At 38.3% G+C, this 72,089-nt stretch overlaps 2 protein-coding genes across 2 annotated transcripts; one reads left to right on the top strand and one right to left on the bottom strand.

Annotated features, from left to right (window-relative positions):
* Nucleotides 1–11,982: 11,982 nt before the first annotated feature.
* On the top strand, nt 11,983–13,728 carry LOC147620754 (heavy metal-associated isoprenylated plant protein 7-like). The gene is made up of 5 exons (XM_086825026.1): nt 11,983–12,121; nt 12,227–12,323; nt 12,426–12,601; nt 12,721–12,817; nt 13,110–13,728. The coding sequence occupies exons 1-5, from the start codon at nt 12,113–12,115 to the stop codon at nt 13,631–13,633; spliced, it is 903 nt and encodes a 300-aa protein (XP_086681152.1). The 5' UTR covers nt 11,983–12,112; the 3' UTR covers nt 13,634–13,728.
* A 17,504-nt stretch (nt 13,729–31,232) lies between these two features.
* Nucleotides 31,233–56,384, bottom strand: LOC147620753 (protein trichome birefringence-like 9). Its single transcript, XM_086825024.1, has 4 exons — nt 55,269–56,384; nt 54,025–54,414; nt 53,048–53,206; nt 31,233–31,704 (listed from the first exon to the last, which is right to left on the bottom strand). The coding sequence occupies exons 1-4, from the start codon at nt 56,003–56,005 to the stop codon at nt 31,248–31,250; spliced, it is 1,743 nt and encodes a 580-aa protein (XP_086681150.1). The 5' UTR covers nt 56,006–56,384; the 3' UTR covers nt 31,233–31,247.
* Nucleotides 56,385–72,089: the final 15,705 nt, after the last annotated feature.

Below are 72,089 nucleotides of genomic sequence, written 5' to 3'. Positions count from 1 at the left end.
GCTTTTTTATTTTTGTATTTTAAAAATATTTTTGGTGTTTAATTAATGAATTTTAATTAGTTAATTAATTATATAAATAATTATTTTTAAAATAAATAAATTTAAAAATAAAATTAAGGGGATACACACACACACACACACACACACACACACACACATACATACATATACATATACATATACATATACATATATACATATATACATATATGTATATATGTATATGTATATGTATATGTATATATATATACATACATACATACATACATACATACATACATACATACATACATATATATATGTATGTATGTATGTATGTATGTATATACATATACATACATACATACATACATACATATATATATATATGTATGTATGTATGTATATGTATATACAATATGTATATACATATACATATACATATACATACATACATACATACATACATATACATACATACATACATACATATATATGTATGTATGTATGTATGTATATGTATATGTATATACATACATATACATATACATATACATATACATACATACATACATATATATATATGTATGTATGTATGTATGTATATGTATATGTATATGTATATACATATACATATACATACATACATACATACATATATATATATGTATGTATGTATGTATGTATATGTATATGTATATACATATACATACATACATACATACATACATATATATATATGTATGTATGTATGTATATGTATATGTATATACAATATACATATACATACATACATATATATATATATATATATTGTATGTATATGTATATGTATATTGTATATACATATACATATACATACATACATACATATATATATATGTATGTATGTATGTATGTATATGTATATTGTATATACATATACATACATACATACATACATACATATACATACATGTATGTATATGTATGTATACATACATACATACATACATACATACATACATACATACATGTATGTATGTATGTATGTATGTATGTATATGTATGTATGTATGTATGTATGTATATGTATATACAATATACATATACATACATACATACATACATATATATATATGTATGTATGTATGTATGTATATGTATATGTATATACATATACATACATACATACATACATATATATATACATACATACATACATACATATATATATATATGTATGTATGTATGTATGTATATACATACATACATACATACATACATATATATATGTATGTATGTGTGTGTGTGCATACATACATACATACATATGTATATATATATATATATATATATATATATGTATGTATGTATGTATGTATGTATGTATATGTATATGTATATGTATATGTATGCATGTATATAGGGGGTTGGTGGGCTACGGGGCCATAGGGGGAACGGAGGGGGGTTGCGTGATGATTTTTTATTTTTGTACTTAAATTGTATTTCTTAATATTTTTGGGGTATAACTAACGAATTAATTAATTATTTAATTAATAATATAATATAATTAAGTAAATAATTTAAAAAATAAAATTAGGGGGGATATATATATATGTATGTACGTATGCACACACACACACACACACACACACACACACACACATGTATATATAGTGAATCAAAAAAGAAGAGAGAGTGGGGGAAAAATAAAAGAGGGAGGGGGATGTTAGAGAGGGAGGGGGCGACTTTGTGTGCGCATGAGTGCATATGTACATGTGGGTGTGGGCACTTACAAGTGTGCGGTGCATGCTGTAAATGATTGTGGTGCATGCACGTGGTGAAGGTGGGTGGTGTGTATACGTGTTTGCAAGTGTAAATGTGTGAGTGTGCATATATGCGTATATGTACACATGGTGTAAATGTGTAAGAGTGTGGCATATACGTGTATGTACAGATGGGAATGGATATGAATGAGGGTGTGGTGCAAAGTGGGTATACATGTGCATGTGTGCATGGAAAATGTGGGTTCGTGCACACTGACACACAAATTACAAATGTGTGAAAGTGTGCGCACATGAGTAGGCAAGGAGCAAATGGTTACCTAAAGATTCTATTCATGTGTGAGCGTTTTTTTGCCAATTACTATCCTAAGGTCAAAATGGACGAGGTCATGCAATGCACATGGTGGCCGTCCAAGTGAATTCAATAAATCAAACCTAGCTTAAAAGCTCACACACACACACACACACACACACACACACACACACACACACACACACACACACACACACACACACACACACACACACACACACACATGCCAACATTTGGACTCATAGCATCCAATTTATACTATTAACGTGTTCTAACTTCCAATTCCTAAATGTCAATATGACACATATCCTTTCCCACATTGCTACATGTCAATATGACACATATCCTTGCCCACTTTTTTAATAAATCAAACCTAGCTTGAAAGTTTTGAGACACTCATATACACATACACTCATACACACATACATATCCCCTCCCTCCCTTCCTCCCTCTCCCCCACACACACATACATATCCCCTCCCTCCCTTCCTCCCTCTCCCCCCCCCCCCCCCCCCCACACACACACACATGCCAACATTTGGACTCCTAGTGTCATACCAACTTATCATGTTAACATGTTCTAACTTCCAATTCCAACATGTCAATATCACAGATACCATTTTCCACAATTTGTCACCCACTTTTTAATATCATTCTTTAGCTAGCCATTTTTGGTTTCCCTCTACACACACTGAATGCCAAATCAAGCATGACCCTTCCAAACTTGTTGGTAGCCACACCATGTTTTAATTTTGATGGTTGTCATGTTCAATTTAGGCATTTTGACTATCCAATATGCCAAAAATTTTACGTGGTCCTCAAAAAATACACTAAATCTTAAAAAAAAAAAGCATTCAAACTTTGTGGGCATCTCTTTTGTTTCAACCAATGCTCAAAAGGGATAGGACTTAACACTAAAAATGTCATTATTAAAACTAATTTTTTTTATTTTTTGTCTCTTGAAAATAAAGGTAATGCCAAAATTATTAGAGAAAAATACACTACGAATTGGTTTTTTGAGCATTGGCAAGTGACACCCCCCCTCTATGAGTTTTTTCCTTGAATAATGTGCCTACATATTTTCCCTCTATTTCCAATGCATGTAAACCTCCAAGGTTAACTCATATTATCAAGGACAAAGTTTAAACCCATGCTCATGTATTCTCTACTTACCTCAAGAAGATTATATTTTTTTGCTTCACGTGCCTTAGCAAAAGTAGATTCACTAGGGTGGGGAAAAAGGAGGTATCATGGGAAAGCAATGTACCTACCATTGCAAATCCCTAGAAGCATCTCGATTATATCCATGGCTAGGTTTCCTTCATTCCAAAAGATGTTACGATTATTGTTGAATTCATAATTGTATGTACCATGCTTAGACGAACCTTCTTTGTTTTTATATCTGCATGATTTTCATCAGCTTCGCGTCTTTCTTAAGATACACTTGGGCCCTCTTTCAAATAGCATAGGAACGTGCTTTTCTTAAAAGGAACAATGATGTACTTACTACACCCTTGTAAGTGGAACTCTTAAAAAATATTTAACCTTGTGTTGGAGGGTAATATCTATTATAGATATTAATTACAGCATGATTAAAAGTCAATAATCATCCTTCTCAATATCCACTCAAGAAGGCAAATGTATTATAAATAAAATCCTTTAGGTGAATCCTATGCAAGTATTCTTTTCATGCTTTTGATGCTCTTATGGACATATGCATTTTGAACAATACACAAATTTATATGATACAACGTAAAAAGTAGTGCTCACATATAGATATTATAACCCATCTTAATGCTTTGAGATTTGAAAGACGTCCGATGTTACCATGATGATGTACCATGAGTTTGAAGAAGTTAAACTGATGTAAACCCTAGACCCCACATGGATGCCTTTATTATTATAGTTTATTGAAACTAGTAGAACATGAAGAGGGCTATTAGATTTATCATGCACACCTATTTATACATTTTTTAAAAAGAAATAGGACATTGCCACTTGCAGCTGGCTCTATTTCTTTATTTATTAGTACATTGGTGGGGTTGTTTTTTGGGATGAAGTCACAATTAGCATTTACACATTTGGTGCATTTGGACACGTTTGATTTGGAAAGAGTAACGTTAAGAGATATAGGGATTTAATTTTCATAGGGTTGAGATTTAGATTTGCATGTGAAACAACGTCAACTTAGAAAGACATATATTTGTAAAATGAAGGGTAAGGTGTAGATACACTAAATTACTACCGAAGTGTATGTTGCTCATGTCACCACAATAAATGACAACAACTCTATCCATGGGCTCACCCATATATTTAAGTAGCTTCTATAACCAAGCTACATCATACATGTTTTCATAACAACGCCCATGTCACCCTCTGTTGGTTGCTTGCTAATAGTACCACTTCCAAAAGAAAACATAAAGCTGTTTAGTAGATCTCCTTTGTGTGAGACACTACCAGCCCAATGTGCATCTGTATATCCAGGTACATGTACTTGTACCCCAGCCTCATAGAAAAGTCCATAGAGTGACTGTGGACTTTATCCACATTGAGTGTATTTGTAATTGTAAGGATAAAGAGTAGGGTGCATATTATTAGTAGGGTATATAGGCTATAGTATATTCTTTAGGATTTATTAATAGGTAGATTTTTATATAAAATAAACTAAACATATATATAAGTACCTTAAGGTAGAAATTATGGTTTCACCTCCTACCTAGCGCACTACGCCTAATGTGACGACTTTTTTTTCTTAATATTAGTAGCAATCCCTCTTTGTGCTAAAAAAACTAAACACAACATTATATAACACATATAGTATATACCATTTCATGTAAATGATATTATATATAGTAAAAATAGGGTTCTTAATAAGCCTACTTTAAACATTTTAATAATATTATAAAAATATATTTTACCTTATTTATTTGATGTAATTTGAGATTAAAAGATAGATAGATAGAGAGAGAGAGAGAGAGAGAGAGAGAGAGAGAGAGAGAGAGAGAGAGAGAGAGAGAGAGAGAGAGAGTTATAAAAATATATTAAAAATTTTAGGGAAAAATATTTATTATTTTCAAGTTATAGCCTCCATTTAAAAAAATTGAAGAATGATCTTCTTAAATGTGCTTTGTATTTTTTTTAAATGTTGAATTCCACCAAACAATAGTTAGATAACTTATTGATTTTTGGAGATAATTTTATTTTAGAATAGATAGTGACCTCTAAACTTTTATGGTGAGATTTTCAAATCTAGGGGATGAGTTGATCAAGATATGCAGTTTGGGACCTTGAACTAATATGACTTGGGCTAAAGCCTGTTGGCTCCAAAACTTCCTTCTTTAAGGAGGGCCAAGTCTTTGTAAAAAATTGTCAAAACCTTAGGACTCCAAGAGAAGTTGCATGGCATAGCCTAGCTTCTCTCCATATTTTTCAAAATGGATGTTGAGAGAGTGTATACTTCCATGTGTAGATTTATGATAATAAAGCATGGGTTGGGGATCTTGATGTGCCATGTGACTGGGAACTTTATTATTTAGAATAGAATGTGACCTCTAAACTTCCATTCTTTTTGGTGAGATTTTTGGATCTAGGGGATGAGCTAATCAAGACATGCACTTTGGGACCTAAACTAATATCACTTGGGCTAAAGTCTATTGGCTCCAAAACTTCCTTCTCAAAGGTGGTCCAAATCTTTCTAAAAATTTATGTCAAAACCTTAGGAATCTAGGAGAAGTTGCATGTCATTGTCTAGCTTCTCACCATATTTTTCAAAATGAATGTCGAGAGAGTACATACTTCTATGTGTAGATTTATGATAGGGAAGCTTGGGTTGGGGATATTCGGATGTGGCATGTGAGTGGGAAATAAAAATATGCTCTTTTCATGAAGGAAGAACCATAGGTTAAAAGTATATCGAGGATTAAAAATGCACGAGAGGAAGGTAATGCTTTACCATTATGGTGTAGGAAATGCCATTGGGTAGGAAAATCCTGAAATGTTTTAGTAAAACAAGATAAATATTCTAGGTTAGGGGGTTAGATGTAAAAATAAAAGGGGTTTGTTTATGGTATGTTAATGTGCACTTGAATCTAAAATATAGGTGGTAGAGGCTACGTATAAAGCCACCCAAGTAGGGGTGTGGAATAAATATTAAAAAGAATTTTCTTATATAATAAAATAAATAATCATGTAAAGTATTTATCTAATCAACTATTTTTACTAATACAAGATAGATAACTTACATTAGATAAATATAATATTATGTTTCTTATAGTAGAATGCAATTTTAAAACAACAATTATAAAGCGCACACACACACACACACACACACACACACACACACACACACACACACACACACACACACACACACACACACACACATTCTATAGAATTTCTAACTATAGATATATGTATTAATACAAGGTGGGTTATTATGTATATATATTGTATTAAAAAAAGAATGAATTTCTAATTAGAGAAAATGTATTAATACAAGGTGGGCCATTATGTATATAGATTCTATAAAAATAGATAGATATTTTAAATTAGATAAATATTTTCAACTAAAAAAACACATTCATCTATTCTATTTATTATAAAAACTAACAACTCAAATGCATGTAGACACAACACTTCCTTAGCAAGGTGCCACATTGAAGGGTACCTTAGTTCCACTTTCTTGGAAAGATGTCACATTGAAGGGTACCTTACTCCCACTTACCCTTCATTCATAGGCCCTCCTACCCTTCCCTTTCTTGATAGGCCTCGTCTACCCTTCCATTTATCTCTTGTGCAGGTGAACTTGAGAGAGAGAGAGAGAGAGAGAGAGAGAGAGAGAGAGAGAGAGAGAGAGAGAGAGAGAGAGAGAGAGAGAGAGAGAGAGAGAGAGAGAGAACTACACATTGGTAACATTATGCCCACCACCACATATGACTCTCTCTATGTGTGTATGTGTGTGTGTAGGGCTATGCACATGTAGGGATCAAGGAGTATAAACCTCTCTATTTATCTATCTATTTTCTTGTATGCTCCTAAACATGAGGCTACACAATGTTAAGAGGAGGCATGTTTAGAAGGTTGAGTAGAGAGAAAATTAAGCCCCCTATGCTACAGTTTGGTGGCTAAACATATAAGGAGATTCCTTAGCTAGCTTTATGCTAGTAGGGTGGGTCTCTCTCTCTCTCTCTCTCTCTCTCTCTCTCTCTCTTTTCAATGTGTCTCTATGCTTGTAAGGACAAGGAGAAAGCACAAAGTTAGAGGGGTGTTTTGAAGTAATCTAGTAAGATGAAGAATAGATGTGTGGACATGCACACATGCATTTTGGAACATGTCCTTACCCATGTAAGGAAAGGAGCACTCAAGGAGTCAAAATTGATTAGGAGCAAAAAAAGAGAAAGCCTCTCATTAATTTTAGGGTTTTCTTTTTGTTATTTTATGAGGAAAGGAGCACAAAAAGAGAGTTTCTCTTTAAAAATTTTAATTTTTTTGATGTGTTTATGAGAGAGAGATATGAGAGAGAGAGAGAGAGAGAGAGAGAGAGAGAGAGAGAGAGAGAGCCCTTCTCGTTTTAAATGATGTGATTGGATGTGTGGAGATACACATGAGGGAGTCATGAAATGTGTTAATGTGGTTGCCCCAAGGGCATGTTCTCTAATCTAACACACTACCTCTTCTAGGGGCTCCACAAGATGCCTATGTGTGATATATCTTTAACACTAGTTTGCTGCTCTCAGCAGGACATAAATATGTCTTTTTAGGGGTTTGTTAAAAGTTTCATATCTTGTGAATGGGAGTGGTATTTTAGCATTTATCTTCTAAGGCATGTCTTCATGAATGTGGAAAACCTTATAAAATTATTAAAATTATAAAAATAACCTTACATATAATTGATAAATCACCATACATAGAGGTATATCCAGCATTATAATCCAAATAGGTTACAAATTTACAAAGTAGGTTCCTACATGCAAGAAGAAAATGATCTTGACTTATTATAAATTCTCCTAAACCTTACATAGTATTTAATATATGAGAGATAGAGTTTTCATGAAAAAATTATTGCATTAATAATTAATTCAATTAAATTACTTCTTAGAATTTCTATTTAGTTGTTTTGTCTTTGATACACAAAATACGACAATAGTGTGAGCTTAGATGGTGATTTACTTTAGTTTTACTAATGAATCAATGTTTCTAATAAAGTAATTGGTCAAGAATACATATCTAAACATTTCAATTTAGTTAGAAAACAAGGTGATGGCCTCAACTTTCAAAACTGCATTAATAACAAAACAATGAATATGAACCCTTGCTTATATTTGGATCATCTAGTGAGAAATTTATGAAAATAGTGTTCATTATTATATAAAATAACTAGATATTCACTTAAAACCTTATGAGATGCTTGAAAATGCGTGAAGTAGTCTCTTATTCTATAATAATGAATATGGTTCAAAATTTACAAACTTTCGTCTAAAACAAAGTGCCTAAAAGCGTAGGTGTATATATGATTGGCTCTCACAAAATGCATCAGCAAAGCATAACATTGTATTAAACATGTGTGCAAGATTTTGGTCCTAGTGTATGATTGTTTGATTAGCTTTAAAAATTCTTAAAGTTAATTTTTAAAAAAAAGCTAGATACCCTACAATTTTTATTAAGACTTGAATTCTGGAGTTCGAATTATTTTTTGAGCCTAAGATGGATTTTATCACACCATATATATGTTTGTGAAGCAATGTACATCCAAAAACTTTGGAAAGCGAGAAATTGGCTGATTAAAGCCTTTGATTCAAATATAGTCCAAATAGCTCTGCATTATGACTGTAATTTGGCGTATGAATTTTTAGGAAATTAAAAAGCCTAGAGGTAATCAATGTGATCCCAAAAAATCCCAATTTTCTTTTTTCACTATGTACCTAATGATATGAAAAAAGGAAACCTTTGATTTTCACTATCCATGTATTCTAAATAATACCATAAAGTTGGTTAGTAATGAGGACATAAATATGTCTATGGACGCTTTTCTGTCCTATTACCAAACTAGTGTTAAGGCCCCTTTAAAGGTAATTATACATCTTAAATACTCTTATACATGCTTAATGAAAGGGGAAGCCTTACTTTTGCATTGGTTTCTGAATACAATAACAAAGATAACTATGATGGATAACACAAATGCAAAAATATTTTTTGATCTTCCAAGATCATTAATTTGTATAGAGGTCATTTGAGTTACAGAACAATTGTTTTTAAACATCAAAATTTGTGCTTTGTGCTCTCAGCCCATCCATTTTCTTGTCACATGTGCATGTAATTTAATTATGTGGCATAAGTAGGTTTTTTTTTGAATGTGGATGATCTCTGTGGCATAACCAGGTGTTTTATAATAACGATTTCATATGGAGCTAATCCTAGGTTTCTTATAATGTCAAAGGGAGACATTTATTAGTGACTACTGGTATTGAGAAGCACACCATGTTGACGTTGGCATGAACTATGAGATATTGAAGGGAAGAGCTTCTAGCCACGGTTTCCCCTGCATGTTGAACCCTCTTGCATGAATCAAGAGATTCTTATAACTTCTAAACAATCATTAAATTAGCTTCTTAAAAACCAATCCTTAAATGCTAAGCATACACAGCTTGTCGCGTTGTCTTATTTTTACAAACTTTGCTTCTACACCAATAATTATTTTTTACAAATTCAAGAATGGTACCAGGATATAAACAATCACAACATGTCAATATTCAAAGGGTTTCATTAGCCTAAAAAGAAAACTAAATCGGTATAATGTGTTTTTATTAGAGCTCAAAGTTCTTAAAATTATTTTAAACTTTACTAGTAAAATAAAGCCTACCTTTATTCTTTTCATGTGCACTTTTTATAACAAGTTATAAAATTTAAGATACTCAAAAATACTGTTTCAAAAGTGTAAAAAATTCATCTTGCCTTTTGAGCAATGATATTACTAGGTATGCATAAAATACCAAATTTTCTTGAAAAACTTCTACAAATTTGTATCAACATTATTTAGCACAATATCAAAAGCTAAGAGCGTGAATTTGAATACCTTTTCATAAGGTACAATGCATATATTTGAATACCTTTTCATAAGGTACAATGCATATATTCTTGACATTGTGTGTGAGCATGCATATATTTGAAGTCATGGTAGCGTGCCACCACGTCCAAGCCAAGCCATCAAGATGACTAGGCAATAAACCGCTAGGAGGTGAGACTACCACCCTTGGACAATGTTGCAAACCTTCCATCTTCTGCCAATGTGCTACCCCTAAAAATACTCACCTGGGGACATGACTATGACAAGGTGCCACTTTAGCCTATATAGGGATCTTTGACTGCCCGTGTCTTTACATATATGATAATCCAACATACCTTTCAACCATTTCACATGCTTGAATTGCCTCTAACACCCTCCTCCATGTCTTTGCATTTAGGATAATCCAACATACCTTTCAACCATTCTCATGCTGCCTCTAGTAACCAACTTCTCCATTAGAGCCACCTAAAGACAGTGGTGAGGGCTGCACACCAGGACCATAACCACGAGCTTTGATACCATGCAAGAAGTCACATCAGCATTGCCACGTCCAAACAAAAACCAGGCCATCGTCAGGATGAGGAAACCCCACCGGGATCCCATCTTCTGGTGTGTTGCACCCCCCAAAAATACTGACTATTAGGGGAGATGACTATGATGAGGTACCACTCTAGTTTATATATGGCTCTTTGACTTCCCATGTTTTTGTATAACCAGCCATTCAATGCTCGAATCGCCTCCAATGCCATAATCAAGTTGATTGCTTTATTAATATAGCACATGAGGCTTACTTATCTAAACCTCATTATGTTTACATATAAAGAGAAAGCTCTTTTTTATTATTATTTTTAGACTTTTAACAAAAATATTACTTTACAAATCATACTTTTATGTCAATAGATATTTGTGTGGCACTATCTCTAAGTAAAGAGTTGTTGTTGTCCATGAACAAGTTTAACCAGTTTTCATGTACTTTCACTACTATTCACATCTCTATTTGTTCATCTTATAAAAGTACCCTTTAAGAATGTAAGAAGGGACAACTAAACACAGTTAAAGGATGCATGTAGAAAAAAAATCATATTAACATTGCAAGGTGTTAGCTTTCTTCCATGGTTGCAAGCTTGATATAGATCACATTATGAAAATTGAAAATTAGGGGATGAACTTAGACAAAAAGAAGATACATATGCCCTCTAATCAAGCTGAACATTTTTATGATAAATTAAGATTTTGTGTAAGAAGGGTGTAAGAACATGTGTTGAGTTGAATTAGAATGAACTTAAAGTCATCCAAACAACTTTGCTACTTTAATTAAGTTGAATTCTCTTTTTGATATAGTGAAAGATCCATCATCATGTTTTAGGCTACCTACATGCCTAGATTATCAAGGTTACGTTAATAAATCACATTTGACAAGGACTTTGAACATAGATGTCTATGAGGTATCAAAGACATTGAAGTAGTAGGACCAAAATCTTTAATAAAGAAATAAGACAAAATGAAAAGCCTTATATAAAGGGATCCCCACTGCACATAATTGAAAGAACGGACGTGCACAAAATATCAAGAAATAAAGGCCTTTCAAAAAAGGAGGGTAAGGAAGTGAGATCATCTCATAGAGTAAAAAGTGAAATAGAAATAAGATTTATGATTCTCAAAGATTGGTTAGTATATGTAGATGAAATGTTTAATTATGACCTTTGATGTGTTTTTTTGATTATTTGTTGCAATAGAGAATACCTAGTTATTATCTCATTCATGCATTATAAAAAGTTGGAAAATAATATCTTAACAAACATGAATGAGATTATTATCTCATTCATGCATTATAAAAAGTAGGAAGATAATACCTGAACAAACATGTAGGTGTATAAAATTTTAAAGGTTAATATAAGCCTCTTTTAGTCCTAAGGCCTTTATACACCTTTTATTCATTTGGAGTTGAGCACTCTCTACTCCTACTACTCCATCTCCTTGCAGATAGGTGCAATGCCTGAGGTAAAGCACAATTATTATTAGAGAGAATTACTTCTTAATGGCTTTTATTAATTTCTCACTTGATTGCTTAATTGAGATGTTTAAATTTTATTTTATTTTTAATAGGAGGAGAAAAAAGACGATGACAAGATTATTCTCCAAGTTGACATGCATTGTGAGGCTTGCAAGGCAAAAGTCAGGAAGGCCTTGAAGGAATTCAAAGGTAGGTATAATTATTTTCACGAATTTTCTTAAAATCTATTTTAGAATATAACATGGCTTAACTTGCTTGTATAATTATCTTTATAAAAAAAAAAACATGCAGGCGTGGAAGGTCTTGACATAAACATGAAAGAGCAGAAGGTAACTATAAAGGGAAAGCTTGATGCGAGAAAAGTGTATGAAACTGTGAAGAAAAAGAGTGGAAAACGGACTGTTCTGCTATACCCAGATCTCAAGCAGGAAGATGAGAAGAAGAAGGAAGAGCCAAAGAAAGAGGAGGTCAGTTAATCTGAGTTTTTTTTTCCTTTGCGGGGCGCTAATCCTTGCTTAATCATCAGGCGATTCTGTGTGATTAGTCTCTTGCATGGCCTTTTGATGAGATTAATGGTTTCTCTCAGCCTCCTCCGGATCCTGAATCAGTCATTGTGTTGAAAGTTAACATGCACTGTGGGGCTTGCGCTAGGCAAATCAAGAGGAGTTTGTTGAAGATGGATGGTAAGCTTGGTGTTGATAATTAATACATAATCTATATATCATATTTTGTTTAGTGTTGTAATTAATCCTCTTTTAGCATAAAAACTGCCTTGACTGTGTTGTTAAGTATTCAGTTTTGATCTTGTAGAAACCCTAGTTAAGGAATTTATTAGAATCATTAAGATAAAATTGTAGATCATGTTAATTCGGTTGCCATGTATGCAGGCAAGTCTGCTCCTAATCAGGCATTATATGAAATCATCAATTAATATATGTAGCTTATGCTGAGTTGATTGGGTTGGCATGCATGCAGGAGTTACTGATGTTAATGAAAATGTGGCAAACTGCATTGTGACTGTGAAGGGGAGAAACATTGAAGCTAACAAGGTGTGTGAAAGGGTGAAGAAGCGATCAGGCAAGCACTGTGAGATAGTGCCACCTCTTCCGCTGCCGCTGCCGCCTCCTCCCCCCAAAGAGGAAGAAAAGAAGGAAGAGAAGCCGGCTGAAGAGAAGAAAGAAGAGGAAAAGAAAGACGAGTGTACGTCGGCTGATGGAGAGAAGAAAGATGAGGCAAAGCCCGCCGCCGTAGAGGCGGCGCCGGCGGCGGAGGCCGAGAAGAAAGAAGAAGAGAAGAAAGAAGGGGGTGAAGAGAAGAAGGAAGATAAAGGCGAGGAGAAGACAGAAGAGAAAAAAGAGGAGGAAAAGAAAGAAGAAGCTGATGAAACCAAGGTAGAGATCAAGAAGTATGAATACATCCCTTATAGAAGTGTTCCTGAGTATGTCTACCCTCCTCAGATCTTTAGTGATGAGAATCCAAATGCTTGTTCCATCATGTAGAGCTTAAGAAAAATAATATCCACCACCCTCTTGATCATTTGAAGTGTTTTTGGCACAGTTTTAAAGAGGAAATGTGTTTCCAAAGGTTAGGAAAATATGCTTCATTTTGCATGCACAGATAGCTGAGCCATCAATGCACATTAATATCATTAAATGACTGTCCTACATGCTCTTTAATGCCAACTTGCTTAGCTATCAATGCACATTAATATCATTAAATGGCTGTCCTACATTCTTGTATGCCAACTTGTTGGAAGCTGTATTGCCAATTGATCCTCCCATTCAAGGTTGCTTTCTGACGATGGGCGTCATGCACGTTTTTGGGCACTTTGACTGCAAAATACAGCCACTTATTTTGAGTGACCATAAAAAAATAAGATAAATTACGTCATCCTTGCTCCCATTGCATATAGCATCAAAGTTTGTGGAGTAGTTAAGAAGGCCATCTAGACATTTCATAAGGGCTATCCAAGTGTGGGCAAAGCTGCAACACAATGGGCATGACAAACCATTTGATTGTATAATAGGGTTTCCATTGTCTTTCTAATTAGACTTTCATAAAATGTAAACCCCTCTTTAAAAAAAAAAAAAAATTCATTAAAAAAAAAGAGTGTTGGATGTGCCAAGAAGCTTTGGGAAGATGGTAGAAGAAGCTATGGGAAGATTATAGTTTCCCTTAAGAGATTTGATAGTATGCTAGCTGATTGTGTATGGCTTATCTTGTTTGTGGGTGTGGTTTTTTGTTTGTAATCAGCTCTCTCTCTCTCTCTCTCTCTCTCTCTCTCTCTATGGGCACACACATATGTGCATTTATGTTTGCCTTCAGCTGTTTAGTGCAATCCCATAGAGAGAGAGAGAGAGAGAGAGAGAGAGAGAGAGAGAGCCGCTTAACGTCGACTTTATTGATCTAGGGAGACCAATTGACGGAGAGACTTGAACCCAGTTGGGTCCATGTAATCCCACTTGTGTGCATGTGAGAGAGAGAGAGAGAGAGAGAGAGAGAGGGGGCGGGGCGGGGCGGGGCGGGGTTTGTAATTAAGTTAATATAGGCCTCATTTGAGCTATTAATCTGTGAAACACCTAATCCAAATTAGCAATTACCTAATCCAAATTAGCAATTAGATGAAATAAGCTCTAGCCCTCCTTAACCAATCAAATAGTAGATTCAAGTAGAGGGAGCTATCCAATGTGCATAATGCAGCTGGCAAGTTGACAAGCGAGGTGTACGTGGCACATGGGTTGCATGTACGTTAGAATAAGGCGGACAGGATGTTATACCCCAGAAAAAGAGAAAATTGGAAAGAGAAGGTACACACACACACACACACACACACACACACACACACACACACACTGTACAGTAGTATATAGTACATGATCAGAAAAGCGAAATGACGGTGGCGTGCATTTACATTTTACCACCCCTTTTTAACCACGAATTTACGGCGTACGGGCATTGAGTCGGTTTGCCACGCGTCGGTGCAGGAGGGGGCGCCTGTGCTGATATTATGTGTCCCGATTCCCAACCGAGCGTCCAGAGTCCAGGTGGCATCATCATACCGTATGTGACGCAGCCTTTTCGATGAATGGCATGGTGGCACCCATTAGTAGCATCCCCCACCACCAACATTCCAATTTCCAACCACTGGCCCAGGGTGTAACAAGGTTGATTTTGTCCGGCACCCTTGCCCTTCAAAATCGAGAAATATAGCAAAAGTTTTTTTTCTGGCATTTTTGTGTAATTTTTGTCGGTTAAGTTTTTTATATTTTAGTGTAATTTTTGACGGGCTTTTTTTGGGGGGTATTTTAGTGTAACTTTTGACCGGCAAGTTTTTTTTTTGGGGGGGTATTTTAGTGTAATTTTTCACGGGCATTTTAAAATTCTACGAGTATTTTATAGCCAAAATGCTAAAAAAACAAGCGTGATGCTCGTCAAAAAGCAACTATGACAGGCAATGAAGTTCTTTGACTTTTAATGCTTTGCAAGAGCTCACTTAATAGGAAAATACATATTCAAGGGCAACATTGAAGAAAACTCCTAAGCTAAGAAAGACACATTTAGATTGTTGATATAAAGGAAGCTCATCCAATCAATACGAATGTAATGAAGCTAGCTTAAATTTTTAATTTGAATGAACAAGGTGTGTAGCTAATGTTGATACATCTTAATGAAAGAAAATTGTAATGCAATTAGTGAAATATGCAATCATTGAAGGTTAACAATGGTTTAAGAATAACCTAAATAAAGACGGTACTAAAAAATCTTCAAGTTAATATTAACGTACCACAAAAAATATATATACTTATATGTGGAATTTAACGATGTGGAAATGCATGATATATATTTAGATGTGCTAGATCAAATTATATTAAAAAAAATCAAAACGAGAGATATTTTGTATTATTCAAAAGACCAACATGTCAGATACAACAAGCTTTTTAGAGAAGCTCAACTCAGTTCTTGGATGGTATTCTTAAGATTAGTTATCTCTAGAATAGATTGAGCTAGCTTTGCATCTTCCTCTATCAATTGGTTTCCTACCTCCGTCCATTCTTATTCCTGGCTCACCCGGTTGGCTTTGATATTTCTAACTTTCTCTTCATACTCTTCATGAGCTTCATTCATAGCAAGAATTTCATTGACTTCAATCAGTGTGATTGTTGCGCTTGGCAGACAGTCTTGTCCGCTTTGAGTGTCATCTCCATCACAGATGTAAAGCTCTTATTGTATTCCAGATCCTGAGTAAAATCCCCAAGAAGGATTTGTTTCCATGTTAGCTGAGAGACCCTGACCGGGGTAAGGCAGTGGTGGATTAGTTCCAAAAGACTTCTATTAAATTTGCAAGTAATGAATAGATGAGGAATGGTCTTTTCCTCTTCCTGTTTGCATCGGGGCCATATACCATCTCCTATCCCCAGGTTTTTGGCTCTAGAGCAAGTCCAAATTCCTTTATATGCATAATGAGCCATAGCAAGATTGATTTTTTTGGAGGAATAAGATTTGACCAGATTTTAGAAAATCGAAATTCCTAGTGTTTTCTATCCCAGAGGATGTTCCATTTTAAGTTTAGTCTCACATGTATTAGCATTCCATTGATAGGCAGGGGAGGGATGGGAAGCAAACAACGAGTTGGAGTGTCCCTAATTGAATGCATCCAGGGTGAAGGGGCTTCTGCACTGTATGAGCATTGCCTTGTTGGTTATTCTAGATTGGATGAATAGTAGATCCTCTTTGTTGATTCTATATAGTAGCTTCAGCTTATCTGCTCCATACCACGTTTGAGTTGAGAAATCCCAGATATCATCCCAGCATTGAATTCCCTTTTTTGACAATTTATGGGCTCTATTCAAGCTGTATGTAGCCACACAATCCTCTAGGCAGATGGAAAACCATATGGAGTCTTTACAAAAGATACCAGCAGCTTTCTTGGTGTTCTCTGACAGGCGTAGGAGCCCTTTTACTCTATTCCATGAGGACCAGAAGTTCCTCACCAGTTTCGATCATGAGGGTTTAATTTTGATTCCACTGAAGAACAGAGGCACAAATGGAATGTCCATTGTTGTCTCTCCAACATTCGGTGTGAGAACTCAAGTTTTTGTGAATTAATATTGACCAATCTGAATTTGGTTGTAACAAGCTTCTGAATTTGGTTGTAACAAGCTTCTGATAATCCATTTAGCTGCCATTCGAGTGGCTAGATCTTCAATATTTGGGATCCCCAGTCCTCCTTTCTGTTTAGGTTGAGTACAATAGTTCCATGCCACCTTAGGGATTTAATAGATATCTGCATCCCCTGACCAAAGGAAGTTCCTGCATACTGACTGCAGCTCTTTGATGTTGCTCTTGGATGGCGTCCAACACGATAGGAAGTATATGGTCGTAGGAACAAGCATGTGTTTTAGGACCAAACATCTTCCTGCTAAATTCTATTGGTAACCCTTCCTGGTAACCCTTCCATTTGTCAAACTTTGCTTTTACTTTTTCCATTACCCAGTGCCATCTCTATTTCAATGAGACCCCAAATCCCATTGGAATGCCCAGCAGCCGAAATATTTGCACCTTTTATGATTTGACATCCCTGTTGATGAGTAAGCCAATCCGGAGGATAATTGATCAAAGTTTTGATGCTTGTTTCCTGGTATTAATGCGAAAGCCAGAGGTCGTGCAAAAGATCTGAAGGCAGTCCTAAAAGGTTCTAATACATTTCTCATTATGAACCAATCCATTAGTGTCATCTGCAAAAAGCTGAAGGCACATTTGTCCCTTGTTGTGAGGCAGTTCAATGTATTTCATTTCCCCTTTCTGCAATGCATCTTGAACAAGCCACCCTAGTGCATCTGCCGATATCACAAAGAGAAGGGGGGCTAAAGGGCAACCCTGTCTTATAGATCTCTTGAGCTCAAATGGTTCTGATCATTTACCATTAATCGCTACCCGTGCTCTAACATTCCCAAAAAGTGTTGCAACTTTTTTAATGAACAGAGGTCCTAACCCCATATACTTTAGGGATTTTAGGATGAATCCCCATTCTAGCCTATCATAAGCTTTGTTGAAATCAATTTTAAAGAAGATGAAATCCTGATTCGTCTCCTGGGCATGTTCCACACCTTCCCATAAAACAATGATGGCATGTTCCACGCCTTCCCATAAAACAATGATGGCATATAGAATGAATCGTCCCTTTATGAACCCTTTCTGTTCCTCCTTAACCCAAATTTTAAGCTTATCACTAAATGTTCTTGCCATCACTTTAGCAAAGATTTTGTAAGCTATAGGCAGCATGGAAATTGGTTGGAGAGGTCATCTTTTGCTCCTTTTTTGTGAATCAGTTTGAAAATCCCTTCATTCAAGGATATTGGAAGAGCTTCATAATCTAAACTTTCCTGCCACACACGGAGAGGTGAAGTAAGCACATTCTTGAACTGTTTAAAAAACTCTACGGGGAAAACCGTCTATACTAGGGCTTTTTCCATTCTGAAGACATTCTATTGCATCAACAATTTCTCCCTCAGTAACAGCTTCAAGAGTTGCTGATAAGGAGCTAGGGTTTGTTCTCTGTCGGCCTGCATTTTGAAATCACCTTTGCAAGCCTTGTCTTTCTCTTCATTTTAGCTGGAGGCTTCATTTTAGTTGGAGGCTGGTTGAAAATGTTCAAGAAATGTTCCTTCTCAATAGATTCTGCCAGTTGACCATTAGGGGTTTTGAAGAAAGGGCAAAAATCCTTGTTTGTTTTCTTCTTAAGGATTTTGAACATTTCTCTGGAAGGTCAGTCGATTTTGCCAACCCACCACTCTCTACTGAAAAGTTTCAGATATTGGCTTTGAATTATCTCCTCCTTCCTTAGGTCATCTCTGAGAGTATTAATTTCATTGCTCAAGTCCTCCTAAGTTGTGAACATTCTGTTCTCAAGCTCCTTACGAACGAGAATACTTGTTGTTTCTTATGTGAGCTCGAGCTTTGGTAACCTCTTTTTTAACAGAGACTAAGAAGTTCTGAGAGTCCCACACAACTTTTGACCAAGATCTAGTCGGAGAACGAATGGAGGAAAAGGAGTCCTCACATATTTGTTTAATTCCTTCCTAAACTGACGGCATTTGAATTTTTTTTGGGATTTGTATGGAACCACCCAGATTTTATTCTAGCACATGATGATTTGAGAGTTACTACAATGGGGTAGTGGTTTGAGAGAACAATGTTCTTCATGAATTTTACCGTTGAGATCATGCATTTCTGACTTAGAGCATCTGACATATAGCATCTATCCAACCGAGCCTTTCTTGTCAACAAATCTGACCTTCCATTGCTTTATGTGAAATCATTTGAGGATGCTAGGTCATGTAGGGAATGTAACAATTTGCATTCCTCCCATCTTTTCTTTTCACGACCTCTTATAGTATGGCCCAGTTGTTTGTACCTATTTTACTGAGATTCAACCATGTTAAAGTCCCCAAGCAGGAGAATTGGAGACTGAATTCTCAACAGAGATGTCCATAACTTCGGTTTTTGGACCTTGCAGGGCCCAACGCATACATTGAAATCACAGTAAAAAGACCATCCCATGTATCAATTTGTATAGCTATCCATCTGTGTTTGGGGTCAATGTATACCTCTTTGATGCAAGCAGCTAAAGATACATCTATACCCATGGTTGTTTCCTTGCTACCCTCCCTATTGATGGTCTGTCACTCACAAACCATTGGTGATTCTTGGAAACTGTCAAGAGATTCCTCTGCAGTGTGTCCCCCACAACCTTGATTTCTTGAAGACATATAATGGAGGGTTTTAAGCCTGACTGCCACATCCAATCATTTATAACTCTGGGTCTAATTTCATCAGTGAGTCCTTTAGAATTGAAGGACAAGGCTGTGATGCTGTCTAGCATCATGTTCTGGGGGCTTTGGAAGGAGGTTTCCCAGTGAGCGAGAGTCTTTTCATTGGGGGCTGGGGAATCCCTTCCACTTGAGACTGCCTCCTTTTAGAGGTTCCCATTTCACCTAGAGAGACATTTTTTATTTTTTCTCCAGGAAGAGACTCCTCATCTGCTTGTGACGGGAGAAGTTGCTGTTCATGAAATCTTTCTGGAAGTCCATGTCCTCCACTTCCTTTGCAAATATACCTTGCCTACTTACATCCTGAGAGCTCGGGACATATTCCTCGACATCACTGGATGACTCCTCCTCTGGTTGGGAAGGATCTGCAAGATCCATGAGAAGGGGGGTGAATCTATTGTTATGTTTAACTTTGGAGTTGTCCTTTGGTTGCCAACTCTTGTTGAAGGGTTTGTTCCTCCTTCCTACGTTCTGAAATCCCTGATTGTTTGGTTTTGGGTTCTTATGCTCCTCTGGCTTAGGAGGAGGAGGGGGGAATTTAATTGGGTAGTACCCACTTCTCGCCTCGCATAAGTGGATAGATTGGCTAGAAGCTCTTGAGTGATATCTATCTCAATCAAAGCCTAGAGGTGCCATCTTGGGTTAAGGTCATTTGTAGGTCATATCCCTAATAGCCTACCCAACAGGTTTACAATAAGCTTCAGAAGAGGGATTAATGTAAAGGCATATTCGGGAGCTCTACCCAAATAGGTACGATTGAGGGTTTGGGTCCCAAGGGAGAGAAATCCGGTGACCATTTAAATATAGACAATGGAGAATTCCTAATCATCCATTGACCTACACCAAGTACATTGAGAGCCATTTAAATACAGAAAATGGAGAATTCCTAATCATCCATTGACCTGCACCATGTACATTGAGAGCCATTTTTGTTCATTTTTAAAGAGAAAACAATAGTAGTTATTGGGGAGAAATTGTACTTCCCAACCTCTTATAGACCAGTTATTCCTAATCCAAGATCGAAGAAATTCAACTAGTGGTCTTGGGGGGCCAAAGCACAATCCCACAATAGCACGTGCTTGTGGTAAGAAGAACTCCATTCATTAACCAAATCTTTAGGTAATGAAATTGGGATATTCTTACTAGCTCCACGTTGCTTATTTTGAATCCGACCAGATTGGTTGCCTCGTGCTTTGTTGTTCTTGCTGCTGTCAGCCTCGACCTTAGACATGTGGATCCTATGGCCTAGTGGTGTGGTGTATGCAAAGAACGGGATACCCGGAGTCTCCCCGTATCTATAGGTTATGTGAGACCCATGCCCCCTCTGTGCAGCCTCCTCCGAGGCGCTGGCAGCGGAAGCAGCAGCCTCTTGCGCGCAGGGTAGGGCTTCCCATTCGGAGCCTCACCCACGAATGTTCGCATAAGAGACTAATCCGACGGCTCCTTCGAAACCGAGACCGGAAAAACTTCCCTCGCCCGGAAAGCACGGGCGGTTCCGCTAGGAAAATCATTTAAGGGAAGATTTATCTAACGGGTCAAGGCCTTAACTATCCTTTCTACTCGGACCGAACCCGTAGGTCACATGGCCAGATCAAGGAAGAGACTTGCACTTGGTTCATAGAAATCATCGCTTTTTCCCCCCTTAAGCGAGGCACAGCCCGCTGATTCTTTCCCACAGAACAAGAATCTTCCTGGAACTTTTTCTAACCAACGTAACTTGAACGTATCTAAACTGTATCGTAGGAATCCACCGATCTAGCCTTAGCCCATGGGTTAGCCAACCGCCCAACCACTGTATTGGTGGGATCCCTTTATATAAAAATTTGGTTAAATTTTATCCCGGGTACCATGGAAAAGAGTTTCCAGGCCCCCTAGCCAGCACGTATGCAAAATACAATTTAGACACACCACTTACGCACCCAATATGAAATTACCTTTTACAAATTCAGCTGTCTTTAAAGAAGACTTGAAATGAAACCATAGTATTTCAAATCATAATCCTCCAAAATATCTAGTCCATCGTTTTACAATCAAAATATCATCTGGACTCTCCGTTGAAGACCAGCTAGTCAACCAACAAGATCCAAATTCAAGTTCTAATTTACATAGATAATTCCTTGTCAGTCCATCCATATCTTCCTCGACATATGTATGATGGGTGTCCTAGCAACCGCGAGCCCGTGCATCACACTTGGTCACTTCACTCAGGGACCACTTCGTCGGTCCTCGCCCATCGTACTACCGGAAGCGCACCATTTTAACCATACCATAGGCCAAATGCTTCCTCCAGCTTTCTGGCGACGTATGATAGTCCTTTTTAGAAAAAATAGAGTTTCTATGCAAGTAAGAATTTCCCGTTGAGTTTAATTCCACAAGACCATTTTTCTCAAAATCCAAATTTTCTTAATGAGAATCACGAATCTTGATCAGGGTAATACACCCATTAATTTCAATGAATTTCTAAATTATTTCTCGACGGTTTCGGTCTTAGGGAAAACTTCTCTAAATCAGCCGAAATCCATTCTTAGTACTGAAGAGATGGGAATGGTCACAAGGTTTTACTTAATTTCTGATTCGAGAGATGGGCAAGCATCTTACTGGCCTACCTTTCTCACGTGGTCGTGGTCCAGTGGTGGTCGTGGTCCAACTATAAATTATTCGGATTTGATCCTAGCTTTGATTCCTAAGGATTTTCTTCTATTAATCTGATAATTTAACGGTGATTTCCAATCCAAAAGGTTAAAATCCAAAATTATGAAATTTTATTCTTTCCTGATCATAGTAGAATTATAAATAGCTCTATTCAAGAATATTGGATTTTTATAAAGATAACTCTCCTTCCAATAATCCATTTGTGCATACATCGTTTTATTGATTTATTCGCATAAAAATATCTTAAAATATTCTTTTCTTCATTTTGATCCTCAATATTAATATACCATAAATTTTTACATGAAATTATGGTGAAAAATTCTCTTTTAATACCGAATTTAATTTATGCATTTTTTTTACTTAAAGTACGATGAAAATTTATCTTTTAAATAAATAAAAATATCCATATTTTGAAGTATGCCAAAAATTCTTCTTTTAATCTTTAAAATATTTGTATCTAGAATATCATGGGAATTCCTCTTTTTGTATCTAAATTTTTATGCATGTAAAAATAAATATAATAAAAATTTCTCTTTTCTCTATTTAAATAATTAAGCATAAATATCATAAAAATATTTTTCATAAATATGGTAAAAATCATTCTTTTTGCATAAAAATATCTATGCCTAGAATATGATGGGAATTCCTCTTTTTGTATTATTAATTTTATTCATAAAAAAAAGTTTTTTCTTTTTTCTAGAAAATTTTGCCATAGCTTCGCTGCAATTACTGAGAATGTTCAATTTTCTAACTTAAAAGAATACACATAATTGAAATCTGATAGGAACTCCTCTTTTAAGCTAAAAGTTTATTTATGCATTCATAACATAATTATAAGCATAATTATGATTAATCCTCTTGATTTAAAACATTCATTCATCATTTTTATAAATACCTAATCTTTTTCTCTAGCTTGTCAAGCCTGGAGTTTTGATTAAGATAATGAGTTTATCATTAAGAAGCATCCTTCTAACAAGGATCTAACCATAAAGATGATTAATCTTTCTAAAAAGAGAGATTTACTAATAAAAACACTATAATTAAGCATAGAGATTAGTATTAAACCATTTAAACATTATGAATAATTAGAAAACTTGATTTAAAAAAAAACCATTTAATTGAAAGCTTCCCAAGCATTAGAGGGGTTGGAAAGAAGAAAGTCATTGAGAATGATAGAAAAACCATTGAATTAAGGCTTACCTTTGATTTTGGCTTGATTCTTTTGGAGAGAAGTGAAGCCCACAAAGCAAGGTTTGGCCACCAAGTTGGGGAGGGTAATCTCCAAGAGAGGATGGAGAATTGAGAAGCTCCAAAGCTCCCAAAAGTAGAGGCAAAATAGAGGGATAATAGAATTACACTAAAATGAAGATAATACTGGCATGTAATTACTCATCCTTACTCTCCCTTGTATGGCTCCAAATGGCTATCATAGCCATTTCAAGCACATTGGTGCTTTAATTCTCCGTGCTCTCCCTTGTATGGTTCCAAATGGCTATCATAGCCATTTGGCACATATTAGTGCTTTGATTTTCCTTGCTCTCCCTTGTGTAGATTTAAATGGCTATTTGATGTAATCACAGCTGATTGACACATAATTTTGGCTTGATTGTTTTTGCTCTCTATTTTATAGCTCAAACTAGTTTTGTGAACGAAAACTAACCCATTTGTCAGTATTTATAACTAAAATTAGCAAATTTCAGCATTTTTCTTAAGTGGACAAGTTGGCACCAAGAGGGGATGTTAGAATCGGGTGCCTACTTGTAAGATTACCTCAAATTAAATAGATTGGAGGTTACCTCAAATTAAATAGACTGGAGACCTTTAACACTTTAAGATTCTAGGGTTTGGATGGCTAGATCAATTTGTGGAACCTTGTAGTTAAGTGCACTTGTTTGGCAACAGTCTTCGGATGGGTGACCTTCCGGGAAGTTTTTCCCCCATTACATTTTAACATCATAGCCATTTAGCGCGCATATGTGCTTTCATTCTCCTTTCTCTCCCTTATATCGCTCCAAATGGCTATCATAGCCATTTCAAGCCTTACTCTCCCTTGTATGGCTCCAAATGGCTATCATAGCCATTTCAAGCACATTGGTGCTTTGATTCTCCTTACTCTCCCTTGTATGGCTCCAAATGGCTATCATAGCCATTTGGCATATATTAGTGCTTTGATTTTCCTTGCTCTCCCTTGTATAGATTTAAATGGCTATTTGATGTAATCACATAGCTGATTGCCACATAATTTTGGCTTGATTGTTTTTGCTCTCTCTTTTATAGCTCAAAATGGCTATCTAATGTATGGGTGTGTTGGGAAACAACTTTTTTCGAGCATTGGTGTGTTGTAGCTATTTTTGGAAAAAAGGAACATAAAGAGAAGAAGAAGACACGACGATGAGAAGAGCAAGACAAGAAGAAGAAGATCGAGGAATGAAGAGAACATTCAAAGTTCTCCCTCTCTTGCATCAAAAGAAAATATATGCTTCGTACTTGGTCAAGTCTCTTTATTGCTATTGTCAGTCACATTTTCCAAGAAAGCGCTACTTTTTAGATGAAAAGGAATGTTTATTGCTATTGTTAGTCACGTTCTCCAAAAGAATGTTACTTTTTAGATGAATACGATAGTTTTTTTATTATAAGTTAAAGTTTTTAAAATTTTTTATTTGAATATAGCTATTTTTCAACGTTACGTTGCCCGTTTGCTCATTGTTCTACTTCTATTTTCTCTCTCTTCTAAAAGGCCCTCCAAATGACCTCTGAAATATTCTAATGTCTTAGCTCGGCTATTTTCTTAGCGATAAATTGTGAAAGAAAAAATGGAATTCCAAAAAAGAAGTAATGACATCTTAAACCTTGACATCAAATTTTTTGAAGCCTAAAACCTTTCAAAAACCATTTGATAAACCCCTTAATGAAAATAACACAGTTGTTAAGGGGTTTATCAAATGGTTTTAAACACTACGACGAATATTTTGACTCCTAAGGTAACATATATATTTCTTTTAACAATTTCTACAATAAATTTTATTTAAGAGTTTTTATAAACTTCAAGGAGAGTTTTTATGCATCAAAGTAGAACTTCTTGGAGGAATTTGCCCTTCAATAAATTTTATACAAGAGTTTTTATAAATTTCAAGGAGAATTTTTATGCATCAAAGTAGAACTTCTTGGAGGAGCTGGCCTTTCCATCTTGAACTCTGCTTTATGCATTTTCACTACGTATTAGTCTTCATGGTATGGGACACAAAAACTAATCCTGTGTGAAAGATCTTAATGCATACTTATCTTTAGACTTATGTGGGATATTTTCTGGTGGTATGGGATACTAGAATTTATTACACATAGAATTTCTTGATAGAATGTCTATTTGTCATAATTAGAGAAGATGCTAGAATTTATATTTTGTAAGACCTTGATCTCCTTTGCTCGAAATAAGCAAGCACCCAAATGAGGTCAGTTGTTTATCCAAGCAGGAGGGATGTTACATAATGTCCACCCTTTGGCTAAATAGAGACACTCATGAAGCATGCTAGTGAATTGGTAACGTGGGTGACTCGCATCATTAAATACTAGTTACCTAGTGTTATTGGTATAGTTTGAGATCTTGCTTGACGGGTGTATGTTATCGAAGTGTATGTGCGCTTGTGCATGGTGTTGCTATTTTACTAGCATGTGTGTTGGAGAAATTTTAGTTATTTTACACTTAGTGTGTGAACAAGCTTTAGTGCTTGAGTTATTCTTGTAAAAGTGAAAACGCAAATCTCCATTTTTTATGCACAACTTTTATTAGCTCCTTGGGCTAGATTTTGAATACAATTCTTAAAATACTCATGTCGTGAAAGTGAAAGTTGCACTCAAGATTGCACCCAATCTTGTCTCTGGATGGTGGTGTTTACTCTATTTTATATTTTTATGTTATGCTTTAATATTGTCAATTTGATTTAATTCTATACGTTGTTCCTTGGATGTGTATGTGAACTAGATTAATTCTTCAAGTGGTAGATTATGTGATACCAGCACGCCTAGATCGATGTGATCCTTACACATCATTGATGGCACGATGGAGGCCTCTTCTTCCTAGCCTCTCTCCACTATATTAGATCTTGCACGGCCACCCTCTCTTGCCCAATGATGGATCTCCTCCATGGACCACTCCCCTCCATAGATTTTGGATAGAGTGCATTATAATCATTCTTGTTTTTTGATAGCATGCTCCCCTGTTTGTTCTGTGCATATACCTAACACTTAGCTTCAATTACTAGGTTTCCAGATTCAGTTATAGTTTTGTTTTAGTTTTCCATGACGATGATATTCCATGGAACTTGCAACCATCTTTTGTCTCATTGGCCCATCGGGCCTTTTCTAAGACGTAAATATAACTTTCTTTCTTTTCTTTCTCCAACTCTCTATCTCTCTTTCTCTCTAACACACTCTCTCTCTAACTCTCTTTACCTTTCTCTTACTTTCTCTATCTCACTCTCTTTTCTTTCTCTTTCTAACCCCTTCACTCTCTAACACACACACTCTCTCTCTCTCTCTCTCTCTCTCTCTCTAAAACACTCTCTCTAACCCCTATCTCTCTGATACTCTCTCTTACTCCCTCTCTCTCTAACTCTCTTTCTTTCTTTTTCTATCCCACTCTCTCTGCCCCCCCCCTCTCTCTCTCTTTTTCTTACGCACTCTCTTTGCCCCCCCTCTCTCTCTCTCTTTCTAACACTCTCTTTAACTCTTTCTCTTTCTAAATCCCTCTCTCTCTAACCCTCTAACACTCACTCTCTCTCTAACTCTCTTTACCTCTCTCTCTATCTTTATATTTCTAAACCCTTCTCTCTCTAATTCTCTAACCCCCCCCCCTCTCTCTCTCTCTCTCTCTCTCTCTCTTTGTGTATGTCTCTAACACTCTTTATTTCTCTCTAACTCACTCTTGTTATCTTTCTCTAACTCTCTCTCTCTCTCTCTCTCTCTCTCTCTCTCTCTCTCTCTCTCTCTCTCTCTCTCTCTCTCTCTCTCTCTCTCTCACAATCACATTCTCCCTCTAATTAACTCTCTTCCCTCTCTCTCTCTAACTCTCTTGAATTGGCTAACTATCGCTCCAACACACTTTCTCTTTCTCTCTCTAAGCCCCCCCCCCCCTCTCTCTCTCTCTCTCTCTCTCTCTCTCTCTCTCTCTCTCTCACACACACACACACACACACACACACACACACACATGCGCGCTCTCTAACTCTCTTTACCTTTCTCTAACTCTCTCTAACTCTCTTTCTTTGCTAAACCCCCCTCTCTCTCTCTCTCTCTCTTACACTCATTGTTTCTCTCTAACTCAATCTCTTTACCTCTCTCTCTAACCCTTTAATAACATATAGTAGTAGTAGTAGTATTTATATGTATATGTAAATAGTAAATGGTGTAAAGAGTATTAAAAGAGTATAGTAGTATAGTGTAGAAGAAGAGAAGAAAGGAGGAGCTGCCACGTGAGGAGGCAACTAGGAGCCACCACGTGGCATCTCCCAAATAGGATATTAAAGATGTGATTGGCTTAAAAAGGTATAATTGTTTATGTGACTCTCCAATTTAATTAGTTTTTAAAAACTTCCCTTGTCCAGTTTTAAAGGAAACCATTTGATAGGCTAAAAAGTGCCTGCTCAATTTTGCCCATCCATGAGAAAAGGAAGAATGGGCTCGAGGTGCTAGCTGACTATAGAGAACTTTGGGCAGAGAGAAATATGTAAACACTAGAAGATTGGTATAGACAATCCTAGGGCTTTTAGCCCCAAGATAGGTTTGTGCAATTCAGCCCAGATGCTTTTGACAAAGAATCTATTGGTTGGGAACTTGACCAGTACTCCTAGCAAAAATAGGCCACTAGGAATAACGAAGAATATCATCCTCTTGCAATACTTCAATTTTGTACATTTTTTCAATTCTAAATAAAAATCTCCTTGGCATAAAAACTTGAGATTAGGGTTTTGGAGATGAATGCATGTGCAAAGAGAAGGCTATGGTGGATGGAATATGAGGATAGCCATGGTTTAGGGCATGAGGGAGAGGTGATTAGTACACTAATAATACAAGTATGTAATGAGGTGATCACGACTTGGTGGACCAAAAAAGAGATATCTTCTTCAATCCAAAGTGGCTCTAATATAGCCAAAGGGTTACAAATCAAGTGGACACTAGTGATGCCACCTCAACTTCACAATATCTCAAATATCTCCTCTCTACTAGAGGCTGTTCACACACATTCACACACACCCCCTTGATACATACTCCTTGTGCATCTAGGAACCACATTTTCAACACCCCCCCTTGGCGCCATCTAGGACACATCTAGGTGTGAGGTACACATCATAGGCATCTTGACCTAACATACAACTAGGCATCTTGGCCTTACGCATGAACTAGGCATCTTGGCCTTTACATCATTCTACCATGGCTACATCATCGGTGCCAGCGGGTAGAAACAATACAACAAGATACAAGGGGTAGGTGAAAACTCCATAGCTTCAAAAAAACACTTCAATATCCTCCTTTGAAAAGGAGGCCTCCATCACAATCGCTTGTTCAGGTTGATTCTTTGAGCAGCAGTTGCTTTCCATGTGTCTGAGTTTCCCACACACTATACATTCAAGCTTTGGTTTATCTTTGAATTTGCATGTGTTGAATGTGTGGCCTAACTTGCCACAATGATTGCATCTTGGCTTCAATTCCTTTTACCAGCATAAAGTGACAAGTCCTTTGATGAGGACGCTCCATTTTCATATTTGCTTTTCATCTTTTGCTTATGTTCAAGCAATGAGGCTTGTACATCATTCAAAGTTGGAGTAGAGTTATTAGACAAGATTTTAACTATGTTACCATACTCTTCTTTCCTTTCACAGCTAGCAAGCAAGATAGCCTTAGCTTCATCATCATCAAGTGTCTTTCCAATGGTGGCAAGATGTTGCTTAATACTTTTATACTTGTTGATGTGACTTGTCAGGTCATGGCTAGTACTACCTAGGTTGAGTTGATACAATTGCATGAGTAAATGAACTTTGGAATGCTTTGCATGTGTACCAAACAATTTGTTTAACTCCTCCCATGCATCCTTGGCCTTCTTAATCCCAGTGATATGACAAATGACCTCATCATCTAATGCAAGTGCTATGAGTCCCAAGGCCCTCTCATTCTTCTCATTGTATGCAGTTTCCTAAGCTTTCTTGAGTGTCTCTCCCTTGGATTAACCCCCATAGATTTTTCTTCATGAGCACATAAATGATTTTTGACTACCATGTGTGGAATCCAATACCACTAAACTTGATGATTTCATCGTGTGCCATGATGAGTAGGGAGTCTTACCAAGTCCCCATCTATGCGGTGGTACTATGGTAGTGTCTACCCTTTACAATGATTAGCAAATGAAGGACTTATGACCACTTGACTCCTTGATGTGGAAGATCCTTACATACATGCCATGTTCATTACTGATTTTCAGGAAGATTCAACTTGGTAGCATACATATCAATGATGAGATGTATAGCACACATCAAAGATGGAATCCACTAGTGAAATATAGGCATTACAAGGTAACCTAAACATGATTTCTCATAGTTTCATAGATGCAAATGGTATTTGAGCAAGCCTTCCACAAAAAAATGCTTCAAAAAACTCAGACCACTTGCACTTAGTCTTGGGTTAATCCTTAAACCAAAGTGGTTAAGCTTTTAATTAATTATACCCACAATACCTCCAAAGGTTGGGTATGGCAGCATGGCAGCATGACAGGCCTCTGATCTTTTGCTTGGTGTGGCCAACACACTTCACCAAATGAGAAACCCTTTGGTAGGGATGTAGGAGACTTCAGGGCGACCCTCCGTGTAGGAGGGAATTAGATCCACGCGCCTTGTATAGCCCGCAAGAGACGAACTGGTGCAGACGAGGCAGTGATGGACTGTTCAGCTGAATACACTGGCTGAGCTTCGCAATACTGGCCCAGAGCTTAGGGCGAATTTGTGTCCTTTAGTGTGGAAGAGAATGAGCTAGATTTCACCGAAAATGGTTGCCTATAGCTCTTGTATGAACCAAAAAACCAGTGAGAGGTGGAGCTGCCATGGGAGCTTGGAGGAGATAAGATTTTGATTAAGAGTAAATTAGTGATGGATTAGGGTATGGCTTCAGAGAAGGAGATATGGTGAGGTCCTAGGACCTTGTTAGCTCTGATACCAACTTGAGATTAGGGTTTTGGAGATGAATGCATGTGCAAAGAGAAGGCTATGGTGGATGGAATATGAGGATAGCCATGGTTTAGGGCATGAGGGAGAGGTGATTAGTGCACTAATGATACTACAAGTATGTAATGAGGTGATCATGACTTGGTGGACCAAAAAAGAGATATCTTCTTCATTCCAAAGTGGCTCTAATATAGCCAAAGGGTTACAAATCAAGTGGACACTAGTGATGCCACCTCAAACTCCACAATATCTCAAATATCTCCTCTCTACTAAAGGCTGTTCACACGCATTCACACACCCCCCCTTGATACATACTCCTTGTGCATGTAGGCACCACATTTCAACATAAAAATCTTAATAAAAGTCTTTTTTTTGCATTAAAAAAATTAAATATTTTAATGGAGCACATACTTACTTGACATCAATCAAAGGGGAAAAAAGAAGATTGACCGCCCTTTCATGAACATGATTTTCACATTATATTTTAAGAGAAGGTGACAAAACAATAAGAGAGAGAGGATTGCCATTATTGTGACGGAAGTTTTTCCGGCTTCCAGGGGGCCCTTGCCGGCGGCCAGCAGGCTGGCATAGAGAAGCTGGTTCCATGTGTCCGGCAGGCCAGGCAGACAACCAGTGGCTGCAATCCTGGCGATTGAACGGGCGGAAGTCCCCGCTACCCCGTGGTAGATGGACGCGTGGGCGTCTTTCCGGAAGTTGGAGAGGTAAGTGACGTCCAGCAACGTCGCCCGCTGCAGCTCCGGCAACTTCGCCGTCTCCGAAATGACAACTCCGTTAGTCCAGGGCTCGCCGTCGAACTGCGTGCCTGAGGGGAACGGTTCCCTCTCCTCGAGGCACTGCCCGCCTGTCTTCCACGTGCCCTTACTGCAGCATCAGAACGCTGAGTTTAACAATCTTTCATCTTCAGAACAACTTGCAGGAGTTTTATCAAGCACAGAGAGAGAGAGAGAGAGAGAGAAAGATACCAAAAATGTATTATTTTCAAAACAATTAACAATTTCTATTGTTGCCACCGGCAGCGAGTGCCATCTTGGCCACAACGTATCGTTCTTGTTACGACTACACAAAGGGTCTAGAGTTTGCTATACCCTCCCTCCTTACTAGAGATGTGAGGAGTAGCCAATCTCCCGATTACTTGTTACCACCGGGCAGTAAGTGCCATCTCGGCCTCAACGTGTCGCTCTTGTTAACGACTACACAAAGGTCTAGAGTTCTATCCACTCCCTAGCTACTAAAGTTGTGAGGAGAAGCCAATCTCCCGACGATAACTTGTTACCACTAGCAGCAAGTGCCATCTTGGCCACAACGTATCGCTCTTGTTACGACTACACAAAGGTCTAGAGTTCGATCCGCTCCCTAGCTAATAGAGATGTGAGGAGTAGCCAATCTCCCAATTACTTGTTGCCACTCGAAGCAAGTGCCATCTCTGCCACAACGTATCGCTCTTGTTATGAGTACACAAAAAATGCCCGTCACATACATACAATACATACATACAAGGGTGAAAGCATGAATAGGTGGAATAGTATTTGAGTTATATAGCTCCATCTCATAGCAAGAGCAATACGTTGTGCCATCTCTGTGCCACAACGTATCGCTCTTGTTACGAGTACACAAAAAATGTCCGTCTATCTATCATCAGTCTCTACACACATACATACAATACATACATACAAGGGTGAAAGCATGAATAGGTGGAATAGTATTTGAGTTATATAGCTCCATCTCATAGCATACCTAAGGTGAGAATTGAAAAGCGTCTTTTATTTTAAAATAATCTTTTAAGACTTAAAATATATTCAAATTTGGGACTGGTAAAATTATTTCTAGGAGTGGTGTCTTTTATGCATGAACGACTCTCCCCTTTCCCTCACTAGAGTTTCTCTCTCTTCTGCCTCATTCTCCCTGTCCTCCATAGCCAAGCTGTCATTCTTTCTCAATAGCGCTGTAATTCCCTATCATGCTTGGCTTCACGCTTGACGTCGAGGGCTCCAAGTTATCAGGTAACTTACATGCATGTCAACAGAGGGCACTTTCATGGGCAGAGAGAGAGAGAGAGAGAGAGAGAGAGAGAGAGAGAGAGAGAGAGAGAGAGAGAGAGAGCCAAGTTGCCATTCCTTCTCAACAGCGTTGTAATTCCCTATCCTGCTCGGCTTCACGCTTGATGTCCAGGGCTCCAAGTTGTCAGGTAACTTACATGCATGTCCACTGAGGGCACGCACAGAGAGAGAGAGAGAGAGAGAGAGAGAGAGAGAGAGAGAGAGAGAGAGAGAGAGAGAGAGAGAGAGAGAGAGAGAGAGAGAGAGAGAGCCAAGCTGCCATTCCTTCTCAACAACGCTGTAATTCCCTATCCTGCTCGGCTTCACGCTTGACGTCCAGGGCTCCAAGTTGTCAGGTAACTTACATGCATGTCCACAGAGGGCACTTTCATGTGCACAGAGAGAGAGAGAGAGAGAGAGAGAGAGAGAGAGAGAGAGAGAGAGAGAGAGAGAGAGAGAGAGAGAGAGAGAGAGAGAGCGCTTGGAACTGCTTTAATGTGGAGGTCATGGTTGCTTTGTGTAGGATGGTGAAAGCTTCTTCATCAAGGCTGGTGTGTCTGACAACTCCATTATCAAGAAAGTGGTGCCTCCTAAACAAACGAAGTTTTGTCGCTATGTTGATGAGTTCCATCAGGAGTGCGGGCTGTCACTCAGTGGTATAGATCCCCGTACATTGTCTAGAAACAAAGGCATTCTGGAGAAGGAGTGGGATGCAATGTTTACGTGCCCAATGCCGCTTCCAGGGAGCAATAAGAAGGTTAAGGCTTACCACATTAGACCAGACTTTGCAGAGAAGCTTGTGCATCTTCACTAGGATGTCTATCAAGAGGGTCCATTTATGTATGAAGTGGGCCAACTATTTGCAAAGGCCTTTGTGGTGGAGAATTGCCCTGTTTCCAAGACAAGTCCAATGAAGGAGATTTACACTATTGCATGGGCTCCATTTGCAGAATAGGCCATGAAAAGCTCAGAGGAAAGGCACAGTATTGAGAACAAGCATAAGAGATGGGAAGATTAGATAAGTGCGAGAACAAGACAATCTCAATTGGAAGATGGAAGTATGCGCTCCACCAAAACATGCGATGTAAGTGCAGGTGTACAAGCAATATATGTGACACTATTTGAAGATGAAGAGAAGCAACAGATACATAGCATGAAGAGGTTTGCACAAGAGAGGTTACAGGTGGCAAGGTCAGCTGTTGAAGATGTGAGATCTCGAGTTGACGTTGCCGTGCGCGACCTCCATAGGGCTGAGGGTGCCCAACAGTCAAGTAACATTGCTACAATGCTTTAGGGGGAGATTAGTTCCATGGAAGATCAGGCAACCCGTGACCGACTACTTGCTTTGATGTCTCAACTCCAGGCCAACCCTCTCAACAACATTGCGCAGTTAGAAGAAACTGTTCTCGAGGCAAAGGTAAGCCACTTGTCACCCAGTATCTGATAATGGGCTTTACATAGCTTCAATAGAATATGTCTCTTATTGTTTGTTTTGCGGGTGAGATATGCAGAGCATAGCACAACTTCAGTTGCTATTGTCTGTTACTATGTGTTATGTAATGCATCCCACTTGCATCTATGCTATTGCATCCCACTCACTATGTGTTATGTAATGCATCCCACTTGCATCTATGCTATTGCATGCAGAATAGCAATCAAAAGCATATGTGCTATTTTGTGCTATATAGCACCAGGCTTCTATTTGCTTTTTTCTATGTGTTTGTGTTAACTAATGTATAGCACTTGTATGTTTGCTATAGGCCTCAATGTGTGCTATATACTGCATTTCAGTAGAATGGGGTAACTGTCTGTTATTGTGTGCTAACCAACATTCTATAGCAGATTATTCACAAGCACTGTACTAGCATGTTTGCTATTGTTTGCTATTATGGTGCTATATAGCATAGAAGATCGTACTAGTTATTGCATAGCATACTAGTATGTGCTATTAAGTGCTATCCTATGCTATATAGGATAGATGAGCATGTTTGCTATTTTCCACTAGCAAGTGCTATCTAATGCTCTGCACTGGCATGTGTGTTATTGACTGCTATTGTGTGCTATATAGCAGTCAGGAGATTTACAAGGTGATGCATATGTTCTATGATGTGCTATGGGGTGTTATTCTTTGCTGCAGTCCACATGCATCTGTGCTATGGTGTATACCAGTTATTGCATAGCAGTTGCATTTGTGCTATTGCTTGCCATTCTGTGCTATGTAGCAACCAAGAGCATCTGTGCTATTATCCACTATTGTGTGCTATATAATGCATTGCACTGGCATGTGTCGTATTGCATGCTATTGTTTGCTATATAGCAGCTAGGAGTTTACCAGTTATTGCATAACACTTGCATCTGCTATTGTGTGCTATTGAAGAGCTTCTATGCTATTGGTTTGTGCTATGTGCTATATAATACATAGCACTAGCATGTACACTAATTGATTGTTCTTTCTTATTTTTATAGACACTACTTGCTAAAACTGAGATGGAGTATGAAAGAGAGATGGGCTACCTAAACTTTTGTGGCAGCATGGATATGACATGTGAGACAAGAGTGCCGACTGCAATCATGCCTCTCCCTCCATCTATTGTTGAGGGCAACCAACAAAGCACCATAGTTGGAGTGTGCACAGGGTGCGGGTGTCCATTTGATGATACTGCACTAGATGCATTCTCACTGCCCTGCTGCCATGTCTACCACATGTTATGCTTTGCTCATATCTGCAGAGAGTATGGTGCTTGTGTTGCAAGGGACTGCAACCAAGAAGTTCCTGCCAGGGCAAAGAGGATGATGGGCCAAAAGCAGACAATTGTAAAAAAAGAGCATAGTTCTGGTAAGTTAAACATGGGTTTTATTCCATCAGTATTTTAAGATGTTACATGCATTTTATATATCACATTGGATTTCCAGGTAGTACAGAGAAGGAAAAATTTGGGTTTGCATATGAAGTGGCTGGGGAAGGGACAGAGCACCTCTCCACTCAAGTCACTGGTAAACTCATTGACATCTTCAAATGAAGTGTACTTTCCTTCCATACTGTGAATGACTTGTTTACGCCACATATGTAGCAGGCAAGTGAAGCTGAATCTACAATAGGCAACAATGTGGTCGATGAGTTTGGCAGAGGATGCATGTGAGCCGGAGAGAAGAGTGACCCCAAAGCCAGCGAAGCCTACCCCAAAGTGGCTGCCGGCAAACGGTTAACCTCAAAGCCCCTAGGTGGTGATGAACTTGATGTCCCTCTTATCAACTATTTAAAGAAAAAAAAGCCCTCTGCAAAGCAAAAGTTGTATTCTAATGAGATGTCAGATGAGGCTCCTTAGCCATTTGACATCCATTCATTTGTCTTCTTGTAGCCTAAAGGCATTGCCATAATTTGAATGAGTTTGTTTGATTTGGTATTCCATTTTTTTGTGCAAGTGTATATTCCTTTGATGTTTTTTGCTCCTCCTTGTTGTAACTTGCAATTTAAGTATTTGAGTAGAATGCAGTGGTGTGTGAGTATGCTTACCTCTTGTGCATGTTGTAGGTGTTCCCCCTACGCCTAAATATGGGCAAAGATCCTGCAGGTCCTAAGGTTCACAATAGTAAAGTTAATGTGCCAGATGCAAGTAGTAAAGTAAATTTTCCCATGTAGGAAAACACCTCCAAGGAGGCTATACCAGCTGATGACACAGGTGAGTGTAGGATGTCAAAATGCACAGAATGCAGGCAGCAAATCTATTGATGACATCAAGTTTGATGCATATGTGTGTGATGGTGTTGATATGGCTACTGCTTTTTTGCATGTTGATGCACTTGTGGACGCTCTTATAGGTAAAATAACTGATGCACAGTCCGATGCATGTATGAATGGTTCTGTGGATGCGGCTGTGGCCAAGGATGTCATTGATATGAATGTGGATGCTGGTATTGGCAAGGATGCCATTGACCTCAATGTGGATTGTAGTGTGAAGGACACCCCTGACTTGAATGAGGATTGCCATGTGGAGCCTGCTGACTCTAATGTTCAAATGCTAGCACATGCTACGACTTCCCCACCCGCCAAGGGCCCATGTCATTGGAGAGGCTACTGTGCAGGATGATATCTCAAAGGTTAGTGACCAGTTCGATGAGCAAGAGCATGTCGAGGCTACTGTGCAAGATGATATCTCACATGTTAGTGACCAGGTGGATGAGCAAGGACATGTAGAGGCTATTGTGCATGAGCAGCAAGATGACCAAGTGAATGACACATAACAAACTGATGACACTGTGCATGAGTAGCATCATGACCTTATAGTGCCTTCTCTACTTACAAAGACCCACTTGTTAGTGCTGGATCTGAATGGCCTTTTGTTGAAAAGGCATAAGGTCACATATCACCGAGGTGTTGCTAGGGGAGGGGTACCTATCCATGCCATCAACCAAATCTATCCATATCACCGAGGTGTTGCTAGGGGAGGGGTACCTATCCATGCCATCAACCAAATCTACGATGTCATTGTGACGCCGAGGGTTGCCAATAGGGCGCAGACTTCCATTATGTGGCCAGACCGCCGGATTTGGCCACTTTTTTAAGTAGTTGTAGTTGCCAGTTCAATCTTATGTTATGGAGCAACTGCTCAAAAGAGAATATAGAAGCAGCGCTGTCTGCTTGTTTTCCACATATGCCATCAGATATATTTATTGATAGGATCACGCACACGACAGGTGCAAGATGGCTGACTTCAGCCTGAAGGACATCCCAGGTGTGCCTAGGTCTCTTGACAGAGAGAAACCAGTGTTCTTCAAGGACCTGCATGATCTCTGGTGCTATTACGGAGAATGGAATGAAGACAATACACTCCTCATTGACGATACACGATACAAAAGTTTACTAAGTCCAAAAAATTGTTTTATTTGTCTGCCGACCTTTGAGCCGCCAGAGGACATGGATGATAACCCCTTCTACCTCACTAGGACGCTTTTCCCATGGCTGCTGAAATGGAGGCAAAGTGGGAGCCCACGGGAGTATACACATACTCACATGATTACTAATCCAAAGGACACCCTGTCTGCCTTTGTGATGATTAGGCACTTTAGTCAACAATAAGTAGATGATCTTTTTGTACAATGGTACTCCCGTACCTTTTTGTAATAGGATACCCTTATACGATAGTGTACTCTGAAACCCTTTGTAATACAATTATCTGAATACTACAGTGATTTAAGGTTAATGCCTTGTTCCGTTTGAGGATCAATCTAATATGGTCGTGCTATATAGCACTATCCAGGTTCTGTTGGCTCTGTTGTTTCTATGTAGTCGTACCAATCGTTCCTTAACTGGCTGCCTATATCAAGTACAAGCACATAAGCTGTCACAGATGTGTGCTATGTAGCACAGATGTGTGCCATATTACACTCCTATCTAACAACAACCATAATAGTTACGAGGTTGTTTGAAACAGGTTTCCTAAAAGTTTCAAATGCGTTTCAAACGGGTTTCGTAAAATCAGCCCAAAGTTTCCTACAAGTTTCCTACCTACAGGTTTTTGCATGTACAAATTTTCAAATATATGTTGTATAAAATATGTAAAAAAAACACTAAATGCATAGAATACATGGAAACATTAATTTGAAGCCTACAGTCTTTGAATCACAAATAACAAAAACCATATAATCATCCATCATCAATGTCAAATGATCATGATTCAAGGACCATGGTCCACTATCCATGATCCATGATCCAATCATCCATCATTCCATGCCACACACAAAAAAAAACCCATACATGACACTACATAGGTTAAAACTTATAAGTTTGAAGTGTTCATGTCACATGAATCATGATGAATCCACAGTCATGGCCCAATGCCCATAAACAATACAAAATAAATCAGCCTTGATCAATGATGAGGGAAAGCGGCACACGGAAACTAGAAAAAACTTTATCAAAAGCGTCGCACAGATTTCAACGTTAGATTTTTGGGGCAAAAAAAGGTTGAAAAATTTGCTTGAAAAAAACGCGTTTCCTACAAGGAAGCGTTTCATAAACGTTTTCACGTTTCCTTCCCTGTAGGAAATGCGTTTCCTAACTACTATGTTGACAACCATGTCAAACATCTAAGTGGTGACTACACCTTTGTTGGCATTTGTGACAAAGACATGTGTGCCATAAATCACATGTATGTGACAGACATCACATGCATGTCCACTAACTCATATGTGCTATATAGCACAGATGTGTGCTATATTACAGTCATATCTGACAACCATGTCAAACATCTAAGTGGTGACTACACCTATGTTGGCACTTGTGACAAAGACATGTGTGCCATAAATCACTTGTCTATCACATGTATGTGATAGACATCACTTGCATGTGATAGACATCACTTGCATGTCCACTCGCATCTGTTGCTATAAGCACATATGTGTGCTATATTGCAATCCTGTCAAACATCTAAGTGATGACTACACCTATGTTGGCACTTGTGATAAAGACGTGTGTGCCATAAAGCACCGGTGTCCCAACACAAGAAGGGCAAAATAGGGTAGAATGCCATACTAGCATATGTCCACAAGAGTCACAAGGAGTAGCAATACCATAAAAACCTGCTGGATCAAGTCAGTACAGGGTAGAAAGGACAGGGAATTAAAAATTCAATTAACTCCCATTACCATAGGTAATAAGGCAATATTTAATAGAAAAGAGACAACTAGACCTCTTACTTCAAAAAGAGATCAATGTAGTAAAGTACAACATCCAACAACATGCTGCACGTCAGGGAGCAAATCCAAATAGACGACAGGGGTTCTATAAGACTAAGCAAAAATTTGCACACCACCACCACTATACTAATCCAATTATAGCATGGATAATGAAAAGGTAGCTAGTACCCAATGATGACCAACTCAACTTTATAATGAAAACTTTACAAAAACAAAACAAGTAAGCTGTCAAGATTAGTATTTTCAAAGATACCAAGCCTGCATACAACATTTGGCCTATATCTCATAAGGCATGGCATGGTATATAGACTCATGGATCGACAGGGACAAGTAGTAAGTCTTAGAGACAGCATCCACCAAAGGCATGTCAAACTTGATCGCTCTAACAAGATGGGAGTACATGTGGCTGACACCCATGTTGTCAAGCAAGGTATAGTGTTGGGGATTGTCTTTGTTTTGTTTGTAATAGTACCCTGTAATCACATAAGTGCCTCTCGCAAATCTATTTCCCCATGAATCTTTGAGAGATTTCTCAGTCAAATACCTTGTCTTAACACATTTAAGAATATAGAAGTCCACACCTTCATCATTCTACTCCTCTACATTCACAGCATAATTGTCTCCCTCAAGGATGAGCTGACTGAGCATATCCTGTCCTCCTTCGAACATAGCATAATTAACCAAAGCTTCATTTGTTGGCATCTCATTTCCCAACTATGGTTTAAGTGTAATGTGTTCCCCTTTTTTAACATAGGCCTTGTTGTAGCAAGACCTCCAGTTCCTTCTGATGCAAGCATTACAAAAACATTGCAACCTTCAATTGAGTAACATCATGACGCAAAAACCCGCAAATGCTATGCAAGGATAGAGACCCATTAATAGTCTCACATCCCCACGCTTTTGACCTGTCTACATCTTCGGGCTTTATCAGCCAAAAAGTCATGTTTATGTCAGGGCCTACTTTCGTTGACTGAGCATAGGAGCTAGATGCACCATGTGACATTATTTTTGTCAAAAAATCAACAACATCTGCAGCTTGCCTAAGAATCACACCGTCTGTCTTAAGCTGCTCATGTGTTAGGACCCATAGCGCCAACGCCATCATGTTCCCCCTTTCCATGACCTGATCCAAAAAAGTTCCATGTCATCTCTGTCCTTGTCAGATTGTAAAATCTGCCAACAAAGTAGAATGGCCTTGAAGCTTTGAATTGTGAAGCTGCACCATTCAGACCACACCCAGTGCTGCTCAAAACACAAACCTTGATCTTTGAGTCACCTATTGTGCATAAGGAAGCAATGTTGGACAAAGAGGGTATCATGCAGCTTGTCTCATCAAAAATGTAAAAGTGCATTTCATATATAGCACATAGTAGAGACAAATAACACAAAATCTTTTCAATAACACACAACAGCTGACAATGACAAACATGCTATGCAGTATATAGCAGACAATAGCTGAAAACAAACACACATTGTAGTGCAATGCCTTACATAGCATACATTAAAAATGTGCAAGTGCTACACTCTATGTATCACATACTAGCAGATAATAGTAGATATATTCTTGGCTGCTATATAGCACACAATAGAAGACAATGACAAACATGCTAGTAGAGTGCATGGGAGTAGTGCAATACTTGACAATCATATAATACTTGACAATCATTCCCACATGGAATGTGCAATATAGCTCATAATAGCACATTTATGTCAATGCATCTTACACAAGTACAACAAGCACTCAATGTGCTATGCAGTGTATAGCACACAATAGTTGACCAAAAACACACATTCTAGTACAACAAGCACTCAATGTGCTATGCAGTATATAGCGCACAATAGCTGACCAAAAACACACATTCTAGTGCAATGCATTACATAGCACACATATGAAGACAACAGCACGTGCAAGTGCTATGGCTTATGTAACACATACTAGTAGACAATAGCAGATGTATTCTTGGCTGCTATATAACACACAATAGCAGTCAATGCAACACATGCTAGTACAAAAGTTGCTAATAGCACATATTCTTTTGATTGCTATATAGCATAGAATAGCAAGCAATAGCACAGATGCAAGTGCTATGCAATAACTGGTATACTCCTGGATGCTATATAGCAGACAATAGCAGTCAATACCAAACATGCCAGTGTAATGCATTATATAGCACACAATAGTGAATAATAGCACAGATGCTCTTGGTTGCTACATAGCACATAATGGCAAGCAATAGCATAGATGCAACTGCTATGCAATAACTGGTATACACCATAGCACAGATGCATGTGGACTGCATCAAAGAATAGCACACCATAGCACAGATGCATCACCTTGTGAATCTCCTGACTGCTATATAGCACACAATAGCAGTCAATAACACACATGCCAGTGCACATCATTAGATAGCACATGCTAGTGGACAATAGCAAATATGCTTACTGTGCTATATAGTATAGGATAGCACTTAATAGCACATACTAGTATGCTATGCAATAACTAGTATGCTCTTCTATGCTATATAGCACCATAATAGCAAACAATAGCAAACATGCTAGTACAATGCTTCTGAATAATCTTCTATAGAATGCTGGTTAGCACACAATAGCAAACAGTTATCCCATTCTACTAAAATGCAGTAAATAGCACACATTGAGGACTATAGCAGACATACAAGCGCTATACATTAGTTAACACAAACAAGTAGAAAAAAGCAAATAGAAGCCTAGTGCTATATAGCACAAAATAGCCCATATGCTTTTGATTGCTATTTTGCATGCAATAGCACAGATGCAAGTGGGATGCATTACATAACACATAGTAACAAACAATAGCAAAGGAAGTTAAGAGTGTGACTCCTTATTACTTGAGATTCATCTAGTAAGTGCACTGGATGCTCAATGTATTGCTTGCGACCAGTACGTCGTCGAACGATGTCTTTCTTGTTTGGAGAAACCCTGGTCTGCTCTGTCCAAAACTTGACAACTATCTCCTTCACCTCATTATCTAACTTGCCATGCATTGATTGTCTCTTACATAAGTCCAATGGTAGCATGCTTCCACTCAGGGGCCTTTTTGATAGTTCCTAGCTCATAGTACCCAGCAATATATTCGCTTATAAAAATCAAAATGGAATCTCCGTTGAAGATCCGCAAGATCAACCAACAGATCCATATAAAAGAGCCATAGACTCATCCGTTGAGGACCAGCAAGGTTAATCAACCAGATCCATGCCCGAATTCAGAAATAACAACTCTTACTCCTTGATCCAAATATCTTCCTCGACGCACGTGTGGGTTTCTTCGGCGACCCAGAGCTCGAGGACCGTATGGTCAGCACCCTCTAGGATCCTTCGCAGGTCACCTAGCGCTTCACTCATAGGCCGTGTCCTTGGTCCCTCATCCATTGTACCGAAAGCTCACCATTTAAATCGAACCGAGGCTGGTCAAGAGAGAGGAGCCGAATAGCCATATCCTGTGTAGAGATATCCTTGCCACACAAATAGCAAGCTCGTCGGAGATCTTTCATCTTCGAGATAAAAGTAGATAAAGATGGAAACGCAGTAACTGACAAATTCATAAGCTTCTTTTCCAAAGCCAAAATTCAACCCAGAGACTTAATCTCGTAAAGATCTGTAAATGCCTTCCAAACTTCATGTGCAGTGTCTGATGTACGCACATGAGAGAGAACACAATCTTGATAATTGAACATCAGAAAAGAGAAAACACAACGATCATTTGCCTGCCAAATATCAATCCATGCCTAAGTCACACCAACGGTAGCAAGGGTGGGAGGGGTGGCATTGGTAGTAACAAGCCAATCCCAGAGATCCACTCCACGCAAGGTTGATTTCACCTTCACCTTCCACAAAGTGTAGTTGGAGCCATCCAACTTTGCAGCCTCAGAGAACATATAAAGAGTAGTCGGGGCAGCCATCACAAAAGCTCGGGCTTAATCTTAGAAGAAAAAACGCACAATCTCAAAAAAAGTGTCCACCCACAGGTACCGGATGCCACCAATCCTCAAATCAAAACACCAACTTCTGTGCCAAAGAACACTTGTAGAGGGAAAAACATAGCACAAACAGTGTTGCTGCCCTGAAACAGAGCAGTCAACACGTGTATAGGAGTCTCAGGGGTCAAAAACCAATGATAGATGACCACAAACTGCAGTGGAGAAGCACCTAGAAGAGGCAAGCCGGCTAGTAGCAGAACTGAGAAGGAAAACGCAAGAGATAAGATATTGAAAACTGAGCAGAAACTGGGGCAGTAGAGTAACGTTGAACCTAGAGCAATGATACCATGAAAGAGTGCACAGAGCGGGCGGAAGCATACAAGCACTAGAGTGTGCTGAGAGAGAGAGCGTGATATATATATATATATATATATATATATATATATATGAAGCAACTATGTTGAATATACTGCAATGAAGCAATCCCGAGCAAGAGACATAAAAGGTCTCATAAGTGAGGGATACAAAAGAGGACTAGACTAGGAAAAGTGAGGGAGGCAAGCCCACCTATAAATAGGTAAAGTAGGGCTAGCCAACTGGACTAATAGACCTGGCCGACTGGATACATGGAGCTAACCAACTGAAAAAGACACCACCTGACCTGAAAAATGCCAAGAAAATAGGAAAAATAGGGGTGGCTAGCTCACAATCAAGGGCCATAAAAGGGACCAAAAGGGGACTCCAAACATGGGTAAAAACTGGGGATGAATGTGCTAACACAGGGCAGGGCCTTTCGTGGGTATTTGGGACCCAATACTGTGTCGTCTACATTCTCTTTTCTCTCTATACTTAGTACTAAATGGATGCTAAAGATCTCACCAAAGTAAAAGTTTAGAGAAGGCTTTGTTGTGTGTTACCACGGTCAACCTCAGTGCATGTAACATCCCTCATCGGTTCTGTTAGCAACCTGCTGCTCTTGCTCCTATAGGTGGCTAAAGCACAGCCATATCTAACACATGGGATCTGTCACTCAGGCACCCATAACCCCTTAGATCGGGCCAGAGATGCACATGCACATGTACTCATTGTTGTCTTAGTGAAGAGGAGCATCGTTCCTCATATTTTCTTGTGTCACTGCTAAGTAAGCATGGGATACCCTTGTTTGACACCATATCATGCACAAAGAGGTACATGTCACCTTACCTAAAAAAACAGTTAGACATACTACATTTGGATAAGGGTGACTCTATGTACTCTATGGGTAAGTACTTAACAAAGGTGAAAAACCTTCGTTGAGGAGCTTGCTAATATTGATGAGATCATCAATATAGTTCTCTTGTCTCACGACAATCCTCAATGCTTTTCCTACCTCATATCAGGGCTTTGTTAGTACTGATGAGATCATACAGGATAGTTCTCTTGTCTCACTACAATCTCAATGCTTTTCCTGCCTCATATCAGGGCTTTGCTACCACTATCAAGTTGCTCATGAAAGACAATGGAAATTTACTTTCTTTTGATGAGCTTGTCTCCTTGCTCCTACAAGGAGACAAGAAAGAGGAGTATTCCAAGACAAATAGGCTTGGCTTGAGGATTGGGGATCAAGCTTTTGTTCCCCAAGGCAAGGGAAAGGGCACAGCATCTAGTGCCAGTGGGGTTATAAGCCAAAAGGTGGATTGACCGCCTCTTTTGGCTAAGATGCAGATAAGAGTGAATGAGAAGCTCAAGAAAAAGGGCAAATGAAACTACTATCACAAACCAGGTCACTATATCGATAAATGCATGAAGAGGCTTGCTCTAAAGAGAAAGAGAAGAATATTCTAGTATGTATGTGACTGATACATCAGCAGGAGCTAGTGCTAAAAAGAAGGAATTTGCTAACTATGCTCAAGACGAATGGGCATTATCGATGTAATATAGCTATGATCCTTCTTTACATGATGCATGCATGCATGTCAATGGTGGTAGATTCTCATGTATGGTATTTTGACAGTGGTTCTAGCAAGCACATCATGTCACCACACCTTTTGTTTACTTCATTAGGAGATGCACCCAAGCCATGTGATGAAAGTGCTTGAAACATATAAACACCTTTGGTTTTTGCTTCATAGCATAGACTCAGCTGAATCTAGAAAGGTCATCAATGAATGTGACAAAATAGAGGTAACCACCAATAGATGATGTTTGCATTGGACCACATACATCACTATGTATGAGCTGTAATTTTCGGGCAGCCCTCACTAAACCATCTTTTGGGGAAAAGTGTCCGATGCATTTTGCCCAATATATGGAACCCTCACATACATGCTTGATGGGTACATCAAGCAAGTGGTGGCAAAGTTGTTATCATATCATACCTTTGCCAAAGTTCAAATGACCAAACCAAGCATGCCATAGCTCAACATCTATCATAATAGATGTGGTAGCAAATTGCAAGTGCATTATATGCAATTCTCTCATATACATCGAGCCTGTAGAGGCCATGACACAAAGTACCAAAGGCAACAATAATATCTCAATCACTGTGAACATGTGAATTGCATCTATCTCGTCAACAAAAGGAACCACTAGGTCAGACCCAACAAAGAGCAAAATTGATAGGAGATCTTTATTAATTCTTAGCACACATACAATACACCACTAAGGCTGACAAAAAACCAAGGGGAAGAGGAGGAGTAGAAGAAGCATTCTAAGCTGCAAGCACAAAAGGAGAAGCAGTAGAAGCCAACAAACAAAAGGAGAGAAGTAGTCAATAGAAGCCAACAAACAAAAGCTCAAAGACCAAGCAAGAGGGTCTAGCACACTGTAGACACCAGGGGTGATGTAGTCAATAGAAACCAACAAACAAAAGGAGAGAAGTAGTCAATAGAAGCCAACAAACAAAAGCCCAAAGACCAAGCAAGAGGGTCTAGCACACTGTAGACACCAGGGGTGATGTAGCCAGCAAGCACTAACCCCTTCCACAACCCGTTCTGCATTGATCTGCTCTGGAACCCGTTTCCTTAGTCAATGCAATATTTTCCAACTACTCAGAGTTTGTGTCACGATGCAAAGTGCAAACTCTAGGTATAGATAGAAGGGGGAGTACATGTCCAAATAATTCAATGCATACTTGTCTGAAAGGAGCATTCAACACCATTGTACCATGCCATATACACCTCAGCACAATGGTGTATCAGAAAGAAAGAACATGTCTCTCATGGAGATGGCACGATGTACGGTTAAAGGTCAAAGTTTTCCTCATAGGTTTTGGATAAAAGTTGTTATGTGTATAGCATATGTACTCCAACAAAAGCCTTGCATACTATCACTCCTCCTTACTACAAAGCATTGCATAATAGAAAGCCCCGTCAGTGGTTCATATATGCGTAACTTTGGTTAAATGGATTATGCTCTTGGGCCAGAGCAACACCGTTCTAAGCTTGAAGACAAGGCAATGAAGTGCATTTTTGTGGGCTATAGTTTAGAAATTAAAGGGTGCTGTCTCTACCATCTTGCTTCACAACAAATTATTGTTAGTCGACAGGTGGTCTTTGTGGAGAATTTAACTCAGCCCTTGCTTGAATGTGAAGAACAGCCACCAATTGTTGGCTCACAAGATCTGTTTGATATTCTCCTCTCCTTGTACAATACACACATTGTAGGGGTTGGGCATTTGGACATTAAGCTTATACCTGGAAATCAACCCGTAAATGCTGAAAATCAGCCACACACTAAGCTTATACCTGGAAATCAACACGTACATTGTAGGTGTTGGGCATTTGGACACTAAGCTTATACCTGGAAATCAACCCATACATGCTGAAAATCAGCAACCAGGAATGCTGATTTTGATGATGACGTAGTGGAAGAAGAGAGGACAACAAGTCAGCAAGCTCAATTGGTTGTTGTAAACTTTGTGGGACAGCAATGTAATGGCTCCTTTGGCATGTCAAACACATACTAGCTCTCTCACCAATTATGTTGATCATGCTCTTATGAGCACCTTGTATGATGAAGAAGGGCTAGCTTTATTCAATGAAACACAAGCATATCAAAATTGGATGCATGCCATGCAACAGGAATATGATTCCATTTTGAAGAATGACACTTTGGATCTAGTTGACTTGCCTTTTGGCAAGAAAGCTATTGGTGCGAAGTGAGTCTAAAGGTTCAAATGGAAGTCTGATGCTAGCATTGATTGCTACAAAGCTAGACTTGTGGCAAAGGGATATGCATAGCAAAAAGGCATAGATTATGATGAGACCTTTGCTCCCACTTCTCGTATAGCCACCATCATTGTTATGCCAGCACATCATGGTTGGAATGTGAATCAATGTCAAAGCTGCATTCTTGAATGGTGATTTGCTTAAGGAGGTCTATGTATCTCAGCCTCATGGTTTTGTCCAAAAGGATTAGGAAGACAAAGTGTGTAGGTTATGGAAAGCTTTATATGGCCTTAAGTAGGCTCCCAAAGCATATACAAGAAGATACATGCTTGGTCGCACATGGGTTTTGTAACAATCCCAATAGAGAGCACCCTCTGTGTTAGGAAGACTAAAGAGGATTTGTTGGTCATCACTTTATACGTTGATGACATGCTACTCACAGGCCTAGATGTCGAGAGCATTTTAGCCCTTAACGCGAAATTTTAGGCTTCTTAAGGCTTCTTTTGAGATGTCAGATTTGTGCCTGTTGCATTACTATTTATGCATATTCAGTTCTCACAGTGCGATGATGGGATTATCATGATGCAATTAAAGTATGTACTATGTACAGAGACTGCTCGAAAGGTTTGTTCTTGAGCATTGTAAGCGTGTGGCTACACCAATTGAGATAGGTGCCACACTTAGCATTTAGGATTTTGGAGAGACTTTTGACTCGGACATTATATTAACCCGATGTTGGTGGTGGACACTTGATTTATCTAAGCAACACCACACACCCACACATTTCAGTATGGGATGTCTCAGTCGAGTAGTTTTATGCATTGCCCAAGTATACCAAGCATTGGGAGGCTATCAAGTGGGTTTTTCACCACTAGTGTACTTAGTCCCTTGGATTGTTCTATCAAAGGGAGGGTGAGCCTTCACTAAATCTGACTATAGGATGTTACAACACGAGAGTATCCACTAGCAGATTTTGTTTCTTTCTTAGTGGTTCATGGTTATCATGGCTCACCAAGAAATAGTTGATAGTGGCCACCTCTAGTTGTGAAGCTTAGTATAGGAGGGTAGCATTTCATAGCGAACATTGAGTGTGTATGGCTCAAATGCCTTTTGGGAAGATCTTAGTATTGGACAATCCTCCACTCCTATCTACACTCACTCTCAGAGCACATTGGTAGTTGTGAGAAACCTAATGTTTCATGCTCGCACATGAAGCATATTGAGGTGTGCATTACCATTATGCCACGAAGAGACTCCATGCAGGAGAGATCAATAGCTTGATGAATGTGACAATGTGCCAAATTTATTCACGAAGGCCCTTCCTTTTGTGAAAAGCTTTCGCAAAGCTTTAAGCTTATTACATTTCCGGAATTGATCAATCATATCCATGCACATGTTCTCTAGGGGGGTTTATAGACATCTATGTCATGGGATAGTGGTGTGAACACTCTAAGACTAGCCGGGAAACTTTTTCCCTCAGTAGGAGGATTCTTTCCCCATGCATAGGAACACACTCTTTCTCACTTTTGGGAGTGTGTGTGTGTGTGTGTGTGTGTGTGTGTGTGCACGTCCGCGAAGTGACTTTTATACTTTAGGTCACTCTCACTTATCATTTGAACTTGCATTATAGTACACTCAATTATCATAGAGTATTGTGCCTCTTTCTTGCTCTCACGATGGTTTCACTCTGTGTGTGTGTGTGTGTGTGTGTGTGTGTATGTGTGTTATTACAAACCTAACCCTAATCTCAACAAATGCAAATAATCTTTAGTTCCATGCTTGCACAATAAAATTAAGATCCACTCACTTTATGCATGAGCTCATGCATAGAAATGTCGAGATGATATATTACCCAACAATGAAGAATTGTGTGAACATGTTTATGATTTAAGCTCTTGGGAGAGATCTCCTACAATGACATCATTAACTCGAAAATGGACCAAAGAGGTAGTTTACCTTTTGGTTATACATTCAAGAAGAAGGAAGGGGGGGTAGGAGGGAAGTCATTAGTGATAAATTGTAAAGTCCTAGAAAATGGACCAAAGAGGTAGTTTACCTTTTGGTTATACATTCAAGAAGAAGGGGGGTAGGGGGGGTAGGAGGGAAGTCATTAGTGATAAATTGTAAAGTCCGAGAAAATGGACCAAAGAGGTAGTTTACCTTTTGGTTATACATTCAAAAAGAAGGGGGGTAGGGGGGAATTCATTAGTGATAAATTACAAAGTCCAAGAAAAGCACACCTCAATACAGGGGTTGTAAAGATTCTAGAAACCCTTGTACTAAAAGCAGCATGATTGTGAAAAATTCATATTGCCAATTTACACTACTAGGACTTCATTCCTCAACTAGAGAATCAAGCTTCTGGAGTCAGTTTTCAACCTACGAAGTCTGTTAGAGTGATTCTATCAAAGTCAGCTAATTAAATCAGCTCACTGAATTAGTTTATTGGAGTCAACTTCCGACCCACGGAGTCAGCTGTCTAAACAAAGGTTCAGAGATGTTGCTAATCATTTTGGTTAAGAAGATGGAGTTGTTCACATGGGAAGCATTCATAGAAAACTCTGAAGCCTTGGGGAAGGAATTACGCATAAACATAGGCTAAAAAGTGGGCATTTGTTAGTGTTTATGTCAACTTAAATATTGGGTGGACAAGTTGTTACTTAGGCATCTCGGATTTTGGAGGGATTCACATATTTTACAAGGGTGGACAAACTATCATTTTTTGAAATTTCATTTTAAAAAAAATGGCAAGAAAGGAGGAGCGGTGGAGGTCTTGCTAGAGAAATGTGAACTTCCCAAAATCTTCGTCGAAGATTACAAACATGAAAAGGGCATGGCGGCTCGAAAAAAAAAACAGCATTCTAGTGTATTTGTAACGGCCACAATTAAGAAAAAATCGATAGAGATTTTAAATAGCCGTTATTGCAAGGAATAAATTTTCATATATATATTTTAGTTATAAGACTTGCATATTGTAGAGATTTTGGAAACAAAAATAGGGTTGTCCTTATTTTGATTGGTTTAAAAACATGTTTTTTTTTTAAAGGGCTCCTGTCTTGAGTCCCTATAGTGTACCAGCCGTATTGGTCCTTGTACCTACTGTACTAGCCTTGTATATCAAGAATAGGCACCTTAGGTGTCCTGTACCAGCCTCTGTTCTACCTATTGTACCAGCCCTTGTACCTCTTGTACCCGCCTCTGTACTTGCTATACGGCAGATTTTTTTTACGATTTTTTTACTAGAGGTACCAGTTGCTGAGCACTTCACTCTTTTTGCATATTGAGCGACCTGCGAAGCGGCTATATTTTGGTGTACAGGCAAAAATACCCATGTTTGGGAATTCATAATTAAGAGTATTCAACTTAGGCAAAAGCTCGTTGAGGCTGTAGACATTATTTCGTTGTTATGTTTGGACAAGTGTGTTGCATGCCCTATTGTATGCAAATCATCAAGAAGCATACCTGGATAAATTTAATATAGTTAATCTGTGCAGCCAGGGCAAAGAGAGGCCTAAGTGTTGGCATTTTTTGCTCCAACAAATGTAGAGAATTCATCTCCTACAACATAGAGAGTCAAGTTGTCAATAACACACGCTTAGCATGGAGTCAAGGTGTTGGGTCTGACAAGCAAGGAATTTTTTTAACAAAAATTAGTCAATTAACACTCAGCATGGGGTCAAGTTGTGGGCATTGTTTGGTCTAACAAGTAGAGAGAATTCAATTTCTTTGCCAATGGAGACACAGCCTAGCGGTAAGGTGTTGAAGTCCCATGCATGAGGTGATGGGTTCAAAACCTGCTGGTTGTTGACGGCGGCATGAAAAGCACACACACATATGAGCACAAAAAGATCCCCCCAAAAAAAAAAATCGATTTCTCCAATACCATAGAAAGCCGAGTGGTCCATAACACTCACCATACTCATGTAATGTTTATAATAGAGTTTCCAAGATATAGAATGTAGAACTCAAAGTGCATGGTTGACTAGGTAGATACACTTTCATGAAGGCACCTTTGCAAGCATTCAGTACCATCTTAGGCACCATGTAATTCATTAGTTGGTGGCATCACACCATTATGTAAGCCAAGGTCTTTAACTTCCCATAAATATTGTGGTATGAAACAAAAGTATTTAAAGCCTTGAGGCACTCATGACGGAGTATGTAAGTGCCACATGAGTTCAATCCAAAGGGTTTTGATTTTCGAGGATTCATATAAAAATTTATACTTATAAAGGGATTTCGATTCAAAAAGTAAAAAACCCACAAGTTAAAGGCCAAGAAGAGCTACTATTACTAACTTCAAAATTAAAATATGTGTATTTCAATCATAATTTTTTTTAGACAATGGGTTTTTTAATACCTCTTGAACACATGTGATATATATAGTTTTTTATATAGTAACATCCCCAAGCATAAGAGTGGTATTTAATGTCCACTATCCACCATTAGACAAAAAGTTTCTTGAATGCACGTGATTTACATAGTTTTCATATAGTAACCTTCTCAAGATTAACAATAGTTTGAGGTTTAATGTCCACTATCCATACAAAGTATCTTCTTTCTCACAGGATTCTCACAAACATGTTAACAAATATTCAATGTTCTAGATACTTATTTTTAGGAAACATACACACTTTCTTTTCACTCTTGATGAAGCTGAAAAATTGAAGAAAATAGCTGTACTTCTTAAAATTTTAAACTATTATTGCATTTTCTACAACCGGCTCAAATCCTTTTTTGAACCGGCTATTTTGGATTTTCATCCGGCATTTTTTCAAGGTTGAGGCACACGTTTCTTGGACATTTCTTGGACACTATAGGGGAGAGCACTAGGCCCAAAAAAATGCTCCTTTTTTCGCAAGGAGGAAAGCACACTTTTTCTTTAAAATATCATTTTCTTCTTAGAAAAAGTTTACTTTTGCCTAGTGCCCCAAAAAATGCTTTTTACGGGCACTAAGCTTTATCAGAGAGAATTGAAAGAAACATCTGTATCTTGGGAAATGAAGAATATGTTTTTTTGAAAAAAATTGAAGGATGGGATGCAAGTACCAAAAAGTTCCAACTCCTAGGTCGGATTTAAAAATAAATAAAAGAGCTTTGAAAAAAAAGGGAAAAGAAAAAGAGAAATAAAAGGAAGCTTTACGATTAAAAAATACCACGTGGGTGCAGAGCATTGGATTGCATTTCACGGCGCCTACATACAGTCCATCCAAATCAACCAATAGGCTTTTTTCTTTTCTTTTTTTCAAGTACTCTGACTTGTTTTTTTCCCCTTTTTTAAACCCCGGAACAATTATTATCAGAAACCAATCCACCAATTGAGATTAGCACCAAATTAGAAGAGTTAACACTAACCATAGTGGAGTTACCTGAAATGAACCGGTGCATAGGTCCTGAAGAACACTTGTGTCTTGCTCGGATCCACCTTGCTTTCCACCCACTCCCTCCACGTCTCCATTGCCCGCGCAAACCCTGCCCTCACATTCATGCTCTTGTTCACGTGATTCCCCACTTGGAAATAGCATCCCCTGCACATATATAAGTCGCGGTTACATTATTCATGATAGCTTGAAAAATCATAGACTCCCCCCCCCATCCAATGGGGGGTTAACGTGTGTGTGTAGGGGGTGTTTTATTTTATTTTATTGGGGGGGGGGAGAGAGAGAGATAGAGAGGGGTGTATGCATGTATGTGTGAGAGAAAAAGGTGTGCATACATATGTGAACATGCCTCGATGTGAGGAAGAGGTTTATGTGTGTGTGTGTGTGCGTGTATGAGAGAGAGAGAGAGAGAGAGAGAGAGAGAGAGAGAGAAATGTATGCATGTATCATAGAAAAATGTGTGCATGCATGTGTGGAGACTTGTGGATGTGAGAAAGAGAGGGGTGTGTGTGTGTGTGTGTGTGTGTGAGAGAGAGAGAGAGAGAGAGAGAGAGAGAGGGGTGTATGCATCATGTATGAGAGAAAAATGTGTGCATGCATGTGTGGAGACGCGTGGATGTGAGAAAGAGAGGGGTGTGTGTGTGTGCGTGTGTGGACAGAGAGGGAGAGAGAGAAAGAGGGGTGCGTGTGTGTGTGAGAGAGAGAGAAGAAGAAGAAGACGCTATTTTAACAAAATAGGAACAATCCCGAGAGAGAGAGAGAGAGATGTATGCATGTCGTTTGAGAGAGAGAAAAAGGTGTGCATGCATATGTGGATGTGTGTGTGTGTGTGTGAGAGAGAGAGAGAGAGAGAGAGAGAGGGGGGGGGTGTGTGTGTGTGAGAGAGAGAGAGAGAGGGAGAGAGGGGTGTGTGTGTGTGTGTGTGTGTGAGAGAGAGAGAGAGAGAGAGAGAGAGAGCAACCTACCCTCTTATAGTCTTCTCATAACTCCACCAATGGCCTGCATTGAACACAATAATGCTAGCTCCAAGCCAATGTTTGGAGGTCCAATCCATGTTATCCACTTTCAAGGTGGTCCTAACCCCCTCCGGCCGGTTAGAAGGGGGCCTACCTTGGGGAACTAGGAAAGGGGACCTGTAATACTCCACACTGCAATCATAGGCCTCAAACTTGAATACTAAAAACCCCTTGTGCTTTGTAATTGGTTCCCCATTCACTTCATATATCCGGGTCTTGTTCTTCACACCTTCAGCTAACATACACAACAAAGACTCCCATTGATTCCTCCCAATCGAGTCTCCCACAAACACTAGCCTAGATCCCCTTAGCCTATTGAGCATGTCTTCTCCATTGAACCTGAAAATTGATCGACCAATGGTCTCATAAGATTAAGCTTGGTTTCAGAAACCAAAAAAATAATGAAGCATAAATTAGACATGAATATGCCTAAATTATGGTTAGAATTTATTCTTGTTAGCCAAAACCAATGTGTGTGTGTGTGTGTTCACAAAAATATGAAGCATAAATTAGACAAAACCAATGTGTGTGTGTGTGTGTGTGTGTGTGTGTGTTCACAAAAATATGAAGCATAAATTAGACATGAATGTGCCTAAATTATAGTTAGAATGTATGTGCATGCGTGTGTGTGTTTGCATGATGCACAAATTAATTAATTAATTTGGCTAACAAATTAATTTCCAAATTAAGCATAGACCACACACATCTTGTCCCCCATAATGTAGACCAATTGGTGAGGAGTTCGAATGTCTAGCTGCGTGCCCGGGTTCAAACCCCACTTGTTGCAGCAATCGCGACATCACACTAACTAAAAACAACACACACACACACACACACACACACACACACACACACACACCACACTACAAATCTACCCCAATTTAATCCTCATTAGGTTAATCTCTCTAGCAATCCAGAACTTTTGCCTAATTGGGCCTGATTAAGAGCCTAAACCGGATTAAGGGCTAAACCGATAAGAGTGAGCATACCTTGAGCATCACAATGCCACAAACAAGAGCTCTTCTTTGGCTTAAAGTAAAGCAATGGAAACCGCTCCATATAAGAATATTATATTTATATTTAAACTGGTTGATTTGATTCTTTTAGAATTTCAAGCAGATTGTAATTAAGGAAAACCAGGTGATAATTGAGATCTATTTAAAAATAAAAAATAATTTCAAAATCCCACATACCTTGGCATGTTGCATCCTGATGGTTGCCAGCGCCAATTGAGATAACCTTGATCTGGTCGGCCATTTTCTTGGCACCTAAAACCCCCATCAATGAAGGGGCAAGACTCAGATCTATACAGTGGGTAAGAATCATCTCTAACCCAGCTCCCATTAAACAGATTGCATTCTGCTGGATTTTTATTAATCAATGGGCGCTCAATAATGGGTTCCTCAATCTCCTCATCTTCTTCATTTGTGCTTGCAGGGGATCCACTGTTAATCTTAGCCTCCAAAGGGGGTGCATATGGAGATGAGGATGGTGATGATTCAATAAATGGGTCTATAGATGGTGATAAGTCAATGCTTGGGTCAATAAATGGTGTGGATGGGGGATTAGAAGCGGATATAGCACTAACTAAATTATAATCTAAGGTTTCAATATTATGGTTAGCAATTGGGCTAGCAGGAGGTGAGAGATTTTGGGATTTATGAAAGTAATCCACATATGATTCTGCATTAAGATGTGCAAAAGAGCGAATAGCAGAGATGTGGAGGAGGAGGCCCCCAGGAGCAAGCTGCACAATATCAAAGTATACAAAACAGAAGAGGATCACTATCACTGCAAATAATAAGATAAGGTATCTGCTGCAGATTTGCAAGTCCCAGAGCACACACTTGGTTAGCACAGATGATGAGCCGCCTGAAGAGGTTTGCTTGTTACCACCATTGGGTTTCCTAGCAGCCAGCTTGCTTTCCATTAGTGGAAAGCTATGGAGCTTCTTAGCTGATCAGAGGGCCATTATGGTGGAAGGTAGCTTTCATCCTCACGTATAGCAAAGACTGATTAAGAAAAGGATTAACGCCCTTATGTGGCAAATGAGGCAGAAATCGAGCCGATTAGAGCAAGAATCAGAGCGGAATTCAAGACGGAAAAAAGAAGCGTAGATGTGGGATTAAAGGTCGAAATTGAGATTAAAAATCCAAATTGATGGAAATTCTAGCCAGGTCTTTAGAGAAATCATAAACCATGGAGTGAAGCAAGAGATGGAGCTGAGGTTGGAGGGGGATTAAGGTGAGATTAGGAGCAAGACCAGGACATAACGTGAGAAATGAATGAATATAATAATTATATGAGATAACGGGGCGAGGAGGAGTGTGAGAAAATACATATTAGTAAGAGATAAAGAAATAATGAGACAATAAATAAAAAGTTAAAAGAGTGATCGAATTAAGAAGACAAGGTAGGTTACTTAGGAATTGAAATTAAATATAATATTTACTACTAGTGAGTCGTGATTCACGAATCACGATGAGCTGTCTAATTCATTAGTATATTAGTAAAAATTGGGATTTTTCTGACTCAGAAGAAAAAAAGCCGGAGTAATTAATTTTCTCACTACAAATTTTGCGCAAAGGTTCCCCCCCCCCCCCCCCCCCCCCCCCCCCCCCCTTCTTGAAATGACCCTTTCTTGGCACTTACCATCTTGGCACTTACCATCTATAGAGCATACCACTACTATTTTACACTATGTAGATACAAACAAATTTTTCTTTGTACTTTGAAAAGCACACCAATTTTCTACCGCACCTCCTCCACACGTGTCTAACACCTTCTACAAGTTGTGCACACGAGTCATAAGTTTTCACCCATTCTTAAATACATTTCCAATGTAATATCTAGCTTTCGTTTTAAGGATTCAGGTACCACCACCATGGAAGATTCTACCATTTCCCCTAACAATGCATGTCTTCTTGAATGTCCTAGTCACTTTACATCCACCAGAGTGTGTAACATTGAAGGAAGGTGTTCCACCTTCACTTTTCACGTGAAACCTCTTGCACTTTCAAGGTTAAGGACCTCCTTTGAAGATAGCCTATTTCACATTCCATCTAGAAAGACACCCATCAATGTGGATACATAGGTGCTCTCCTTTTTACATGTAGATCTCGGCTATGAAATAGGTAAAAAGGTGTGACATAGCAACCATTTCCATTATTAATAACGTTCGTTAGATTTACATATAGCATGAAGTGAATAAATAGTCAAGAGGCTTTTTTGTGTTAGCACAAAATTAGTCAAGAGGCTTTTTGTGTTCGCACAAAAATATGTCATTTTTACTGCAATACAACACTATTTAGAAGTTCAACATTGTTATTCTTATATGGAAAAATAACCCCTTAAATAAAACATCAATGATACTAAAAAATCCTTGCATTGTTGCATCTTCTTACTCCAATAATAGACAAAGAATATCATGACCTTAAATAAAAACATAGATAAATGTGTGTGTGTGTGTGTGTGTGTGTGTGTGTGTGTTGGGAAATGTGGGTGGGTCTAGAGAGAGGTATAGAGTTGATATGGGGAGAGAGACACATCTCAAAATTGGCCCTTAAAAAAACAGAACCTTGATTGGAGGGCTCACATTGCATTCACTTACCATGAGACCACACACATACGCACACATACCAAGTGTGATGAACTGAGTGGTAACATTAACATTAATTTTAAGCTCTTAAATTGTTCTAGAGTTTTTTTTTGTATGTTTTTTTTAGTAATGTTGAATGGTTTGTTCATGATTGTGTATGTACAAAAGAATTTGAATTTTAAAAAATGATTTGAATAGTCGAATGATATACAAATAGATTGGTGTGTGTGTGTGTGTGAGAGAGAGAGAGAGAGAGAGAGAGAGAGAGAGAGAGAGAGAGAGAGAGAGGGGCAACAATGAGGGATAGGGCTAACAGAGATATCAATTGTATGCACACATCTACCCATAGTAAGCTACAATTGTCATGTTGAGCTATGTCAAAGTGGATGATTTTGAAAAGTTATTGTAGAAGCGTTGGACACACAAAGTATATTTAAGAGAGAGAGAGAGAGAGAGAGAGAGAGAGAGAGAGAGAGAGAGAGAGAGAGAGAGAGAGAGAGAGAGATTTTATAGCCTTAGCATAAGTCATCAACATTGGTGTGAGTTGGATTTGTAATAGTTACCTATGTATGTACATACATACATACATACATATGTATATAACTACATTTATCTAATCATATTTTGTATTTAATGTACATATGTGTTGATCTTCATCTCATCCATATCCTCCTCCACTTAAGGCTCTTGTGAGGCTTTAGCAAGAACAAGAAGGGGATAAAGCTTTGAACCTTTAAACTTTTAAAAGTCAATACACCATTCATTGAGGCCTTACACTTGAATATGAATTATTATTAAAATACTAGCTCTACATCAACATTATGTAAATTAGGGGAGACATGTCGTTGTCCCACATTTCTTGATTAAGGGAGGACAAGAGTTATCCCCTTAAATGAGTGGAGGAGGGGAGACATGTCATTCTCCCACATTTCTTAATTATGGGAGACACTAGCTCTCCCAAATGTATCCTTTCACATAGATTATTTTGCTCAAAGGTTAATTAGGAAAAGGTGAATGTAAGAGAGTGACAACAAATGGTGAAAAGGTTGATTGAGAAAAAGTGAATGCAAGTGAGTGATAAATGGTGAAATGCTTGATTAAGAAAAGGTGAATGTAAGTGGGTGACGAATGGTGAAAGGAAATAAAGTTTCTTGATGATGTAATGAATGATGTTATTGTGATTTGTGAGGTGAAAGTATTGATTATTTTTAGAAATCATTTAAGCTCTTAAATAAAATAAAATAAAAAATAGCATATGTACACTGTAACTTTAATAGAATCAAACTAGGTAAGGAGGAAGCATAATGTCTCTCTCACAAATCATCATTTCTATAAATAACATAAAACTAGGTGAAGGAGAGGAAGCATGGGTTCTATAATATCTCTCTCATAAATTATCATTTCTAGCTAGTTATATGTCACGTCAAAGTTACTGACTATAAACACTAAGTCTCAAGTTCCTTTTCGTTGTTAATCAAATTATTGTTATCCATGTGATTTTATAAAGGAAACTTTGCTGGTAAATGTTATATTGCATTGGTTAATTAACTTTAAATTTATCATAAAACTAAATTTAGTGATGTGTTATTATGTAATCATGTATCTCAAGATGTAAGTAATGTTATCATTTTTCCATATATAGAATCAAGTAGTTTATAACCACAAGTTGATTTCTAAAGCTTGCTTCACTTTGGTTTTCCAATGAAACCTATAACTTTTCTAAAGGAAAATGAAGGGGGGAAATGCATATTATATTCAATCAAAGATTTGAAGTTCTTATTTTTATGCAATACACATTAGATTTTCAATGGGCCTCTACCTGCCATTTATAAATATGTTAGATGTGTTGGTGCTTCCTCTCCTCATGTGTAACAAGAAAATTGTCACAAAGTTTTGTGTGCACTAGAGTGGAGTGAGTATAGTGAGAGAAAGAGTAAGAAAAGTTTGCATTGTGGATCAATGAGAGTACCACTAGACGACCTTAAATGTAAAGAATGGCCTAAAAGACATTATGAAATTTCAATGTAGATGCTACAAAATTATAATCCTTTACACACATTTTGTTCGCATATCTCAAGGACAAATAAGCTTTCTCTTCTATTCCGAAGATAGGTTTAGAGTTTTGATGTCTCATATGGTCTACAAGGTTGCTTCAAGTGTTCGTATAAACATACATGTTTTCTTTTATGCCCAAAGGCTTTATAATTTTGCAAACTATGTTTGACACCTACTTAGTTCATTGGGGAGGCAATATGGGTGATGCTTTGTCTATAGAGAGTATTAGCTTGAACCATGCCCAATTAATGGGATGCGGATTATCTTTAAAGGCCCTAAGGCTGGTTACACATGGAATGATCATATTATACATTGTATGGGTAGTGCTTTGCAATTGGGCAAATAGGGAAAGAGGAAAATCATCAATGAATGGTGATCCATGGAAGTGGGTGGTCCCCCTATGAGTGACAAAAAGGTCTATATATCATTTGGTTGGTTGAAGTTGGAGTGCCCATTGCATATATCATGCCTTAATTAGCTACAATAATATCGTTCTAATGATGGGTGCTAGGTGTCATCCTGAGCAAGCACGCATGTCTACATGTAAAAAGGAGAGATACATAGTCTACATGTAAAAAGGAGAGCACCTATGAATCCACATTGATGGGTGTCTTTCTAGATGGAATGTGAAATAGGCTATGTCCAAAGGAGGTCCTTAACCTTGAAAGTGCATGAGGTTTCATGTGAAAAGTGAAGGTGGAACACCTATAGTAAGCGACGGAGATAAAAAGTTTACAAGCTATTTGGAAATAAGTGTTCAAAAAATTAGACACCAAACTTAGTTCGAGCACGTCTAAACATCCACAAAGTGATGCAAACAGAAAGAGTTAATCAAGTCCTAGAAGATATGCTTCGAGCATATGTTAATCCTAAGCAAAAGAATTGGGATGAGTATCTTCCATTATTAGAATTTGCTTATAATACTGCTAAACATTATGTATCGGTTTTAGTTGATTTATGCTAATGTATGGATTTCAACCTAGAGTACCCATAGCAGTTGGGTTACAAAAAGAAAAATTGAAGAGTGTAAAAGACTTTCTCAAAGACATGCAAGACATGTTAAATGTTGCAAGAAGCAATGTTAAAAGGGCGCATGATTGTTCTATTAGTTATGAGAAAGGTAAAAGAAGACCAATTAATTTTGGGGAAGGTGATTTAGTTTATGTAAAGGTTTTTGAAAAGTCAGAAACTTTAAAAAGTGAAAAAATTCCAAAGTTAAGTCCAAGGTATTGTGGTTCGTATAAAATACTTAAAAAAATTGGAAGTGTAGCTTACAAGGTAGCTTTACCTGAAGGATTTAGAGTATATCTTGTGTTTCATATTAGACTCAAACGCAAGATGGGAAACAATGATAACATCATTGGAAAAGAAGAAATAGTTGATTTTATAGAACCACCTATTCTTCCACATGAGTTTGGAAAGATTCTTGAATATCGAGAAAAGAAAACTAGGCATTCTGTGTTTAAAGAATGTTTAGTAAAGTGAAAAGATAGACCAGAAGAAGGATCGACTTGGGAAAGAGTGGCTACTCTAAAGAAAAGGTTTCTTGAGTTTGTTTTTGAGGAAGAAAACTTTTCTTTCAAAGGGGAGGAAATGTATTGAGATTGATAAGAAACACTGAAAGGTAAGACAAGGAAAGATCATTTATTTGTAAAAGGTTGTATATAAATAAGGTTCATGGGATTTCAAATAGGAAATACCTAAGCAATGGTTAATAGACATTAAGGTTAAAGTAAAAAGAAAAGTAGATGGTGCACAATGGAAGCCCAAGGGACATAGAAGTACGCACCCCCTTCTAGGGATAGTTGAAGAGGCATTGGACAAGGAAAAGGCAATGTTTAGCCAATGAAAGGTCAAGGGGATGAAGTTGGAAGGTCATGCACCACTTAGGCCTACATAACCATGAGTTTAGGGACTATTTGGGATATGTTTGGGTGGAGAATCAAAGTACTAGCTACAAGTCCTCAAGCTTATAATGCAAGGAGCATTACAAAAAGTGGGCTGATTTAGTAAATCCGGCCAAAAAATACTGATATAGCAATCTTTCAATTGGGAGCAACAAGGGCATACATCTAGCCAGACAATGAGAGTAGAAGACAACCTCTTAGTATGGCAAAATAAAATATGTGTAATCCCACACAGATTGAGGTAGAGGAACCCTGAATTATGCATAGTGACAAGGCAACCAAGATGAATAATGTGACAGTTTGGATTAATTAGCATCCATGTCAATGAGCTACAAAGGTGAGGTGACTCAAATAAGAAGCTGGTTCAGCATAAGTAATACATCCAGCAAGTAAAACATCACTCCACACAACTATGTCTGACATAGCGCAACTGAGGGATCAAATGCATAAGTGATCACATACATCACCATACACAGTGTGTGTCCCCCCTCAAATGCAATTTCTATAAAGCATAGTCAGCTTAGGAATGATCATCATCATGATCAGTGTCAGGTATAGTGCCAGCTGATAATCCTGATTTAGACTCAAGGTACCAATCAACATTTGATAAGGGAAAAGGAGGCAACTCACTGCATGTGATTGTTAAAGCATAGCCATCATGTGCAAAATTGACTTCCTTTTCATTGTCAGTTGTTGTGGTGGTAACAAGACCTTACTGCTTCTTTATTCCTCACTCTTTTTCCACTTCTAGTAGTCCTCAATGACATGACCAAGTTTTTGACAATAGTTGCATCTCTTCTTCTCAGATTTCTCCCCTTCAAAATCAGAAGAATCTGAATGGGATGGTACCTTACCCTTAGTCTTAGCACGAGAAGGAGACCTAAATTTCCCTTAGCCATTGTGGGAGGTAGCAAAAGCCTGATTGGAAGCAAGCATATTGTGCCGATTAGAATGAGACTGCTCTTCCAGGAGAGCTACCAACTCATCAAATGTATGCATATCTAAATTCCTCTTTGTAAGGAGGCAGAGAGTGGTAGCAAATCCCTGATATGACTTAGGCAGACCATTGAGAACCATAGAGACAATCGAGCTATTAGGAATGAGTTCATCATTATTGTTCAACTTCTCTCTTAGATCCTTGACATAGGTTAAAAATGCATCCATAGATTCACCCTCAGTCAGATGCTCCAAGTTAAGCTTTTTTCGAAGATAGGCAACTTCAGCTTCATTGTGAATTTGATACAGAGAGGCAAGTATATCCCATGCACCCTTAGCAAAAGTACATGAATGGACATGAGGAATGACTTGTTGTTTGTAGGAAAGAGCAATTAGGGTATGCGCATTTGCATTTTTAGCATCCCACCTGAGCTGTTCAATTGTGGACGGAATGGGTACATGCACTACAAGTCCATTGGAATCAGATTCACTTATTTCCGATAATGGAAACTCCTGACGTGCTGGCAGCGGATGCAAGACCAACATGCCGTAAGTCAGCTCCTGAGAGACATACACCCACAAGTTCTTTGCCACCAGTACATGCCTCATCATGTATGTGCACATGGGATAGTTGTTTCCATTCAACGGACAACATCCCAAACAACTCATTGGTGTTTCCAGACATGTTGCACACATCACAAAGGAATGTACAAAGTGAAGTGTAGCTGACATAGGAAGGACCTATAAGGGAGTCAAAGTACTTCAAATGTCTGTAGAGGAATGTGCAAACTTACCAAAAGCAGGTTGTGGAATCAGATTGAGAAGTAGGTCGATATGAGCTGAATGGAAGTTGACGTGGAATCAACAGAATGATGTTGACATGGAGATAGCAGGACTAATATACTGACGTAGAGATAGATCCAAAGCTAATGAGAAATTAGCAAGATGAAAATTGACGTAGAATCAGCAAGTCTAATGCTAACATGGAGTCAGTGGGTTTGAAGGTGACATGATGTCAGTAGATCCGAAAAGCTGACGTGGAGTCAAAAGGTCTGATGCTGACGTGGAGTCAGCAGTTTTGAAGGTGACATGGTGTGAGTTGATGCTAACATGGAGCCAGTTGTTCTGAAGCTGACGTGGCATCAATAGATCCAAAGCTGACGTGGAGTCAACAGATCTAAGCCGATAGACATGTAATCTGACTCTACTGAGAAAGTAAACCCTAGCTAGAAAAGTAAACCTGGCAAATTGCTGATTGCTAACAACTGAAGACTGAAAGCTGACTGTTCAATTTGAAGCCACAATCAAATGGTGAACGCTGATGGGCTAGATGCAAAGAATTGAAAGTTGATTTGCTGAACACTCAAGCCAAATGGCTGAAATTTAGAACACCTAAAGCCAAATGACTAACTGGCTCAATGCTTTAGTGTGGAATGCCTAAAGAAAAATGACTGAATGAGGAAAGCCAAATGCCAGACGGCTAACCGGGTAAAGCCGATTCAAACAATTGATGGACAAGAAAGTCTGATGCTAAAAGTTGGAAGCCAAAGATTCAATTGCTGAAAGGGAAAAACTGGAAGTAACAGAATGGCTGATTAATCATCAAGTACAATTGAAGCTAAAGCTGAATGTTTAAGTGAGTGGAGAAAAACCAAAGACTGATCTACTGACCAGGCCAAGCTGATGGATGTAACTTAATGGCTAACTAGGTAGAATAATGGAATGCTGATACTCAACAACAACAACTGAAACAACAAAACTTTGTGAATATTGAAATCCAATATCAAAAGCTTTTGAAAGGTAAGTGTAGTGCTAATGTATGGGGTTGGCCAGAATGTATGGCAGCAAAAAGAAAAATTGACCAATGTAGAGACACATGCAAAAACACTAGATCTGCGTAATGTGGCAGATGTGAGGGCATACCTAGGATGTATGGTAGCAACAATGATTGATGATACCAGAAATGTACAGAATGAGGTAGAAACCCTAGATCTAGAAGTACGAGAGCTTACCCAGGAGATTTACAATGGTGGAAAAAATCAATGAACCATGACAAAGAATAACGGTGTGGAGCGATTGGCACCGAAACCAACCTCTTATTAGGCTCTGAGACCTAGGCACTGTGACTTGAGCTCTGAAACAAAGCTCTGATATATGGCTCTCAAAACAATGTTGCCATAAACACAGGCTCTGGTACCAATGTTGGATAATGGAGAAGATTCTCTACACACTCACACAAACACACATGCACACACAGTGATAGACAAGCTCACAGAGCGATAGAGACAAAGCTCAATGCTAAAAAGTACACTATAATAATGATAAGGAATGAATGGAGTACAAGAGTGCAAATAGCCCTAGCCCTAGGGCTAATGTGGCTAACACACAAGAGTGTGTTCACACGAGAAAAAACCCTTTCTAGCACAATGTAAAAAGTGCCCGTGTGTAGGTTCACACCAAAGACTTGTAGGCTAACAAGTAATATAGATAATCAACTTAGACATTGGTAGAGGCAGAAGGCCATAGCTACTTGTACTATTTTTGTGACTAATTATTTTTTGTGAATGCTTCTTTCAAAAAATGCATGGGACTAGTGGGAGTTGGCACTTTAGGAAGTGGTACCCTATTATTTGAAAGGAGAGGCATCTTTCAATCTCTCTCATGTCCTCTCTTGCTCTACCATTGTTTCTTTCTTTCCACTTGGAGCTCTTGACATTTTTGAAGTATATGACTAAATAAAAAATTACACAAATAAGGTGGGTGGTGCAAGACGATTTTCCACTTAAAACTCTAGTCATATCCTCTCCATGTGTCTCCATAACTCACAATCTCCAAAGATTCTAAAAGTCACATTTTTGGAAAGATAGGTGCCATGCCGAGACAGGAGCTTGATAATTTATGTAGTGTGCCAAGACATGAACTCGATAAGTTATGTGCTCTTAAACATATGCTCTATGGAAAGAATGATGGGAAAGTGTCACAAAACCTTGTACATATGGTATACCCTTTGCACTATTTCCTAAACAAGACACTAAACATGCCCTGACATGAGCTCGGTAATTTATGTGCTCTTGAATGAATGTATGATCTATGCAAGGAATCATGGGAAAGTATCACAAAATCTTGTTCATATGGTATCCCATTTGAAGTCTTTCATATATTACAAAACACTTGACATTCTAGACATGACATAGTTTTTTATATGTATGCCTTGATATATAATACAATTATTAGGACAAGCATGGATATATGACATAGTTTTTTATATGTATGCCTTGATATATAATACAATTATTAGGACAAGCATGGGTATAATTGTGTCCATGCCTAATGAAGTGACCACATTTCTAGCATCACTTTTTGACCCCCACACGAAATTGTTATGAAATCACACACACACACACACACACATCTTATGTGTATATGTATGTGTGTATATATTTATTGTACGTACATATGTATGTATGTATGTTTTCGCACATGTAATAGTGTGACAAATATATACTCTTCAAGTTTTTGTTGGGTGCAGCAACATGCATGGGTTAAAAGGTGGGTTATTTTCTTTCTGCAAGAAGAGAGAGAGAGAGAGAGAGAGAGAGAGAGAGAGAGAGAGAGAGAGAGAGAGAGAGAGAGAGAGAGAGAGAGAGAGAGATGCCTACCTATCAGATCTGCCCATCTTTACCCGTCTCGGAGACATGTGAGGCACACTAGCGATAGCATCTCTAATGATCGAACTATTAGAGAGCATTGGTATTTTGTGATATAAAAACTTGCTTTTCATGTAGCTTTTGTGCTTTAGGTAAATATAAATGAGTTGGAATGCTAGATGTATATTTATGCCAAGTTTGGTGCTTTATTAAAAGAGAAGTAAGTGCTTTAGGAGCTTCACATGGATATGTATGGCAAGCATATATAAAGGTTTCCAGGTTGAGGTCCATGAGGCCCAAAATGGGCTTCAAATATAAGGCCTATCTCTATTCCCCTCGAGGATGAGTCTATGTTTTTATGCATGCTAGAATACTATTAGCCATCGTAGACGGGTCATGCCACTAGTATTTTAAAAAGCACACCAATTTTTTGCTTGGGCGGTAAGGGGCTACCTCACCTCCTCCACACGTGTCTAACACCTACACAAGTGGTGCACACGAGTCATAAGTTTTCACCCATTCTTAAATACATTTCTAATGTAATATCTAGCTTTCGTTTTAAGGATTTAGGTACCACCACCATGGAAGATTCTACCATTTCCCCTAACAATGCATGTCTTCTTAAATGTCCTAGCCACTTTATATCCAAGAGAGTGCGTAAAATTATCAAGTGGACTGTATAAATCACCTAAAGGATAAAACTAGAGAAAGAAATGCCAAAACAAAGAAAGAATCCAAAATTCCTTAATCCAAACACAACAAGATAAATGCGTTGAACTCTAAAGAAAGAGATTTCAACAAGTGAAAATGTCGATGAGATTACACTCAATCAAAACATGCAGGCTATAGATAAAAGAAGTTTATCTAGAGAATGCCTACACTACAACTTTAAATGAATTCAGAAAATGAGATTATCTTTGAATGTTGGGGTCAACATGCCAAGTAATGTTAGCAAGGCAACAATCTTGAGCCCAAATTATCCAATAAGATAATATATGCGAGGAATCGCTAGCGTCCCATACCACCATGATACCACCCATACATTCCTTACCAATTTGGAACTCCCTAGTATGTCGTCTAGGAAATAAGAACAAAATCCTGCATTAAAGGAATGTAATGGCCTTATCCCACACTTTCACATACTAAAACATGTCTCTAAATACCTGAGACCACATCAAGGAATAACTCTTTCCAAGTACATCATTAGAAAACAATTTGAATTATTGGCGTCTTTCTAATGATAACTACCCAATAAACACAATAAAGCTCAGTAGAAAAATAACAAATCACCTATATATATAAGCAACTAGGTATCTAAGTTAGAATATGTACAAGAGTACACGGAACGTAGTCCAAAATTACAAGCAAAAATGAAGGCAAATGCTATCTTCAAAGCACATGATATTATCCAAAAGATCAAAAGATCCTTATAAAACCATGGATAGAAGCATAGAAGCACCTTGAATCCATGAAAACCAGCAAAACTCGAAAGTAAGTAAGTAAGTGAAACACATGTGTGTAGCACTCATTAAAAAACCCTAGACACAAGTGATGTAGGAAGAACCTGATGAGTCCATATAAAACTTGGAAACCATCCAATAAAATCCACCAAAACAACTAGATCAACTAACCCATGATAGAATTTATCTTAGGCTTAGGAAATTAAGCATAGACTACACTTACACAAGTGCAAAATAAATTATCATGGACAAGTGTCAAAGGTGAGACACTCTTGAAACGCAGATTCTCGCCACCATCATTGAAGAAAGTAAGGAACATGTTCAATAGGAATGGCTAAACAATGGTAAAAAATCATGAAAACATCGTTTAGAATTAATCCAAACACAAAAAACTACTAATACGAGATACAATCACATTAATAATATACGAGATACAATCACATTAATAATATATGAATAACCCGTATCCATCTAATGTCAGCACGTGAAGATGTGAGAGAGGACCAGGATGTAAGAAAATTTCTTTTTGAAGAAGAGGAGTGGTTTTTTAAAGGATGGTAGTGGTTTTGCAAAAAAAATAAATTAACATCACCATCAACAACTTAGTGAAATCTCCCCCATGCTTGAGGCTCCGTGGGTATTTTAATCATATTGCAAAATTTAGCCCTTGATCCAATAATAGAATGCACGTACAAAATTGGACTTTCCTTTTACCAAATTGGCTAAGCACTTATCCTATTTACACCTATGCACCTTTCACCACCATAAACCTTGTTCATGTGCATGTACAATTTAAGTGTCCATGCCTATACACAAAATGGGAAGATAAAATATATACACCAAAATCATGGCGCATTGGCATAAAATAACCAGATGAAATAATAATCCGAGCTGACACAAAATGGGATCCTCCATGTGCGACACACTCGCACCGCTCATCACCTATCTCACAAATGTAAACATATTAGTTGTTCCAATTAATCGTTACACCTCAATAATTTATCCCAATATGAAACATTAATAGCCATACATATACACACTGGCCACTTATTACACTTCGATGAGAGTATCTACTATACACATCATCTAGCATAGCATGTCTTTTGCAAACCATTTGTAACACTCAGATCGTGCAGTTATCTAGCATAGTCCACTTATTACACTTTAACAACACATAGTCATCAAGCATGGCACTACTTGTTGCACTTTGATAACATACACCCATCCATCATGGTCTTAATCTAATACCAATAACACTAGGTAACAGTAGTCACCCACGATACCAATTCACTACTAGCATGGCACGCTAGCATCACAGGCATCCCCGTATAGTCAAAGAGTGAACATTATATAATAAATTTATTATCACTTTGTGTGTGAGCTCATCATGTTCAGGGGGCCATCAAGATGATCTACTAGTTGACAACAGAGAACTGTGCAGACATCTTCACATAGTTACCAGATGGAGTGGCATCTTCATCGACTTGACATTAGACCACAAAGGTAGTTCACCTTCATTTGGGGGGGGATATCAATGCTCCATCCTCATATTATATTATTCAGGCACGCTAGCTCATATCTGTATAGTGCCCATTATGAGGAGTAGCCATAGTTAAGTAGCCTGGGCACTTGGCATCCTTGTATTCACATGGGAAGGTGGCCTATGAGGCCAGATGGTTTAGAGACAACTTGGAATAGATTTGACACATTGCCGAATAGGCTACATGCTACACTGGACCATTATCTCCACGGAGTAGGTAGACTTTACTATTGGACACCATGTCCTAACATTGCAAGGCCCAAATAGGACCTAAGATGAGCCTGGATGGCTATGGGAGGTGGGAAAATTGATATGTTTTATATATTTCAGTGTAAGTAATGCTGGATGAGGGAGAAGATGCTCTACAAACTCACACAAACACACATGCACACACAGTGATGACAGAGAAGCTCAGAGCGATAGCAATGAAGCTCAATTTTAGAAGGTACTTGATAAAATGATAAGGAATGAATGGAGAAGCCCTAGCCCTAGGGGTGATGTGGATACCACACAAGAGTGTGTTGACATGGGGGAAAAACCCTTGCCACCAGCAGGAAGGTAAAAAGTGCCCGTGTGTAGGGCTATTCACACCAGAGACTTCTAGGCTAACAAACCCCCTTGAAGTGAGTGTTGTGAACGTGTACAGATTGCAGCAAAAACTAGGTAAGCCCATCAGCCACCACATTGGCCTGTGTAGGCATAAAAATCAAGGCAATCTCAAAATGATAGTAGAAGAAGACGACTGTCTAGTACCAAGAGCTGCCATAGATGGTGGAGCCAACACATGCCTGAATAGTTATGACTCTACTATACTCAGATTCACAACTTGAAGTGGCTCTTGTTTTAGAAACAGTTACCACTATGTAACATCTAAGTGTTAGATCATCATGCCCAGTGTGACTGTGAGGCGGACAAGCATAAAGAAGACTGAGTGCTTTACTTCTTGCCAATGCCAAAAGTACTAGGGCAATGCTGAAATCTGCTCAACTGACATTGCATGCAGAACAGAAGACGGGTATTGCATAGACGAGAAGGCATCCGACAGTGCGCTGGATAAGTGGCAACATAAAAAGATGATATAGCCACTCAATTGGTATGAAGTGAATATCCAAATAGTGCAAAAGTCCAATGTCTGAAACATCAAATGCATGATGTAATGTCACAAGAAAATTAACTACTGAATCTGCTCCTCTGATGGTTAGTAGCAGAGCAGCTAAAAATTAAACGCATGGCTGAAACCCAAGTATCAGCTCCCAAAGAAGCAAAAGGATAAAATGACTCTTGAGGTAATGCGGAATCAACGATGACTGTAGCAGCCAAATGAGATACATGTGTAGAGGCAGTGTGTGTCCGACTGTTGTGGAAATCACAATGGTCGCATGCTCTTCAAGTAATGCATGACCCATGGTAGTAGAGAAATATGGGAAATTGAGTGTTGTAGAATCTGACTGAATGTCAACAGAGCAAAGGACTAATACAAGCCAACAAGGTGGAATTAGGAATGGAAATGTTATGATATTGATAGGAAAATACTGAAAGGAAAGACTAGGAAAGATTATTTAAATGTAAAAGGTTGCATATAAATAAGGTTCATGGGATTTCAAATAGGAAATACCTAAGCAATGGTTAATATGCATTAAGGTTAAAGTCAAAAGGGAAGTAGATGGTGCACAATGAAAGCCCAAGGGAAACAAAAGTAGGCACCCCCTTCTAAGGATAGCTGAGGACAAGGAAAAGGTAATGTCTAGCTAATGAAAGGTCAAGGGGCTGAAGTTGGAAGGTCATGCACCACTAAGGCCTATATAACCATGAGTTTAAGGACTATTTGGAATATGATTGGGTGGAGAATCAAAGTACTAATCTTACAAGTCCTCAAGCTTATAATGCAAGGAGCATTACATTGGTATCAGAGCCAAGTTCTTCTCTTCCATGTTATTATTGAGCTACTCATTGCTAACTCTAATCTCTACTCCTTAATCTCTTTTCTATTTATTTCCATAAGCTAATCTCTATATTTCTCAAATCTTCTCCATTGAAAATACCTCTTGCCTAATAAATTGGGCATACCTCTTGTCTAATAAATTGGGCATACTTTGGAGTTCTACATGGAATAAGTGGAGTACAAGACAACCTTGAAGGATCTTTGAAGCAAATATCAACAAGGAGGAATCAACGAAATTGTTCTTTAAATAATTGGGGACAATTCATAATTACCCAACCAAGTAAGGTCATTGTGTTGCATTTTTTTCTCTTTAAGAAATTTTTCATTTTGCTTAGTGTGAGAGTAAATGGCTTCTTAAGGTGGGAAGGATGAAATTGGTGAGAATAGGGAAAACCCAATGTCCTCTTTCCACATGGAAGAGGATATTACAAAAGCAAATGAAATAGATATGCAAGATTTAGACCTTAATGATTATGAGGATATAGAAATGAAAGAAAAAATATCTAATATAGAAAATAAACTTGAGAAAATGATGGGTCTTCTTAGCTCCTTGATGAGAGGGGAAGGATTGGGAGCAAAAGAAATATCTAAAAATATTGGTAAGGGAAGGAAAAAAACTCTAGAAAAAGGGTTGAATGAAACCATAATTGAAGAGGGTCCCAAAACTAGAGACCAAGGTATGGTACTCAAAGATTTAAAGGCACCTACTTTTAGTGTAGAAGAGAAGGAGAGAAAAAGATGCAGTCCATATTTTCTACAAAAATGGCAAGATTTATAGATTTTAAGAAATGTGCCTAATCATAACTACCCTATTGAAGCTAGACTATCCTTACAAAGGCAAAGCTTATAAGTGGTGGGAATGAGTTTAGTGGAAGCTAGACAAGTACCTGATTCTTGGGATTCATTCAAGGACTTATTTTTAAAGGAAT

The sequence above is a fragment of the Cibotium barometz genome, chromosome 31, assembly GCF_041138505.1.
Source record: "Cibotium barometz isolate CiBa-2024 chromosome 31, ASM4113850v1, whole genome shotgun sequence".
Lineage (NCBI taxonomy): Eukaryota > Viridiplantae > Streptophyta > Polypodiopsida > Cyatheales > Cibotiaceae > Cibotium > Cibotium barometz.
Note: the sequence above shows the minus strand (reverse complement) of the source record. Positions and strands in the feature narration are given on the sequence as shown.

What these genes read in the sequence shown, in the direction of transcription:
- LOC147620754 (XM_086825026.1), top strand. An exon ending in GGCCTTGAAGGAATTCAAAG is followed by an intron (nt 12,324 to 12,425) that starts GTAGGTATAATT and finishes AAAAACATGCAG; the next exon opens with GCGTGGAAGGTCTTGACATA. An exon ending in AAGAGCCAAAGAAAGAGGAG is followed by an intron (nt 12,602 to 12,720) that starts GTCAGTTAATCT and finishes GGTTTCTCTCAG; the next exon opens with CCTCCTCCGGATCCTGAATC.
- LOC147620753 (XM_086825024.1), bottom strand. Translation starts at nt 56,005, where the DNA reads ATGGAAAGCAAGCTGGCTGCTAGGAAACCCAATGGTGGTAACAAGCAA. An exon ending in TCAGGATGCAACATGCCAAG is followed by an intron (nt 54,415 to 55,268) that starts GTATGTGGGATT and finishes ATCAATTTTCAG; the next exon opens with GTTCAATGGAGAAGACATGC. An exon ending in TATGCACCGGTTCATTTCAG is followed by an intron (nt 31,705 to 53,047) that starts GTAACTCCACTA and finishes CTGATGCTGCAG; the next exon opens with TAAGGGCACGTGGAAGACAG.